At 32.3% G+C, this 72,089-nt stretch overlaps 5 protein-coding genes across 14 annotated transcripts in view; all 5 read left to right on the top strand.

Moving 5' to 3' along the window:
- The window catches only part of LOC148550278 (MLP-like protein 31), a 4,406-nt gene extending 698 nt beyond the window's left edge, over positions 1–3,708 (top strand). The window contains exon 2 of the mRNA XM_088494408.1: positions 3,437–3,708. Coding sequence (XP_088350534.1) covers positions 3,437–3,708 — 272 coding nt within the window. The remainder of the gene's footprint in view (positions 1–3,436) is intronic.
- Positions 3,709–12,206: 8,498 nt separating this feature from the next.
- Positions 12,207–17,311, top strand: LOC107606684 (uncharacterized). 10 transcript variants are annotated; one of them, XM_088493317.1, is made up of 11 exons: positions 12,221–12,499; positions 12,652–12,783; positions 13,088–13,239; positions 13,486–13,601; positions 14,641–14,724; positions 14,815–14,924; positions 15,020–15,110; positions 15,273–15,838; positions 16,149–16,404; positions 16,731–16,832; positions 16,998–17,311. In XM_088493317.1, the coding sequence occupies exons 3-8, from the start codon at positions 13,191–13,193 to the stop codon at positions 15,810–15,812; spliced, it is 990 nt and encodes a 329-aa protein (XP_088349443.1). In that variant the 5' UTR covers positions 12,221–12,499; positions 12,652–12,783; positions 13,088–13,190; the 3' UTR covers positions 15,813–15,838; positions 16,149–16,404; positions 16,731–16,832; positions 16,998–17,311. The 10 variants fall into 10 exon arrangements, with proteins under 10 accessions (XP_088349445.1, XP_088349450.1, XP_088349443.1 ...); XM_088493318.1 differs by having other exon boundaries at positions 12,269–12,499; positions 12,652–12,766; XM_088493321.1 differs by having other exon boundaries at positions 12,372–12,499; positions 12,662–12,766.
- A 24,853-nt stretch (positions 17,312–42,164) lies between these two features.
- LOC107608910 (MLP-like protein 43) lies at positions 42,165–43,205 on the top strand. The gene is made up of 2 exons (XM_016310689.3): positions 42,165–42,424; positions 42,794–43,205. The coding sequence occupies exons 1-2, from the start codon at positions 42,238–42,240 to the stop codon at positions 43,063–43,065; spliced, it is 459 nt and encodes a 152-aa protein (XP_016166175.1). The 5' UTR covers positions 42,165–42,237; the 3' UTR covers positions 43,066–43,205.
- Positions 43,206–49,582: 6,377 nt separating this feature from the next.
- On the top strand, positions 49,583–51,800 carry LOC107608665 (protein FAR1-RELATED SEQUENCE 5-like). The gene has a single exon (XM_016310384.3). The coding sequence runs from the start codon at positions 49,583–49,585 to the stop codon at positions 50,978–50,980; it is 1,398 nt and encodes a 465-aa protein (XP_016165870.3). The 3' UTR covers positions 50,981–51,800.
- A 16,281-nt stretch (positions 51,801–68,081) lies between these two features.
- LOC107609309 (WEB family protein (DUF827)) lies at positions 68,082–70,837 on the top strand. The gene is made up of 2 exons (XM_016311212.3): positions 68,082–68,509; positions 69,068–70,837. Exons 1-2 carry the CDS (start codon positions 68,363–68,365, stop codon positions 70,535–70,537), a joined length of 1,617 nt encoding a protein of 538 aa, XP_016166698.1. The 5' UTR covers positions 68,082–68,362; the 3' UTR covers positions 70,538–70,837.
- The last annotated feature ends 1,252 nt before the right edge of the window (positions 70,838–72,089 follow it).

Genomic DNA, 72,089 nt, shown 5'->3' with positions numbered 1-72,089 from the left:
TTAAGAATATTATTAGAGAATTAAATAATATGTTATTTTAGCTTTTTTTTTTTTTTGGATTTTCCATACATAGTATCTTTTAACTTAGCAGACCAAAAATTATTTGTCGCAAATTTAAACTCCAAAATAAATAAATTAAATAAAGAATTTTTATTTGAGCTCAAAAATAAAATAAATAAATTAAATAAAGAATTTCCTTTTAAAAAAAATTAACGGATTGTTAATTGAAAAATGAGTTAGTTTTTATTTTATTTTTTCTTTGATTAAGAGAGAACTTGTGCAATAAACAAATAACACGTTATCATTAAAAAAAAAAAAAAAAAAAAAAAACATAACACGTTATTGAAGTTTTATAACGCGAAAATTTCTCTCTAATTTTTTCGAAAGAAAGGTTCTATAAAAATGTTCTTTCTTCGGCAGCACAAATAGTGTTAAAAAACAAATGGAGGCACTCTAGCTAGACATAACAAAATCCCCAAAATTAAAGTAAACCAAACATGGCATAATAATCATCACGCATGATAAAAAAATTCTACAAATAATTACAGAGATTCAATTTTCTTATAGTGATTATTATTAATATAAATAAATGGTTTAATCAATGATCACTCAAAGTACGGATTTCATAATTTATTAACAATTGTTTTTTGTTGGACAATTGATTGATTTGTTTAATCATCACTGCCTGGACAATAACAATGATCACAATGTAGTAAATTACGTACTAATATTAAATATTAAATTTGCATTGACAACACAGATATGAAAATATTTCATCCGACAAGATTAAATGAGAATCAACTACTTTACCTAATACAAATACTATATATAATCATTGATCAATTATACATTGGACAAATTACACACACGTTTTTAGTGAAAATTATCAGAAATGTGTTTGAATATTTTAAAAGTACAAGTTAACATTTTATATTTGATAAACTAAATTTCTTTTCTTGTATCATTATTTTTTATATTGTCCATATCGTTTATCCCAATTAGTATCGTTATTTCGAGGAAGTCTAGAGAACCAACGTTTAAACGATCCAACTTTAAACAACTCTATTTAATATTTATTAATTTTAAATTATTTTTTAAAGTCAGAATCTGATTAATTGACATTAATTACATTTTTGAATAATAATAATTTGATAAATTAACCGCTCTCTAAACACAGTATTATCAACCTTTCCTCTCATAGCGTCGGCCTTCTCCCTCGTGCAGACCACCGCTTCGCTGTCGCTGCAGTGCGCCACCATTTCTATTGCACATCTCGCCGCATCGCTGCCTCTATAGTGCGCCGTCGTTCCCGCCGGATTTCACGCTAAGTTTATGTTTATAGTCATTTTGTGTTGCCCAATATTCTATTTCGTATGACATAGTTAAACTAATGACATTTTTTGTTGCATATAAATCTCGACACACTTTATCACTTTGACCAATGTCCACTTAAATCTTACGACTTACATTATCGTTAATTTTTCTACTGTCTTGAATAGTACATGTACTAGAAGTTTCTGGTACGGGTTGTGAGATGGATCGGAGACTTGCGAGTCGAAGTGATTGTCGGATCGTCTTCTTGAAGCGACGGGGATAGTACCTGCAAAGACACTCCAACGTCCAAATCAAAATGGATCTAAGAGGTCTAAGGTGTAGAGAATGAGTGACGTACTTGAGGGGACTTCTGACTTTCCTTTATATAACTAGTAGTATTTATCTCGTCTTATCTTATCTGACTAAGATAAGAGAGGTTCGAATTTGAATGTTGGTTGAAGATTATTAGGCCGGTATGTGCCGCTAAGGAGGGGCCTGTTTCCGGGTAATCGATTCCGAGGCTGTCTTCGTTCGGGACCCAGGAGCTGGGTCCGTAACAATACACTTATAGTACTTAAATCACTTTGTTTGTGATAATGCGTTTTCTCCGATTTTTACTTATGTATTAGTGTTTTTACTTCCCGTGCCAAACTTACATGTCTCGGGATTGAAAACGAAAATCTACCAAGTCTACACACATAAATCATGGCAACTTAACACGAATTAACAGGGTATGGTCGTATAGATAATCAACATAATTCATTGGAGACTACAATGAATTATAATAACTTTCTGCTTGAACGTAATTTGTGGCAGTCTAGCACGAATTAATAGGGTATAGATAATCCACATAATTTGTTGGAGGCTGTAGCGAATTATGAGGACTTTCTGCTTGAACGTGATTTTTTAGAGGCCGTAACAAATTAGCTAAAGATACATAATTGTTGATGCATACAGCGGGGAATTGGAGGATGTGAATCCCATGACATGTGAAATTACAGTATAACTTTGGAGGATGTGAATTTAATTGAACTCTTGATGATCTAGAATGTTGAAGGGAAGCAGCAGCTGCAAAATCAGAATTATCTTGCTCTTGCTTTGATGGCAAGGCATTAGTCTGAAAAACAAATAAAAATAGTAAGGAAATAAAATTCAAATAAATGCATGAATTAAAAAAGACATAAAATTCAAAAAAAGACATGATATGTTTGATTATTTTATTAGTTTCAAAAAAAATTTATTATACAATTTGATCGAATCAGTTATTTAGGAAACAATGCATACAAATTAGAGTTGCAATTTGTTAAACTGTAATCTCTAGATGTGGTTAATTATAAATATGGTTAATTATGTTGTAAGTGAATAACATATTAGAAGTACTCAATATATATTCTAGTGTATGTGACTTGCAACATTCAATAAAACAAATTAAAGGAGAAGAATTTTGTGACATAATAATAACTTGTCATGTTCACAATTTGTGGTGAAAATTTAGAAGATCACAATCTTAAAGAAAAATTACACTTTTGTAAATAAAATATACAATGTTCTTCCCTCTCCTCGCTCCTTACCATTTAAAAAATAATAAAATAACAAATAAAAATAGTAAGGAAAATTTTGTAAACCATTCGTAATTATTGCTTATTTAAGCATCACAATTAAAGTAAGGGTGATATTTAAAAAAAATTAAAAACATTATATTGACTAGTATGTTAGTAAGTATTAAACTGTCTATTAATTTATATTTTTATGTATTAAATAAGTATAAAAATGATAAATACGAAATTAGTACAGTACAGATAGTAAACACTTTCCACTCTAAAAAAAATACATTATATTGATTTCAAGTTTTAATAATATAACTGCAAATATATAAATGATGAAGTTTATTTCATAAACAAAAATTTGTGCACCAAAATTTTTTAAATCTCTATTTTATATAATAGAAGTAGATATAAAATAAATTGAAAAAAAATTAGCTAATTGTTATTTTTTTAATACATGTGTGTGTACGTGCGTGTGTTCATCCACAAAATTAAAGAAAATCAAACCATCAAGCACGATAAAAAAAAGATTATTGTTTATTTTAATTGATTAATGATTATTGTGACAAAAAAAATAGATGGCAAGCCAATTAAGTTGAAGGAGAAAATTGAAGCTATTGACAAAGAGAACAAGTCAACGACATACAACTTTTTCGATGGAGACATAAGTAAGAACTATAAAGTCTTTAAGGTCTTTGTTCAAGTGTTTGAAAAGAGTGATGGTGGTGCCTCAGTTAAATTCACTATTGAATACGAGAAAATCAATGAGAATGTTGAAGCTCCATATGGATTCTTGGAGTTCTTTGAGAAGAGTGCTAAAGATATTGATTCTCATCTTCTCAAGGCATAGATAGATAGCTGCATCCAACAGCTATTATGAAGAAGAATCTCAACAACATATAAAATAATGTGTTTGGCTAGCTATATATATATAGCTTGTGGTTAATATTATTAAGAGGTTTTCTAATATATATATATATATATATATATATATAATAATTGCAATAATCAATCTTGGACACGAACAATATAATAAGGATGGTTGCTGCTGCTTGCTTCGGCTTTTCATCCTTCTTGCTTTGTATATGTGTGCCAATGATTTCTCGTTTGAGTGTGCTGTGTGGTTGTGTAATATATAATAAGTGGGATGTTTTTCATATCCGTGTGTTAATTTTTTTTCGTTTATTTTTGCCAAATCGTCTCAACATTCAACTGTACATTTGATCATATATGTTTTAATTTTCCAAAATAAAATTTGGTATTTACATCTCGTGACAATAATAACATAAGATTGCTTATAAGTTGGTCTTGACGTATATAACAAGCTGGTTAGGGAGCCAACAAAAACCAGCTAATTTCTTTTTACTTCTTTCATCACCCACCATCGCCGTCGATTGCCACCCTGTTGTTGTTGACCACCACTCCCGCCTCCATCAACTGCCATCCATCGTTCTAAATTCTAAATTATATTCTAAATACTAAATCTCAAATTCGAAATCTTAAATTATATACCTTTATTATGAAACCACTCATCCTAAAAGTTTGTGTTGATGGATAAAGTCAACGTTAATAGTTATATTTCTAACATTTTTCTTCAAGCAAGAGCCTCTCTTTTGGGTTTGCTTGATTTGCTATTTTTTTTTTTTTACTTTTTGGGGTTCACCAAAGATCGAATTCGTGATTTTCTAATACCATATTATGAAACCACTCATCCCAAAAATTTAAGCTGATGGATGAAGGTAACATTAATGGTTATATCTCTAACAACTTTAAATTGATTTTACTTTATTTATTTTCAAATGTTCTTTTTATACTTGAGTTGTATGTATTTATTGATTTTAATTTTGGATATTTCTTTTTAATATTCAATTGTTGACTAATTTTTCGAAATAGTTGATTGAATTAATATTGACTACTCTTTATATTTTTTTTTCGTATATAAACTAGCACTTGACCTTAATTAGACATGTACTTTAATTTTATCGTCATTTAAATAGATACACAAACGTGTATGTGAATGGTAGTTGCTTTGTCATTATTATGTTTTCATATTTAACAACTTATTCACCATCATTCATTAGTCACTCTCATAACCATATTTTACCGGACAGTGTCAAATAAGAATCAGTCCCTTGCATATGCCCTAACCATATCGACCCCTCAGATCACAAGACTCCCTGTCCAATTCATTTCATTTCATTCACGTTTTCCAAGTGTTGCTTACCTTGTTCTTTATAACTTAACGTAGGTAAGGGTAATTGTACATTCGGTGCATGCTCTAGTGACTATTATTATTTATTATGATGGTTATACAACTTCGATAACACTTTTTAAGTATAGTTAAAATTAAAATAATAATAGTTAAATATTTAAAATAGTTTTTAATTTAAATAATAAAAGTAAAAAATACTCAAAAATGTATAAAAAGTGTGCCTTTAATTTTACTAAAATTGTTTAAATATTGACTATTGCAAAGGTTGACCGGTGTATAGCTCGTCCGTCGATGTATGTCTTCAAGCTTCTCGTCGGGATGAGTTATACGTCGGCAAGGAGAGAACAAGGGGTGGGTACCTGCAAAAGACACTCCGACGCTCAAGTCAGTAAGTGTTTAAGAGGTATAAGAATAATTCTATGAATATAGAATGTAAGATATGAAATAGAAGTTATCATGTGTTGCGTGTAATAATTCTATGAATATAGAATGTAAGACATGATATAGAACTTATAGAACTTATCATGTTGCCCCTGAGATTAGATATAAAATATTCCTTTTATAGACATAGAATTGATGAATGATATTCATGTTATTACCGTTTGGTCATTAAGATTGAAATGATGGTCATTAAGTCGGTGATGAAGGTGTCGGTTACAAGCAAAGAATGAATGATAATTAACGCCGAGTTGTAATTCATAATGCACAATAAAGACCGAGTTATAAGGTGACAGATCACAGCCCCCAAGCTTTGTCTGCCGATCATATGATTAAGGCTAAGCTTAGAAAATGAAATGAATTATAACTCGGTTAAAAGATAAGTGAATAATGATATAGTGAGCCCCCAAGTTTAGTCGGGTTATTATGTCGGCACTTATTCAAAAAATAATTGAGTGGTAAGAGTCATTCAATCAAGATAGTTGTGCGGGGGATACTTTTCCGCTTAAGAACAATTTTAGCATTTGATTGTATGTGAACTGAAAAGTTCAAAGATAGGTATCTATTGACGGAATCGATTGTATGATCCGAGGATATAATGATTAATTGTCTTGGGAATTTTTCCGACCCACAACAACTTATTGATAAAATTCTCACTCAAAGCAATTAGTTATTGAATATTTACAATTTATAGTAAAGGTCTGACATGAATAAGATAAATTGAGAAAATAAATAGGTATAAAGTTGCAACATATATTGAATAATATATATTATAAAAGTAAAATAGTTCAAAGTAAAAAATATACCTTGAAAGTTGATAATTGTAGAGAAGAAGATGACATATATGAATGTCATACATGTCAAATGTGAATATTTGAATTTTGTTTTGTAGGACATGCTTTAATTTGATAACAAAACAATAATATAACAGTTATTGAATTATACATTTAGCATAATGTTTCTAGCAATTATAGTATGACAAGGGATATTCTTCGTGCAATAATAGTAAATTACCTGTTTAATTTTCTACATTAAACAAATAGTAACATAAAATTTAATAGCATAAAGTAAATAGTGTAACAGTTATATATAATTGATATATAATTAATTTTTGATAGAATCCAATTTTAAGATTTAAACTCATCATTATTGTCATTTAATTGTATAAATGAAATCATTAAGCAATAAGAATATAATACATAATGAAATAAAAATGCAATTGACATGGTTGTTATGTGTCATTATTGTATAGAACATATATTGAGGTTTGAATATAACTAATAAATCAGTAAATATTAGTTACACAAAATATAAATGCAAAAGTATGTTGAATAAAATATATAATTTTACTTGTGTAAATAGGGAACTTTGAAAAAGTAAGCAAAATTGATAAGCGAGTTTGTGCTCGGATTGATTGAAAATTGAGTTTGTTCTCGGATTGATTGAAAGCCGAGTTTATTCTCGGATTGGTTCATTGATCGATTATGATATGTGAAAGATTATGATACGTAAAAGTAAAGCAATTCAAATGTATAAAGTACATACTTTATAAAAAGTTACGATAGATTAAAATTTGATAAGAGGTATTAAATAAAATCTTAAACAAGATTGTTGAGATTGGTTCAAAATTTTGAATGTAATTCAAGTTTTATGAACTGAGGGGAGTAGGAATTATTTTACTCGCTCCCCACAGACGGCGCCAATTGTTCTTGCAGAGGTTGACCGGTGTATAGCTCGTCCGTCGATGTATGTCTTCAAGCTTCTCGTCGGGATGAGTTATACGTCGGCAAGGAGAGAACAAGGGGTGGGTACTTGCAAAAGACACTCCGACGCTCAAGTCAGTAAGTGTTTAAGAGGTATAAGAATAATTCTATGAATATAGAATTTAAGATATGAAATAGAAGTTATCATGTGTTGCGTGTAATAATTCTATGAATATAGAATGTAAGACATGATATAGAACTTATAGAACTTATCATGTTGCCCCTGAGATTAGATATAGAATATTCCTTTTATAGACATAGAATTGATGAATGATATTCATGTTATTACCGTTTGGTCATTAAGATTGAAATAATTGTCATTAAGTCGGTGATGAAGGTGTCAGTTACAAGCAAAGAATGAATGATAATTAACGCCGAGTTGTAACTCATAATGCACAATAAAGACCGAGTTATAAGGTGACGGATCATTGACAAAATTATATAATCATATTATAACCATTATAATACTACAAAAATATATAATTTCCTAACATAATTAATACCGAAATTTTTATAACAGAAAATAGAGTTTGATTTGTATAATCTATTTTTTTTTAAAAATAACATAAAATAGAGTAGAACACGAAATAATTTCATAACTCTGTAAATAATAACTTGAAATGTTTTGCATGTTAGCTTTTGTATTGGAGCTAGAAAATTGCAAAGCGTAATATCTAGATTAAATCTCATAGTAGTCCTTGAATTTTCATAACTTTCACCATTTTAGTCATTTAGATTCAAAATTCACTACATTTATTCCTGAGCATCATATTAACAGCTCCAAGCATCATATTAATTGGTCCTTAGACCCTTTCTAACATTGAGTCAACGAATGAAATGTTGAGCTAGCTCTGACTTGCCATGCTAGACACAGGCTAAATGACGTTGTTTATTTTGGTGCTTGAACAAGACAAAAATGAGGTTGTTTTGGATAACGAGGGGAGATAAAACGGTTTGCATATATATATATATATATATATATATATATATATATATATATATATATATATATATATATATATATATATATATATCATATAAACTCTTCTTTATCTTTTTGTTTTTGCTTGTTTAAGCACCAGAACAAAACGATACAATGTAGCCCTATGTCCAGCATGACAAGTCAGAGTTAGCTCAGCATTTCGTTCACTGACTTGGTGCTAGAAAGGGTTCAAAGACCAATATGGTGCCCAGAACTACTGGATCTCGGAAATCAATATAGTAAATTTTGAATTTGAAAGACTAAAATGGTGAACGCAGTGAGTCTAAGAAACCACTTTAAGATTTAGTCTGCTATATATTATTTTGGTAGAATATTAAGTTAGCAAGTCTTATCAAGCCACTGAAAAGAGTTTGATATGTGATTCAAATGTTTGCGATATGAAGAGTTGAAGTATTATTTAGAAGTTATTAGTTTATATTTTTAGAATGTTCAATTTAATTTGATATATTTTAATTTTTTTTATTATGTTACTAAATTGGGTTTTATGTTTGTGGATTTAGAGTTATCTTTGTTTTAATCTAATAAGAGGTTATAAATACCTCATAAACTATTGTAGTTATCATATAGAGAGATTGGAGGAGTGCTAAAGCACTTTTTGGTTTCGTGATGAAACTATATATAATCTAGACAAATAAGGTTGAGTGAGTTCCTCTCTTGTTACATCGTTGAATTGGGTAGAAGGTTGAGAAATCCCGTTGAGGAATCCCTTCGATTCAATTCCTAAACTATGGTGTGGACAAGTTAGATTGAGGAGTCCTTTTTTTGTTGCATAAAAAAATTAGATAAAAAATTTATTAATTCTCTTTGTATTCAATTTTCACTTATTCCTTCCAATTTTAATGTATCTTTTTTACTGTTTGAATTCTTGTGTTATTATTATTTTTTTCCTTTATAGTGTTAAAATTTTTAGTTTTTCATGAGATAATAAATTTAGAGAAAAGGATAAATAGGTCCCTAACCTTTTTTTCCGCAGACATTTTCATTCTCAAAGAATGAAAAATACATTCATGTCCCTGACCCCTCCAAAACGTAGACAAATTTACCCCTCCGTTAAAGTGATTCCGTTGGACTCGATGGAAAAATTTGACGTGGCTCCCATGACACTGACCTAGCTGTTACAGGAGCACATGTAGCATGTAACTTTTTAAAACAGGACAGATTAGTCCTCCTATACCAAAACGACGCCGTTTCTAAGCTCTACTTCTCAGCTCTGTCAACTGTGAACAATTCCCATTAACTCCTCTTCATTTCTTCAATCAAAACTCAAACTTTTCTCTTTTTTGAGCTGAAGAATCTAAATCATGGAAGGATCAGAGATTTTCCATCACAACAGATTCTGGGTTGAAGACATTTATTAGAACCATTTTCAGTTCCTCCATTTCACAAAGTTTATGCCCAGCACTTATAATCAGCACCTTGTAAGTAACTTATTCCTCACTCTTGTAAATCAACAAAAATTACATACCCTTTTAAGTGTGTGTAAGGAAATGAGTGATTTTTAATTTTGGGGTGTGAAAAAAATTGAATTTGGAGATTTTAGTTCATACACGGCGTCTGCATATCCTTTTTGCTCCATTGATTAATTTTTTCCCTTCAATTTGTTTCAACTATGTTATTTGCAATGTAGGGTTTGTGATTGGGTTTTGCACAAAAAACTTTTGTTTAATTCAATGTTGTTTTAGGTTCTGCAAAAAGTGATTCTACAACTAAAAAATTGCTATATATAATTGAAAAAGTTTGAAAATATATTTTTTTTAATTTAACCAAATATAAGAAAGAAGCTTGATTATTTTCAGTATTTATTTATTTATTTTAGTTTTTTGGCTAAATAAACTAAAACAAACATACCCTTACTTCTCTGAAATTCCAAGTTGCTAAAACACCTTGTTTTGCTTTAAAAGAGTTCTGTGTTTTTGATCTTTTTAATTGAAGGAGGAACCAAAGCAAAAGAAAATAATAAAGTGGAGAAGTAAAAAATAATGTGGGTTGTTCATGCATACTTATTTTGGTGGTTGTTATTTAATCACTAGCTATACTTGAGATATGTAGTGGTAAATATAATATTTCATGACATGACATCATGGCATCGTGATCTATGTTCCGGGCTTACCTAGTAGGGTTCGAGTTACATTGTGTTTGGAGTTATGTTGCCTACACCAAGATCTCGCTCTCATGCATTGAATGGAGTGACAAGATTTGGCCCTCTAATACCTGTTAGACTGAATCAAGTTTTTGTTGCTTTTCCCATTCATTCATGTTAAGGGGATTTTTGCAAATTTGGCATATATTCAAGCACCATTGTTGGTGTTGTACCAATGTTAATAAGCAACATATTTTTTCCTTTTCTACTTTTTCTCATAGCTGGAATTTAAATTTTGACTATAGACACTGAGTAATGCTGGGTACCAGCAACTTTTGTGATTGGTAGCCATCAAATAATCATCAATGATGATTTAATGGTATGAGATTGGTGTGAAATTTCATCTAATGACTCACCTTTCTCTGTTGGTTACATGCTGGCTAAAATTCAATAAAATTGTTGGCCCCTAAACTTTTCTATAGACACTTCCCAAAGCATTTTATAGTAATTTGAAGAAGCTGCCAGAAAATGTGAGCCTTCAACTTCCTGGTGGTGCCCTGTGGAATATAGGGTTGACAACTAAGAGATGATACCTTGTACTTCACACACGGTTGAAAACAGTTTGTGAAAGATCACTCTTTGATAGAAAATGATTTCCTGGTCTTTAAGTTCAATGGTGAATCAACATTCGATGTTCTAATATTCGATGGGAAGAACTTTTGCGAGAAGGCTGCTGCTTATTTCGTTTGAAATGTTGGAAACGGGAATCCAAATAATAGGGTTGGACGCTTGACAATGAAAAAAGACACTGAGAACTCTAATGCTGGTGTAGAATGTGGCATCGCCTCAGAATGGCATACCACAGATGAAGGTGATGACTGGCATACCACAGATGAAGGTTAAACATTAGACTCTTCTCCTACGTAATTTAATTAAACTTCTAAATAAATATTTATTTATAAACAAAATGCGTTAACTAATTTTTCTATATATATAAATTAGTATACTAGTTCTTTATTTTTATGAATAGAATATTAGATGCATTTAGTTTGTGTTTTTTTTTTAGAATTTTGTAAAAAAAAAAAAAAAAAAAAAAAAACTAAAAAAAACTAAAAATAAAAATACAAATAAAGCATATTATTTCTAATCCTTGTCAAAAGAGAGAAGCAAAATAATAGCCTTACTAGCAGACAGAATTATTTAATGATGGGTTATTTTTATCAATTTTTTAAATTTTTGTAAAGTATTTTATTGTGTACATATATTTTAGAGTTATTTTTTATTAGTACTTAAATCTTTCATATATTTTTTTATGAGATAATGTCTAAAATAGTCTCTGAAATTTTTAGCTCGTTTTAGATTAGTCTTTTATTTTTTAAAATGACCAAATAAGTCATTCATTCTCAAAATCGTAAATTTTCGTTAATCCAAAAATTACCAGATATTTTAACATTGTTGATGTGTACACTTAAGTGCCAAGTTGGCACTTAACTGCATGCTGATATAGATACACAATGCGTTTAACTCAAATTGGTGTCCCAAATTTGGTTAAAACATCCAAATTGATTTATTCATATTTAATTTATAAAATTCTAACCCCAAATGTTCATCTTTATCATATAATCTTATTCGTCTCACTATAAGAAAAAAGATTTTTAGCGACAAACTTTTAGCGGCCATAATATTATTGCCATAATTTCTCTTTTTAAAACTAATTTTTAGTGGCAATTGTATATTTACCATTAATACTATAAATTTTAACGGCAATTTAAACTATAGCCACTAAAAAGAAGCTAAAATTTTAAAAATAATAAAAAACTTAAACTGTTAAACCAAAATTATCTCCACTTGCCCCACCACTCTACCTCACACTACTCTCAGTACTTCATTCCCTCTGAGAAACGGACACCGTTCTTCTTCTTCTCTTCTTCTTCGAACCGCACTCTGAGAACTTCTTCTTCTTCTTCTTCTTCTTCTCACATCTCCATCATTCCTCCTCCTTCTTCTTCTTCTTCTTCATTCCATCTTTTTCATCGCTCGAATCTCTTCCAAGTTTTCATCTCAATTTTAATCGCAATCTGAATCATTTCTCGGACAAGCTAGTGCTGATTTTGATTGAAATCTGAATCGCGCTCTAGTCATCAGGTACGAGTTCCTTAATCTCCCTCTCAATTCTGATTCCTGTGCTCCCAATTTGTGTTCTATCGCAACCTGGTGTATTTTTCCAATTCTTTTTGGTTTATTATACATTGCTAAAATTCAATTGTCACTGTTATTCTGAAATATTTATTTGATAGGATGAATTAGGATGATTAGGGTTTAGTGTTGGGAGTGGCGGTGTTTGCTTTCGTCTTCGTATTTGTCTCTGCAGACGATGTTGTTGTGCTCACCGAAGATAACTTTGAGAAGGAGGTTGGTCAGGACAACTGGTGATTTATTTACTCTTCCTGCTCCCTCTCGTTTTGTCTATCTATGTCTCTCTACTAATCGAGAAATGGTTTATCACTGAGTATCTGAATTCTATGATTAGAAGATCTAGATTTCGATTCTTGTTTTCCATCATTCTAAATACAAGTTGAATCTGGCAACATGCTAAAATGAGTGTGTGTCTTCTTCTAACTTCTAAGTCCGAAAGCAACTCTGTGTGAGGTGTGTATTTGTCTATTTGGAAAGATTTTCATGGCATGTTTTGTTTTTGAGTTTAATTTTGTTTTTATGGGGTTCTTTTTGCAGAGACCGAACAAGGGGTTGCATTAGCAATTTTGAGGGGAGTGATTGACTTCAAGAGGAGCCATGGCCGCAGATATCAGATAGTGCTAAGAGCCTCGTGAGGCAGATGCTGGAGCCTGATCCTAAGAAGCGGTTGACAGCGGAGCAAGTTCTTGGTGAGTCACTCAGTTGTCTTGCATTTGGTTCCAGATATTGGCCCATCCATTTTGTCCCCCAAAATGTTTTAGGGATTTATGTGATAATTGTATAACCCCCCTCTTAAAATTGATTTGCACAACTTCTGTCTTTGGGAGATATTTCTATTTCATTGTGTATTTGTGTTAAAAAAGGTTAATTTATTGAGATTCAGTTTAATGTGTATAGAAAGTGATTCAAGATATTTGCTGTCATTATGGTTGCAGAACATTCCTGGCTACAGAATGCAAAGAAAGCTTCAAATGTTCCGTTAGGAGATATTGTGAGGACAAGGCTTAAGCAGTTCTCCGTGATGAATAGATTCAAAAAGAGAGCTCTTCGGGTTAGTAGCATCTATTGTGGTTTATGCATAATGGATGACTTAATATCTATATACTATGTTTTTATTTTAGTGATTTACATAGATTATAACGATTTGCAAATGTTGTAAATGGATAATTTTAAGCTCTATTTTATTTAAATACATAAATTGTGCTAAAAATAATATCTCTACGACAAAAAAGGATATTTGTTTTATATTTTGTAGAATTTGAATGATAAATTGTCTTCTCTCATGTAGCACGTATTTAATATATAAAATAATTATAATTTTAATCAATTTAATTCATAATTAAAATTTAGATAGATTAAAGCCAAGTTTCTGAAGCATATACATTAAATATACTTTTGAATTATTCAGAATGATATTCAAATACGCTATTTCATGTTCAAATAAAATATATTGATTTAATGGGTTAAATATATAACTAATTAGTTTAAATGACTATACCCCCACAAGACCTCAACCATGTCTTGTCCCTAAGATTGAGAAAGACCTCTCTCCACAGCAATATCCCTTCCTTCAAAAAGTAAAAGGTAGCTTGATTAATCGTTCTCACTCTCACTCTTAGTGCTCCACATACATTTATGCAGGCCATTATTGGTATCCATTGAATTCTGAAAAATAGAGTAAAAAATGAAAATAGTGAAGTGAGGGGCTATGGAACTGTTTTGAGGCACCGAAAATGACTATAGCTTTTGGGGAATGGGATGAAAGCAATTGCTAAATGTGATTGTGACAACTTAGTGTTATCATTTACATATCTTACGTAGTACCATGTCCGTCTTTGTATTATCTGTGGAATATATATAGTTATTTATTTTTGTGAAGAACGATATTATGTAGTATATAGAGGTAGAAATAATCAAAGATATGTAACTGATTGTTTTCTATACTATTCCCTTGCAGACTCTGCAGAGTTGAATCCAAATGGTGTTACTATTCTTTTGGTTTTGGTTATGATTTTTCTTTTTAAAGGGGAATTATATGTTTAATATTGTAATCTGTATAATAATATATATATTTTTCATATCAAATAAAGTGTAGAGTATGGACTACTATGTGTGCAACTGATAAGAGTGTTCTGGGTCTTTCTTCCAATGTCTTATCCTCCTACTATTATTATGTAAGCAAAATTGGTTCAATTAAGACTTTTTTTCAATTCTGTCTTACTATTACTAATTAGTAATTAATCCTTTTTTCTGTCTCCTTTTAGGACTTGGTCCCACTACCAGGATCAAACAATGAATCTTGGTGCCAAGGGCTGGATGGATTGGCTTCAAGATCTGCTGAATACTACAAGCAAGGTGCTCGATTTGCCAAGTGGTAAGTCATTCTTCTTTTATTCTCTAAGAAATTTTCTTGGGGATAAGATCTATCGAAATTGAATGTAACTGATTGTTTGCTTTTGTATTGTACAGGCAGACAGTTGTTAGCATTCCATGTGGTCCTTCTGCATTAGCTGTTAAGGAAGCAGCATGGGGACTTGCACGATATGCTGCTATCTCTCAGGTATTGTTTCACTATTGACTCTCTTTCTGTTGAAATTAGCTCATTCTCATAATAATAGGTGCATTTTTTTAGTTTATACTTTTGGTCTCCATGCATATGTGAAGTTAGAATTGATTTACCAATTATATTACATTTATGGACATCATTTGTGTTTCTTTGCAGGATAATGGCCTTGTTCCAATTGTAGAGCCGAAAATTCTTCTAGATGGTGATCACCCGATTGAGAGGACATTATATATAAATGTCATTAGCAATCTCTGCTATATCTATAGGGCAGCAAGGAAACAAGAGAGCATGAGGCTTACTGCAGGATCATGCTTAGTGCGCTTAGTTCGGTTTAACCATCCTAGCATTCAGTTGGTTGCAGAGAAATTGTCATTCAAGGACCTTGCTTCATCCCTTGTCAAGGGTAGTCCAAGAGAGCAGCAAGTTAGCCTGAATCTCCTTAACATGGCAATGCTTGGAAGTCACATGTTGACAAATATTGGAAGATACCTCATACCTCTTGCAGAGGACAAAAATTTGATTCCAAGTCTTTTGTCTCTTGTTGAGCAGGGTAGTGAAATTCTAAAAGGAAAGGCACTTTTCTTTGTGGCTCTACTTTGTAAGCATGGTAGGAGGTGGCTTCCACACTTCTTAGCAGTTCATTGTTTAAACACAAAGTGGTTACAATTCACGTCCTACGGCAGCTGGCCAATCTAATTAAACTCATTGAGACACTGTTTCAGGTTAGTGACTCAACCATTGTCGCTGTTATCCTTTTAATGATATGTTTTATTGTTTAATTGTTTTCATGGACCTTGACTCGCTGCTTGTTGAAAAATAAAATGAAGGTGTTTGGCTGACTGACCACAGTCACTAATTTAGTCATAAATTGATTTGCTGATATATACTTGTTAATCTGAAAACATGAGATTTTGTTGTTAGGAACCTTCTATATATCTCTTGATCAAATCAAATTAACAAATTCTTAAATTTGATCAATTTTTGACATATTGTTTGATTAATTAATGTCTCAAAAAATGATTGCTTGATCAGCTTGACAATATTTATTGAGGACAACTGGTTCGGAGATCACAAAAGTTCAGAAGATTATGCTGTATGGTTCAACCAGACAAAAAGAAGTCGTCAAAAACTGTAGGCACATAGTGATAATTTCTTGCTTAAGCTTAAGCTTGACAATACGTACAGTGGAACAAAGCAAGCTGCACATAGGTTGAAGATTATATTTGGATTAGCTGGTCTGAAAGCTGCTGAGCTTCATGGAAATCTTACTCAAGCCCAGTTCCTTGAAGTATGTTTCTTAAATTAATAAATTGGCAGTAAGGTTTGCTTAATATTTATATTTGTGTTATGCTAGGATATTTTTGCTCATGCTTGGTAGGCTTTGGAATAATTTAGGAAGCAAGAAGTTGACTTTTTTATTGTTTTATTTGCTTGGAGTTCTGGGATGCCTTGGATTACAATTCTGTGTGTTCACTTCACATTATTGTTTAAGAAATAGTACTTCCTAATAGTAGTATTATATTATGTGGCTTTGAACCTTCCATTCACTCTCTGCATTTTCTCATTCCTAAGATTTTCCATTTAAATATAATCATGCTCTTATGAAATGGGCAGGCTGAAAACATGATTACTCATAAGGAAGAGATCTTTTCCCGCTCTAAAAGAACCTGGTTTGTAACAGAGACAGAAAAGAAGGTTGCTGCAAAAGCACCGAAGGTAAAATTTCTTGTTTTATTGTTGTGATATTCCTCAAATTTGATATGTATTATTGTCTCACATAATAAGAACGTGGTTTTTATTAATCTACCTATTAGGATATATATTCAAACTTGTTTCCATGCATTATTTAGTAATTGCATGATGGATTTTAAACTGATGCAGAAAAATTTGCCGAGAAAGCGTAGAAAATTGGAAGCGGCTAGAGAGATGTTGGAAGATGAAGGAGATGATGACAAACCTGATTGTTAATTAAAAATTGGGAACTTTGCTTCATTCTCTCTGCTGCATTATTGTATTGCATTTGTGCTAGGCTCTATTTGTTTACTTTTGATCATTAACTATGTGCTAATCATTGATGTAACATAGAATTGTAGTATTTGTGTTGTTTAAATTTGTATTATGTTTTGTTACTTTTCAAGAGAATTTTGTGTATAAATATTTAATTGAATTTAATAAAATATTTCATTTTGTAATAATTCATTTTAGTATATTTATATTATGTATAATAATAATAATTGTTGGTAAAAATAATTTGAAATTTTAGAAAAATAATAGGTTGTTATTTCTAAAAGAATATAATTAAAAAAATCTTAAGATTTTAGCGGCAATAGTAATGGCAACTAAAAGTAAATAATATTACAATTTTAGAATTATTTTTAGTGGCCATATAAATTGCCGGTAAAATGAGTTTTGGCGGCAATACTAATGGCCACTAAAAGTGAATAATATTGCAATTTTAGAATTACTTTTGGTGGCTATATAAATTGCCAAAAAAATTGCCACTAAAAATTATATACTTTTTGCGGCCATTAAAAAGGTCTTTACCGGCAAATATTATAATTGCCACTAAAACCTTTTAGCGACGAAGTATAAGACGGCTAATGTCTAATTGCCGGTAAATGTATTGGCGGCTATTTTTATTGCCGCTAAAAGCAAAATAAATTGCCGCTAAAAGTGATGTTTTTTGTAGTGTCTCCACTCTTTCTTGCTACTGTTATTCATAGAATCCTCTTGTGAAACTTTGAAAAGTCGTTCTTTTAGGTGAGGCATGACGATGATGGTGATAGAAGTCAAGAAAACTCAAGCAAAAATAACTCAAAGGGAAGAAATTACAATCAATAGCAGTGGAATTTGAAACATGGTAAGAACGTTTGTATTATGCAATTATGGATTGCACTCGGTGATTAAGTACTCAGCAATGCCAGAGAATTCAGGAAGATTTTTCTATAGGTGTCCTAACTATGAAGTAAAATTTTCTATTTGATGGAATTGTTAAGTTGATACAAGTTTAAAGAAATGATTTGGTGATTGTTAATTTAATGTTGCTTTTTGCATTATTATAGTTTGGAGTTCATTGAAATTTCTTTCGTTAGGCTGATGGATATGAAGAATAAGGTGTGGTTCAGATTGCACAAGAAATTTTTAATGAGCTTAATTGGAGAATGAAATTTTTAGAGAGTAGTATTAGCACATTAAAGATGCTGGTATTGTAATAATTATTGGGTGTGGTTTGGTATTTGGTTTTGATTTTTAGTTAAGAAATTGCTAAAGTGTGAGTGTTTTCATGATCATTATGTAATGATTTATGATTATAAATGAAGTTAAGTTTTTCTCAACTTTGTATCTCATTAACCAGCTGGATGAAAGATAATCCAATGATAAAATAAAGCTAACAAATATACATCTTTAAATAAAATATCCTGTAATATATTATTATAATTATAATAACCATGACAATGGTATTGTCTCAACAAAAATATAGAATAGTATCAATTATGCAACAACATATTACAAAATGTAAAATATAAACTATGTCAAAAATTTATAGCTTGTGCCAATATCACCATGAACGAATATTAACAAAATACAAGTCCAAACTTAATCCATCACAAAGCAAATAAAAAATAACAACTAAAGCAATAGCACCAAACACCAAATTATTCCTACTAGCATAAAGTAACAACTAATTAAAGTTTTTATGACCTGACATCATAGGCTTTTTTTTTTTGTGCTTTAAATTTAGATGTTAGGATAAACTTTAACAAAGTTTTCTTTTTTTCAGATGTTTGTGTATTTGCTTAGCTCCTTCCATTGTCTCCTTTAAAATCACATTAGCCGCACTAATATTTAGCTTTATTTAGAGAACTGACAGCATCAATAGATGACCTGACAATTGAAAATTTGTTTCACCTAGTTATCTTTTACTTGGGTAACAGTCAATTATAACAACTAGAATCAACCATAACGTTAAAATTTACAACATTAATAGTAATAACTGATCATAATACTCAATAAAATTGTTCAACCTGTAGTTTTTAAATAATTTTAGTAACATAAATTACCTTAACAGCATTTTGAGTAACAATACCTTGAGCAACAGCACTTTGGACTTAAGCAACATCTCCAGCTTGAGTAGCAACATGTTTACCTTGTTGGGCATCACCAACTTCATCACCAACTTGTTCATCAACTTGATTAGTTTGTGGGGCTTTTTCACCAGCTTTATCATCAACTTGTCCTGTAGCTGCTGCTATTTCTTCTGCCTTTATATCTTTTTTGCAACTTCGCACTCACTTGTAGTGTGACCAACATTTTTCTGTTATTGTAATTTCTCCTCCTTGAGTTATTTTTGTTTGAGCTTCTTTGACTTTTATCACTGTCATCCATCATGTCTCAACCAAAAGAACGACTTTTCATAGCTTTACAAGAGGATACTATAAACAACAGTAACAAAGAGGAGTGGAAACAAAGAAGATTATATGATAAAGATGAACATTTGAGGGTTAGATTTTTATAAGTGTAAATGGATCAATTTGGATATTTTAATCAAATTTGGGACATCAATTTAAGTTGAATTTATTGTGTGTATACATCAACGATGTTAAAACGTTTAATAATTTTTGGACTAATAGAGATTTACAATTTTAAGAGTGAGGGACTTATTTGATCATTTTAAAAAGTAAAAGACTAATTTAAAGCGAATTAAAAATTTCAGGCACCATTTTGAGCATTACCTCTTTTTTATGATTTACTCAGGTTAATTGATTGTGTGACAAAAATAGATGGTAAGACAATTACTTTGACAAAAATATTATTCGTACATCAAAATTAATCACTAAAATCAGTTACCAATATATTTATGTATAAATATAGGTGTGGTTTAATTTATTTTTAATATGTATTTATATTTCAACATATATTTTATACTAATAGTTGACTTTAGTGGCTGATTTTAATGTACACTTAATATAATAATCCTTACTTTACAGGAGAGTATTAAAGCTATTGGCGAGGAGAACAAGTGAATCACATACAACTTCTTTGATGGAGATATAAGTTCACAGTATAAAGTTTTTAACGTCTTCTTGCAAGTGATTAAAAAGAATGATGGTATGGCCTCTTCTACTAAATTTACTATTGAATACGAGAAAATCAATGAGAATGTTGAAACACCATATATATGGCTTCTTGGAATTCTTTGACAAGACAATTAAAGAGGTTGATGTTCATCTTCTCAAGGCATAGCTCCATCCAACAAAAAATAATGGGTTTGGCTTGTGGTTGTTATTTGTTGAGTATTTTTTCAAATAAAAATAATCAGTCTTGGACATGAACAATAATAAGGATGGTTGCTGCTTCATCGTTTCATCCTTAGTTTGGATGGAATTTTGCACTTGTATACGTGTGCCTAATAATAATAATAATAATAAAAGATCTTGTCCTTGAGTAGCTGCTAATGCTTGTTGTTGTCACGTTCGATGATTATTCTCCTCAAGTTTATCACTAATAAAGTTGAAAGGTCTTTGATTGAAAAAACTGATTGGTACTTGAACATTGGGAGTGTTTGCATCAGTATTATTGTTACTTATAGAATGAGAATGTTTTAGGGAGTCTGACATGAATTCTTAGAACCTTGTTCTTGATATATACCATGCTAAGAAACTAAAACTCTTTGAAGAACAAAAAACAGTAGAAAAGAATTTCCTTTAATTTAAACAGATCAAATACTGCAAAGAACTTTAACTTGAATATACTTCTATTGAAAAAAAAAAAAAAAAAAAGAAAACAAAAATGCGGGAAAATATATAAGTGTCATCGATCCAAACAAGCATTATTAATATAAAACAAATATATATCTTTTCTCCAATAGTCTCCACTCCAAGTGATCCACTAGTTTATTGCAAATAATTCCTGTTATATGCTAACACAAAAAGATAAGTCTCACACCTTGACTCTTGTTAATATCTTTTCTCTCTTGATTTTTACATCATCTAACAATTTAATCAACTTCCAAATAAATATTTATTTATTGTTAATAATTATTTTCCTTTTGAGTACTTAATTATTTATTTTAATTGATTGCGAAAAAATAGATGGCAAGCCAACTAAGTTGAAGGAGAAAGTTGAAGCTATTGACAAGGAGAACAAGTCAATGGCATACATCTTTTTCGATGGAGATATAAGTAAGAAATATATAGTCTTTAAGGTCTTTCTTCAAGTGTTTGAAAAGAATGATGGTGGTGCCTCAGCTAAATTCACTATTGAATACGAGAAAATCAATGAGAATGTTGAAGCTCCATATGGATTCTTGGAATTATTTGACAAGAATGCTAAAGAAATTGATTCTCATCTTCTCAAGATCTCATCAACTTATAGAATAACGGGTTTGGCTATATATAGCTTGTGATGATGATGATGATGATGATGATGATGATGATGATGATGATGATGATGATGATGATGATGATGATGATTATTATTATTAACAGTTTTTCTAATATATAAAGATTGCAATAATAATCAATCTTGGACATGAATAATAAGAATGTTTGATGCTACTTGGTCTCGTTTGAGTGTGTTGTGTACTTGTGTGTAATATCTAAGGGGATGGAATATTTTTGAGTTTGTCTATCAAATACATTATTAGATATTCTTGTTGTTATGATAGCAATTCTCAAAAGAAAAAATAAATAAATAAACGACTGATAAAATACATGAATGATTATATTTTTAATAATAACTTTTTCACAAAAATTAACAAGTAAATTAACTTTTCAACAAAATTTGCAAGTAAATTTTGGATCAAAACATACCAGTAGTACTATTGACATCAAAATTTTGTCGGAAAAAAATAAAATTAATAAAAATTTGTAAGTATATATTGAAAATTTTTATTTTGTAATTAATATTTGTAAGAAATTTTACAGTTAAATGTACAACAAAAAATTTAACATTATTTGTTGATCCAAACATACTATTTTTTCAATTTTTTTAAAAATTTTTTGGAAGGGGATTAATGATATTATTTTGTTAATTCTTTTTTTTTTCTTTTTAATCATAACACAACTCACACATCCCCTGCACTCACTCATACAATGAAATTATTAAACTTCATCCCAGTTTTAGCTGAAATTTAAACCTAATAAAGTTTTTCAAGAGACATATAAATTTATTGTCTCATCCAAGTCTTAAATATAATAAATATTATTTTGTTTTTTTCTTTATCATTACATTAGGTGAGGCTCCACTCCAGACCTCTAGATAGGAAAGAAAAAAATATTATTTTGTTAATTTGGAATTCCTAACTCATACCCAAACCTGCTAATATGTTATAATTTTAAACTTGGCCCAAGTCCGATATGAGCCTATTTGCAATATAAATTGACCACTCATAATTTTTAGGGCAAAATACTTGAATAAACTAAAGAGAGACAAATACTACTGATGAGTTTGAAAAACTCTATATTTAATTTGATGATGAACAAACATTATTAAAGTAATTAATTACAAAATTATTAATTTAATCTTAATTCATACTTGTTTAATTAATAATTTTGTTGATGCAGATTTGTATTGGACCGAATGTTGCAAGCCCAAATATAGTTCTTACATTTCAGCCTTGTACATTATTAATATAATTATTGGCTAAGATATGATCATGTTGATTGGGCCGAATAAGAAAGAAAAGATTCGAAGGCCAGTGTGAATTCAAAATTTCAGTTTTATGCAAAATTATAATATGAATGTTGGTTGAATTGTTTAGTTGTGCCAGAATTTAATCATTACTATGAGTCCAAATAATTTTGCTAGAAACTAGCTTGCTTGGGTCCGAAAACAAGAAAGAGAGAAAGTAAGGAATGCTTCCAACGGATTCCATTTCCATCATGTGGTGGATTTCAAAATTCTCTTTGTTTGAGTTAATTGCCTTGAAAACATGAAAGAGAAAATGTCAAAGTGATTTGATGGCATTAAGTGTAGCTTACACGCTACTACACAAGTATGGAGAGTTGATCCTAATTAATTTATTTGTGATAATACTCATAGCTTTGCTTTTTTCTTTGTTCTCTCTCTATTCTTTCTTCTCTTTCGGTCATTTCAACAGAGAAAGCATGGAAGCTAAAGCTAGCTACCGAAAAGAAGAAGAAGCAAGCAACAAGACTATCACAATGATGGCAAGAAAAAGAAAACAAAAAGTATGTTGTGGCTAAGATCTTCAACCACAATTGGTAAGATTTGTTGAAGAGATCTCAGCTTTTCCATACCAAAAATGGATGAAGAAGATTTCGGTCAGAGGAGGAAGATCCTTGGAGGGATGACTTGTCTTTGATTTTGCTCAACCACCACAGGAGGTAGCTACAGTGGCTACGTGATGGAGGAGGCAGCAGATGAAGCTGTCATCATCAATAACTCATCAAGGGCTAGGAATCCATCTTGGAGTGCAAGACAAGATGGAATGCTCGGATTGATGAAGATTGGTGACCAAGGAAGGACCAGAGGTAATTGCATGTTGGTTTTAGCATTTGGTTATCTCTCTTCTCTCTCTGGCCGAACCGGTTTGCATGAAGAAGAAGAAGAAGTTTGGCTTGGTTTATTTGGTTTCAACCGTGGAGGCTTCCCCCTATAAGTAAGGGAGAACAGCCAGGGCTTGAAACAAGGAAAAGAGTGAGCACAGAGTTCCTATAGCTCTCTAAGCTAACAGAAGTTCTTCTCCTTCAATGTTCTTCATTTTGTAATTTTCTGTTTAATTTTTTCTGTCTTGAGTCTCATGGAAAAAGGCAAACGGTGAGGTTTGTAAGAAAAAGCCATAGAGCGGAAAAAGGCAGAGAGTGCAAAATTAAAAGAAAAGCCATAGATGTCCTTAGAGGTCCTTTGTACATCTGTGTTGTGTTTCATGATTCTGTGAGAATCCCCTTGCAAGTTGGGTTAGCACTTAGCAGTTGGAAAGTTTGGCAGTGACCAAGTCAAGTTCAGGATTGAGGTTTAGATTCTGGACTTGTCCCGGATAGGAAGGGTAGTTCTTATGGAGAATTGGTGTTTGTAATCAAGAATGATTATAATAAAATTCCATCATTGTTGTGATGGAGACTGGATGTAGGCTGCATTGCACTTAGCAGCTGAACCAGGATATATCTTGGTGTATTTCTCTCTCTCTTCTACTTCATTTCTATTTCTGTTGCCCAGGAGATAAAACTGAAAAATATCTCGTGTCGGGTCATGAGATAAAAAGAAAAAGTCTTGTGGCTGGGTACAAGACAAAAATCAAAAAGTCTCCAGAAGTTGTTCCAAAGACCAGCAAGTGTTATTAAGTGAAAAGGGGACTAAGATTCAACCCCCCTTCTCTTAGCCACTGAAAACCATCAATTGGTATCAGAGCTTGGTCTCAAAGAGATCAAGCTTTGCAGCTTGGAGAAAAGATCCAGATGGCAGAAAATAGTGGCTCAACTCTAGTGTCCTACAATCTGACAGAAGGACAGTCAAGCAACAGACCTCCTCTTTTCAATGAGAAAAACTATACCTATTGGAAGGAGAGAATGAAGATCTTTGTGCAAGAAGTAGACTACAGGCTCTGGAAGATCATCTTGGAGGGTCCTCAATTTCCAATCACCACAAGTGCTGAAGGAGTAGTTTCTCTTAAACCCGAAGCAAGCTGGACCAAAGAAGACAGAAAGAAGGTGGAGCTCAACGCCAAGGCTATCAACTTGCTCAACTGTGCTATCATTTTCGAGGAGTACCGACAGGTATCATGATACACAACGGCAAAGAAAATCTGGGACAAACTTTAAATCACTCATGAAGGAACCACCATAGTAAAGAAGACCAGGATAGACATGCTGAATAGAGAATATGAAATGTTCTCAATGAAGGAAGGAGAATCAATAGATGAAATGTTCGAAAGATTCAACATTATCATTGTTGGCTTGGATGCTATGGGAATAACATATCCTGATTCTGTGCTTGTGAGGAGAGTTCTAAGATGTCTTACAAAAGAGTGGGAAACAAAAGCATTGATAATATCTGAGAGTAGTGGTCTTGATTCTATGACATATGATGACTTGAGAGAAAACTTACTTGCTTTCGAAAATACTTATTTGAAAAAAGATTCAAAAAAGAAAGGAATTGCTTTTACATCTGTTACTAACCCCCTGGATGATGAATCCAGTGATAACTCCTCTGAAAATAAATTTGTGTTGTTTGCCAAAAAATTCAGGAAAATGGTGAAATTCAAGGAGAGGAGCAAGGAAAGCAGCTCGAGGAAACAAAGAAAAAATCTCAACAAGGTGATATGTTACAACTGCAAGGAAACTGAGCATTTCAAATCAGATTGCCCTAAGTTGAAGAAAGAAGAGAAGCCAAAAAGGGGAAAGAAGAAAGGTCTGATGGCTTCTTGGGAGGACTTGGAAAATGACTCAGAAGATGATGAAGAATTTGAAACCAAGTCTCAACCATGTCTTATGGCCGACCACGTTGAACAAGTAGTCATTCATAACCCTGACACTGAAGCTCTTCATCTTATGATAGACCACCTTTCTGAAAAAATTAGATGCTTCTTGCTGGACAATCAATATCTTGAACAACAAATCACCATTCTTAAAGCAGAAAATGGTTTTCTCAAAGAAAAATTAAGGGAGACCGAAACTGTTGTTGATCTTGTTGAAGAAAACAAGCAATTAAAAGCCCAACTTAAGAGCTGTGAAAGTGATCATTCTATTGTTGCATATGTAAACTGTTTTAAAGAAAATGAAGAGTTTCTTAAAGAGGTCAAAAGGCTTAAAGAAGACTTAGCCAAGTTCACTCAAAGTTCTAAAAATCTAAATCAAATCTTAGCTAGTCAAAAACCTCTTTATGATAAAGCTGGCTTGGGCTTCTTTAAATCTGTTGAGAAACCTTATTTTGAAAATATTACCTCATCTTCTAATGATACAAGGTTTCAAAACCCAACAAGCTTTAACAAAACAGCAACTCCAAGGTTTTGTAGACTATGTAACCGAAATTGACACTTTCCCATTCAATACTTCTTTGGTGAAAGAATGATTGGTGACAAAGTTTGTAAAGTTATTTTTGACTATAATGGTTTGGGACAGAGGAGATGGTTTAACGTAAAAGGATCCAAGAAAATTTGGATACCTAAGGTCACTTGAGCTTATTTTGTAGGTTTGCCTAGCATCCAAGAGGAAGGACAACATGTGGTACATGGACAGCGGATGCTCTAGGCATATGACTGAAAAGACAACCTTCTTCATAAAGCTTGATGAGTATGATGGAGGATTTGTCACTTTCGGTGATGATGGTAAAGGAAAGATAGTGGCCATTCAAAAAGTTGGTAAAAGCTTTTCATCTTGTATAAATGATGTTCTTCTTGTAAATGGTTTGAAACATAATTTACTTAGTGTAAGCCAATTGTGTGATCTAGGATATGAAGTTATTTTCAGAAAGTTTATGTGCTTAGTTGTATGTGAAAAATCTGGGAATATTTTGTTTGAGGCTAAAAGGTGCAATAATGTGTATGGATTGACTCTTGAGGACTTGAAAGAAACAAAAGTAACATGTTTTACTTCTCTTGAATCTGAGAAATGGCTATGGCATAGAAAATTGGGTCATGCTAGCATGTACCAAATTTCTAAGCTAGTTAAGAAAAATCTGGTTAGATGAATTCCAAATATCAAATTTGATAAGGATCTTAATTGTGATGCTTGCCAATTAGGCAAACAAGTAAAATCCTCTTTTAAGCCAAAAGATATAATTTCAACCAAGAGGCCATTAGAGATGTTACACATTGATCTTTTTGGTCCAACAAGAACTCAAAGTTTAGGAGGTAAACACTATGGTCTAGTGGTGGTGGATGATTACTCTAGATTCGGTTGGGTATATTTTCTTGCTTATAAAAATGATGCTTTTCATGCTTTTTCAACCCTTTGCAAAAGAATTCAAAATGAAAAGGATTTAAAGGTTGCCCATTTGAGAAGTGATCATGAAAAAGAATTTGAAAACCAAGAATTTGAAAACCAAGACTTTGAAAAATTCTGTGATGACTTTGGAATTGCTCATAATTTTTCATGCCCTAGAACTCCCCAACAAAATAGGGGTAGTTAAAAGAAGGAATAGAAGCCTTCAAGAGATGACTAGGGCTATGCTATGTGAAAATGAGATTCCAAAATTTCTATGGGCAGAAGCTGTAAATATAGCTTGTTATATTTTGAATAGGACCATTATTAGAAAAGGGTTGAAGAAAACTCCTTATGAGTTATGGAAAGGAACCCCTCCAAATCTTAAGTATTTCCATGTTTTTGGATGCAAATGCTTTGTACTTAACAATAAAGAAAACCTTGGTAAATTTGATTCAAAATCCTAAGAAGGAATGTTTGTTGGATACTCCACCACTAGCAAGTCCTATAGAATTTACCTCAAAGAACATAGAACTATAGAGGAATCCATACATATTTCTTTTTGTGATTCTAATTCAATTCCCAGTACTGTGATAAAAAATGATTCAGATTGTGAAGATGCTGTCAATAAGGAAACCAGTAAAGAAAATCCCAAGTCTATTCAAAATGAAGAATCTGTCCGTCCAGTTTTGTCTCGTCAGGATGGAGGAGACATTTCTGTTTTGTCTCCTGAGCCGGCAAGAGAATGTGGAACAGAACAACCCACAGAAGCTCATCAAAGCCCAACAACACTCCGAAAGCCAATAGAATGGAAGTCCATGAGGGGTTATCCTCATGACTTTATCATTGGTGATCCCTCTCAAGGTGTAACAACAAGATCCTCAATTAAAAGGCAATCCGAACCTAGCAACCTTGCCCTCTTGTCACAAATGGAACCCAACAATGTAAAGCAAGCTCTTGAAGATCCATCATGGGTCAAAGCCATGCAAGAAGAGCTTGCTCAATTTGACAAGAATGAGGTTTGGACACTAGTACCTCATTCAGATGGTAAGAAGGTTACGGGTACTAAGTGGGTTTTCAAAAATAAATTAGGTGAGGATGGAAAAGTTGTTCGTAACAAGGCTAGATTAGTGGCCCAAGGTTACGATCAAGAAGAGGGTATAGATTTTGATGAGTCTTTTGCTCCGGTAGCTAGAATGGAAGCAATTAGGTTGCTTCTTGCCTATGCTGCCCATAAGGGTTTTAAAATGTTTCAAATGGATATAAAATGTGCTTTCCTTAATGGCTTTATTGATAGAGAAGTGTTTATGTCTCAACCCCCCGGTTTTGAAGATAAAGAATTTCCAAACCATGTTTTCAAACTTTCAAAGGCTCTTTATGGTCTTAGACAAGCTCCAAGAGCTTGGTATGAAAGGTTTAGTGCCTTCTTGTTGAAAAATCAATTTCAAAGGGGTACCACCGACACTACTTTATTTATTAAAGCATCTAATGATGACATTCTCCTAGTTCAAGTTTATGTGGATGACATTGTGTTTGGATTGGCTAATGTGTCCTAGTGTGAAGAGTTTGGAAAACTCATGACTAGCGAGTTTGAAATGAGCTTAATGGGGGAACTAACATTCTTTCTTGGACTCCAAATTAAACAAACTCCTAGTGGTACATTTATTCACCAAGGAAAGTATGCCAAAGAATTAATCAAGAAATTTGGCCTAGAAAATTCCAAACCAATGGGAACACCAATGCATCCAAACACTAAACCTGAAAAGGATGATGATGGCAAAGATGTGGATGAAACAAGGTATAGAGGAATGACATGTTCACTCATGTATCTTACCTCCTCTAGATCGGATATTGTTCAAAGTGTGGGTGTATGTTCAAGAGTTCAATCTCACCCAAAAGAGTCCCATCTTTCAGCCGTTAAGCGCATCATTAGATACATTAAGGGAACTAGTGATTATGGCTTGTGGTATCCAAAATTTGATAATTTTTGTGCAGTAAGGTTTTGTGATGCAGATTATGCGGGAGATAAGGTGGATAGAAGGAGCACATCCGGCATGTGTTACTTCCTTGGAAGCTCACTCAACATGTGGTCAAGCAAAAAATAAGCCACAGTGCCTCTATCCACAGCTGAAGCTAAATATATTTTTGCATCTGCATGTTGTTCACAACTAATTTGGTTAAAAACGCAGTTGGAAGATTACAAATTAAAGATCAATAGTATACCCTTATTTTGTGATAATATGAGTTCTATAAACACTTCTAAAAATCCTGTTCTGCACTCAAGAACAAAGCACATTGAAATTAAATATCATTTTATTAGAGAACATGTGCAAAAGGGAACTATTGATATTAAATTTGTAAAATCTGAAGATCAACTTGCGGATATTTTTACTAAACCCTTGTGTGAAGACAGATTCTGCTCCTTAAGAAAAAGTTTGGGAATAATAGAATTAAGTTCTGTTGATAATTTGTGAAATTTTTTATTCTGCTTGTTTTTGTCTCATAGGAAGGCAGGAGACATTTTTGAGACGTAAGGAACGAGACATGATACAGGGGGAGACTGCGCAGACATTAATTCTCTTGGTCCCCACCAAATTTCCTTGAACCACACTGACCATTTTTGAGTTCCTCTTTGTGTTAATCACAATTCTTTTTTGTTGTCTTATCAAATCTTGTTGGAAGATTATTGTCAAATCAAATCTTTTCCCTCTTCACATCCCTTGATTCTAGGAATCACTTTCAGTTTTAATTTCAAATAAAAGGAAACTTCCCTTGGTTAATAACCGCTCATTAATGGGTATTAACTCCCTCCAATTCTCTCTCCACTCAACATTTAATACGTCCCTAACCTCCCTCATCTCTCCACTCAATTCGGTTCTCTCTTCATCTTCCCCCTCTCCACTTCTCCATTTTTATTATCATAAAAAAGAAAACTGCTCCAAGGAAAAGTGAACGAATCATTCTCTCCCAAAAACCTACCACTCATCAAACCCACACCCATATACATATCCATTCCACTTCTTCATCCTCTCCCTCACCATCATCCAAGAAAACGGACACCATGAGGAGAAAGGTGATAGCAACAAAGACTTCCTCAAGGAAAAAGAAGAGACCTATGGTCGAAGAAGAAGAAGAATCCCACACATCACAGCCTCCATCACCGCCGCCATCACCTCCGAAGAAGACCACCCCTGGACGCAGTTCACAGAAGACCAACATATTTGTGTTACACAACACAAGAGAGCCAGCCAATCTGGAATCATTGGAATTCAAAAATAAGTTCAACAAACCTCACTCACACTATGACCCAACCATATTCAATTCGTGTGCCTCCTATGAGTTCCACAAGGAAGTATTGGAGAAACGCCACCTTTGTGCCACCTACCTAGTGAATCTGGACTCACTCACAGCAAAAAGAATCAACATTTCTCTTCTGTTTGAGAATCTGAAATGGACTTCTCTGCTCCATATTCAGAAACATGTTTACCCTGGATTGGTACGAGAATTTTATGCTAATATGAGACTGATCGATGGTACCATTCATTCTTACGTAAAGAGGGTATACATGACTTTGAACTCTGAGACCATCAGCGCTGCCCTAGGCTACACAGATGAGGGACCAAGAGCGTACATGACTGAAAAATGGGACTCTCGAGTTGGGGTCACATACAAGCAAGCTCTTCAACAAATTTGTGAGAACTTGTCTGGCTTGGACGGCACCATTCCTACTCACAAAGCTCTCGGACCAACAAACTCTCTATTGCACTGAATTATCACTCATATTCTAACTCCTCAAAGTGGTTCACATAACAGAGTAACTGTTTCTGACTCTCTTGTACTCTTTGCTCTTGTTACTTCCTCTCCTATCTCTTTTGGATACCTTATGATAAGGCACATGTGGAAATCTGTTAAAAGTACCAAAAAGGCAAATTTACCTTATGGCATGTTTCTCACCAGTATTTTTGAATATTTTAAAGTTGATTTAACAAATGAAGCTGTAGAGAATAAGGTCTCAATGATTAAAGGAGGAGGAGCTATGAAGGGAACAAAAGGAAAAAAGTCAGTACCCTCGGACAGTGAGTTTGAGAGTCGGCCACCTGAGTCTTCTAAGACAACAGAATCGATCAAGGAAATTCTTACTGAATTCTCCAACATGTCCGAGCTAATGGTGCAATCATATAAGGCTGCCCGAAAGCAAGCTTTTGAAAATGAAAGAGCTTGGATGAAGTGCAAAGACAGGGTGGGTCTAATGCTGCAGAGTTTTGAGGAGGAGATGGGTGCTGCCAGTAATGATGACGCAGATAGCTCTGAGTACAATTTATCTGATGATTGATCACTATTTTTCTTATATTGATATTGGCTTCTTTTGGCTCAATTTGATACTGTTGTAGTCTGCTTGGATACTTTAGACCTATGACACTGTGTTAAACTCTTGGTATTTTGGTTATACTTTGGATATTTTGCTTCTAATGTCATTTTTTGCAGGTGCCCCTTTGATGACAAAAGGGGGAAAATGGCTGAAAAATTGAAATTAAGAAAAGAGGGGATGAAATTCTTTGTAGATTTATGATCACCCTTGTTTCAATTACTTGTTGTGGTGATCTACCTGATGCTTGTGATGCATCTGTTTTATCTTTGTAGAAATGCCTGCTGTGTTTTGGATTAGAAATAGGCATTTGATTTAACTTGTGGATGCATTTGATTTACCTTGGTGACTATGTTTGCGGTATTTTGGATTAGATATATTTTATTTTTGGCAGTTCCTTTAAGTTGTGATATGAAAATAAATTCTGATAGTTGCTATGGTTTGAGATGATCATGATTGTTTAAAATATTTTTCTTGCTCTGATTAATTTGCTCTGATATGTTGATTGGAAAATATTTTTGAATAGGTTGAATAGCAACTTCTTGAAACATCAAAAATATTTTTGGTTGATATGTACTCAATTGCTTTGTGTATGTTTGAGTAGAAAGTTAATTTTATGATAACAAATGATTTTTGTTTATCACTTCAATTCTGCTCATAAATCAAGCCATTCAACATTACAAAATTCTTATATGTTAAATAACATTGTTGCCTTAGGCTTGATAAAAATTTTTATAGGTATAAAGCTTCTCTTGGTGAAATAGCATACATTAAGGGGGAGCTATGTAACAATTGAAAAGGAAGGAATCCAAGTATTCACAAAGGGAGTACTCTAACTTTTGATTTCTTTCCATTTCAATTTTTAATAATGTTTGTCATCAAGGGGGAGATTGATGAGTTTGGAAAACTCTATATTTAATTTGATGATGAACAAACATTATTAAAGCAATTAATTACAAAATTATTAACTTGATCTTAATTCATACTTGCTTAATTAATAATTTTGTTGGTGCAGATTTGTATTGGGCCGAATGTTGCAAGCCCAAATATGGTTCTTACATTTCAGCCTTGTACATTATTAATATAATTATTGGCTGAGATATGATCATGTTGATTGGGCCGAATAAGAAAGAAAAGATCCGAAGGCCAGTGTGAATTCAAAATTTCAGTTTTATGCAAAATTATAATATGAATGTTGGCTGAATTGTTTAGTTGGGCCAGAATTTAATCATTACTATGAGCCCAAATAATTTTGCTAGAAACTAACTTGCTTGGTCCGAAAACAAGAAAGAGAGAAAGCAAGGAATGCTTCCAACGGATCCCATTTCCATCATGTGGTGGATTTCAAAATTCTCTTTGTTTGAGTTAATTGCCTTGGAAACATGAAAGAGAAAATGTCAAAGTGATTTGATGACATTAAGTGTAGCTTACACGCTACTACACAAGCATGGAGAGTTGATCCTAATTAATTTATTTGTGATAACACTCATAGCTTTGCTTTTTTCTCTCTTCTCTCTCTACTCTTTCTTCTCTTTTGGTCATTTCAACAGAGAAAGCATGAAGGCTAAAGCTAGCTACCGAAAAGAAGAAGAAGAAAGCAACAAGACCATCACAATTATGGCAAGAAAAAGAAAACAAAAAGTATATTGTGGCTAAGATCTTCAACCACAATTGGTAAGATTTGTTGAAGAGATCTCAGCTTCTCCATACCAAAAATGGATGAAGAAGATTTCGGTCAGAGGAGGAAGATCCTTGGAGGGATGGCTTGTCTCTGATTTTGCTCAACCACCATAGGAGGTAGCTACAGTGGCTACGTGATGGAGGAGGCAGAAGTTGGAGCAGATGAAGCTGTCATCATCAATAACTCATCAAGGGCTAGGAATCCATCTTGGAGTGCAAGACAAGATGGAAGGCTCGAATTGATGAAGATTGGTGACCAAGGAAGGACCAAAGGTAATTGCATGTTGGTTTTAGCATTTGGTTATCTCTCTTCTCTCTCTGACCGAACCGGTTTGCATGAAGAAGAAGAAGTTTGGCTTGGTTTATTTGGTTTCAACCGTGGAGACTTCCCCCTATAAGTAAGGGAGAACAGCCAGGGCTTGAAGTAAGGAAAAGAGTGAGCACAGAGTTCCTATAGCTCCCTAAGCTAACAGAAGTTCTTCTCCTTCAATGTTCTTCATTTTGTAATTTTCTGTTTAATTTTGTCTGTCTTAAGTCTCATGGAAAAAGGCAAACAGTGAGGTTTGTAAGAAAAGGCCATAGAACGGAAAAAGGCATAGAGTGCAAAATTAAAAGAAAAGTCATAGATGTCCTTAGAGGTCCTTTGTACATCTGTGTTGTGTTTCATGATTCTGTGGGAATCCCCTTGCAAGTTGGGTTAGCACTTAGCAGTTGGAAAGTTTGGCAGTGACCAAGTCAAGTTCAGGATTGGGGTTTAGATTCTGGACTTGTCCCGGATAGGAAAGGTAGTTCCTAGGGAGAATTGGTGTTTGTAATCAAGAATGATTATAGTGAAATTCCATCATTGTTGTGATGGAGACTGGATGTAGGCTGCATTGCACTTAGCAGCTGAACCAGGATATATCTTGGTGTATTTCTCTCTCTCTCTTCTACTCCATTTCTGTTTCTGCTGCCCACGAGATAAAACTGAAAAATATCTTGTGTCGGGTCACGAGATAAAAAGAAAAAGTCTCGTGGCTGGGCTCAAGACAAAAATCAAAAAGTCTCTAGAAGTTGTTCCAAAGACCAGCAAGTGTTATTAAGTAAAAAATGGGCTAAGATTCAACCCCCCTTCTCTTAGCCACTGAAAACCATCAATTACTAATATCACCTAAAACAAGAAATGGTACGTGAATCACTCAAAGGCTTTATTTAATAAATCGAATTAGAGTAATTCGATTTGAAATTTATACTAGTAAATTGAATTAAGCTAAGTATATCAAGACCGTCGCAGACCTCTAACATGCAGTGTGCTGTGGCTCTAGTATCTCCGGATGTACTACCTGCAAGACGTCCGGAGAGCTGTACGACATCCAAACGAACTGAAAAGGCAACAACATCCAACATAACGCTTAATGTACAGTAAACTCACAATACACGTCAACAAAAAAATAATAAACTATTTAGTACTCACATGATGAGGACGAAGTAAATCTATTTGCATTCTGTAGTGTGCAACACAAGGTATTACCTTCTCACTCGACGTCGGCTGATAACCTGACCACCTGCCACCCAATAAACGTTGTTAACAACTAACAAAAATATAAATATAACGTGCCGACACAGAAAATAATTAATAATCAATTTTGTACCTCAAGGCCAATGGCCAGTGGAAGGAATCAAATCCGTTGGGCCTAAAACCTGGAAACCTCCAGAAGATCTATGACTGGAGGAGCTGTAGAGGTCCTGTCAACTCAACCACGTTCTTGTTGGCTACACGGCATAGTCACCTGTATAACCAAGACAGAGCAGCAGATCCCCAGCTATAACTGCGTCCATGTCCTCTAACCTCGCCACGTATGGAATCCACCTGATATGCATACGAGTACTAGACTTGTCGTCGATGAGCTGAGTCGATAGTAGCATCATAATGTACGCTCTGGCGTACCTCCGGACTATCTCCTCGTCTGCCCCCTCTGGAAGGTGACTGAAGGTCTGTTGCATCCAACAACTCCTGAAACCACGCCCACGCTGACCATCCTCCTTCAATGTACGTCTCGAAGTCCGTCAAACATCCACTGACATAGTGACCGTCGATCGAGAGCTCTAGCTAGTAGGCCACATCCTGTAACGTAACCGTGCACTCACCGAATGGCAGATGAAAGGTATGAGTCTCCGGACGCCATCTCTCCACAAATGCACTGACTAACGGCTCATCCAACTTGAACAAGTGATCATTGAGTCTCGCAAGATGGGCCAGCCCAACCATCTGGATGTACGGCATGATCCTATCGTCTAACGGCATACCGCGCTGCCTCCTCATACTTGAGATGCAGCAGTGGGGATGCGTAACATAAAAAAATACTCTTACAATCCCAAAATTTTAGAAAAAAAATGATCTAAAACGGATTTTTTTAATTGTCTTTTTACTTTAACCATACTTCTATTAAATCCTCAAAATTCCTTATCCAACATCTATTTTTTATTCGTATACTCTAACACTCTACCATCCTTCTAGCTAATTCTATTACCCCTCATCGAGATTTACAAATTCTATCAATTATAATATTCACCTTCTAAACAGTTTAATATCAGTAAATGACTATTAATACATTATGTCCACTAAATCAAACCTCTAACTACTACTACAAGTTTACACCTTCTAATCATGTTAATAAACAAGATCTAACTGATTTAACCAAAACTAACACATGGCGTTTTTCTTACATAAAATAAAACGAAATTTTAAGTTTCATTGTACTAACCTCAGCGTGCACACTACCAGCGATATGTGCGACTACATCTAAGCGGTAGATTCGATTCGAGTCGTCTTTCATTATGCTAGGCAGCGTTGCTTTTTCTGGATTTGGTGGGGTATGGGTTGGTAAAATGTAATTCGAATGAAATAGATTTGAATTATATAGAGTCACGCTCCATGTAAATCGAAATAGGTGAATTAGTGTTGAGTTTGGAAAACTTGAAATACGATGATCAAACATTATTAAAAATATTAATTACAAAGTTATTAATTTGATTTATGATTCCAATTGGTTGATTAATAATTTTGTTAATGTGCAGATTTTGTTATTGGGCCAAAAGTTACACAAGCCCAATGTGATAAAGGTATACTCAGCCTTTGTACAAAAAAGAATTCTAAGAATTGGGGCTGGATTATTTTTGTAAATGTTACTTGGGCCAAGTATCATGTGAATAGTCCAAATTAATTTTTGTTATGAGACCAACAAGCCTTGGTCCGAAATTGAAAGAAGAAAGAAAGTAGTGGAGCATGCTTTTCACAGTTACCTTTTTCTATGGGTTATAGAATTCAAAGTCTAATTAAATCAAATGAATGCATTGGTAACATACAGGAAAGAGAAAATTCAAATTGATTTGATGGCACTTAATGTTCCACACGTTACTATGCATAAGAAAATGGAAGTGGGATTTAATTTGTTTTAATTTCATTCATTGCATCCAAAGCTTTTTCTCTCTTCTCTCTCCTCTCTCTCTTTGCATTCGGTCATGTCATACTAGAAGGAAGAAAGAAGAAGTTATCAGAAAAGCAGTGAAGCTATGAAGAAGGAAAGAGGCTAGGATGATGATGGCCTTGAGAAAAGAAGATCTAAAGCATGGCTGTGGCAAGATTGTTGCCACTAAAGGCAAGGTGTGAAGAAGCTTCAAGATCTTCATACCAAAAATAGAAGCAATCGGCTCGGTCAGAGAAGAAGATCTCTGTGGTGAAGCTCGTTTTCACTTTTGTTCATCCAAGACAGAAGGTAGCTACTGTAGCTACGTGGAGGAAGAAGCAAAAATGGAACAGATGGAGCTGTCAAGGATCAAGAGTTCATCAAGGGTCAGAATTCTTTCTTGGGGACAAATTCAAGATGGAAGGCTCAAATTGATGAAGCTTGATGAGAAGGGATGAGAAAGAGGTACATGCATGTTGATTTGCTTTCAGTTTTCTCTCTCTCTTCTCTCTGTCTAAACCGGCCTTTGTATTGAAAAAGAAGAAGGTGGCTTGGTTGAACCAGTTTTAACCTTGGAAGCTTCTCCTTCTATAATATGAAAAAAAAAATATTCAAGAATGAGATATTATATTTTATTTTCTAAAATAAAAATTTAAAATTTAAAAAATTCAAATTCAACTTATTTTTGCATTGACTTGGTAGTAGTCCTTCGTAGTCGGCCACTCATTAATTGCATGAATACAAAGATTGCACTGCTTGATTCATATATCTTAACCATCAGACTTGATGGCTAACTACTATAGTACTAGAGTGGAAAAGTAACATTATATGTAGACAAAATAAAAGAATCAAAATAAAAGAATAGAACTTGCATTATATGTATTCCTAGAAAAGCTTCAAATCATTCCTCCATTGCTAATGACGATACCGGTGGTGATGTATATCTTAATTATTGTAGACAACTCATTTCTCATCAGGACACATCACATCTTCTAAAACATAATTCTATTTACGATTATGATCTGTGTATGTAAACATCTCAAAATTTATTATATAACTGCAAATACGTTATTAGGAAACAATGTAAATTAGATTTGCAATTTGTTAAACTGCAATCTCTAAATGGTTATGAATATCGTTAATTATGTTTTAAGTGAATAACATATCAGAAGTACTCAATATATATTCTAGTGTGAAATAACATTCAATAAAATAAATAAAATTAAAATCTTCTTCAATTTTCTGTGCCTACATGCATGGTATCTCGATAGTTCTTGATTCATCGTTAAATCTTAAATCGTAAATCCTAATCCTAACAAATATAAAGAGAAGAATTTTGTGACATAATAACAACTTGTTATATTCACAATTTGATATGAGAATTAGAAGATCACATTCTTAAAGGGAAAAAGTTCGCCTCAATCCTCAGTTTACATTCTTTCCTATCTATACAGAATGAATAATTCAAACATGGTCAGTCTTGAATTATACAATATGTGCATGAAAATTACACTTTTGTAATTTTGCTATTAAAAATAAAATATACAATTGTCTTGCCACTCTCCTCTCCTTGGCTTTTAAAAAATAACAAAATAACAAATAAAATTAGTAAGAAAATTTTCACATTGATGATTAAAAAAAATTGTAAATTATTCGTAATTATTGCTTATTTAATCATCATAAATTAAAGTAAGGGTGATATTAAAAAAATTTAAATACATTATATTGACTAGTATATTAATAAGTATTAAAGTGTCTATTAATTTATATTTTTATTTATTAAATAAGTATAAAAATGACAAATACGGGATTAGTACAGATATTAAGCACGTCCCACCACTCTAAAAAAAATCTTGATTTCAAGTCTTAATAATTGCAAATATATGAATGATGAAATTTATTTTATAAACAAAATTTTGTGCACCATCTCTATTTTATATCGCAGTAGATAAAAAAAATTGAAAAAAATATTAGCCGATTGTTATTAAAGTTTATAGAGTGAAATTTTTTTAATGAATTAGGCTATGTGTACATTAAAATTAACCACTAAAATAAAATATATGTTAGAATATAAATACATATTGAAAATAAATTAAATTATATATATATTTATACATAAATATATTGGTGACTAATTTTAATAGTTATTTTAGTGTATAAATAGTATTTTTGTTTTTTAATATATATGTGTGCATGTGTGTGAGTCCATAAAATTAAAGAAAGTAAAATCACCAAACACGATAAAAAAACATTTCTATAAATGATTGTCTACGTATCCCCAATAAGATTCAATTTTCTTATAGTGAATAATAGTATTAACGGATTTCATAATTTATTACAATTGGTGTCTGTTGAACAATTTAATGATTAAGATACGGATTTCATAATTTATTACAATTGCTTTCTGTTGAACAATTTGTTGATTTGTTTAATCATCGCTACCTGGATAATAACAAAGGTCACAATGTAAATTATTAATATTAAATAAGTTTAATTTTTTTATAATTTTATTAAATTTTTAATTAATTTTTTATTTTTTTAATTGAATCTCTATATCATATTAAATTTTGTAATTAAATCTCTACTATCACAAAAATATTAGAATTAACTAAATATTCTATTAAATAAAATAAAATATTCAATCAATTATTAAGTATATTTATTTTATTTACAAAATATTTCGTTAATTCTAAAACATGAACTTAATTACAAAATTTGATATCGTATAAGGATCCAATTAAAAAGAAAAAAAAAAGTATAAAAATTTAATTAAAAATTTGATAAAATTATAAAAATTAGACAGAATAATTAAATTTATTAAATATTAAATTTGCATTGACAAGCCTAGAATGGAAATATTATCATCAGACAGGATTATTAAATAATAATCAACCACTTTACCTAGAATGATAAAAGAAATTCAAGAGGAGATTAATAGGCTAAAGACAGTAAGGGTATAAGGTGGGGAACACATCAATGAACTTGAGAAAAAATTTGAAGTGGCCTTTAATAATGAAGAGAGATTTTGGAAGAACAAATCTAGAACCAAATGGCTTCAAGTAGGAGATAAAAACATCTAATTTTTTTAGATGCTACACCAAGCTACAATGTAAACATAATAAAATCTGAAGATTGAGAGGTCCAGATAGAATAAAGGCTATGAGTAACGAAGATATAACAAATGTGACTAAAACATATTTTAAAAATATATTTGCAGTAGGTGACATAGAGGACCCTAACGAAATATTTAATGAATTTGAAATAAAAGTGACTCCAAATCTGAATCAAAATTTGATAAGGTCAGTTTTATTTGAAGTTAAAAGAGCCACATTTAGCATTTACTTCCAGAGTGTTGTCCCAAGAAAGGACGATTTTACTGCAAAATTCTTCACTTTTATTGGGATATTGTTGGAAATGACGTTTTTCAGGCAGTTTATAATTTTTTTTCAGGTGGACGAATTTTGAAAGGATTCAATCACACACAAATTTATCTTATACCAAAGATCCAAGACGCACGAGACATGACTCAGGTAAGACCTATTAATTAACCTTTCCTCCGTATGCTACAAAATCATTTTCAAGGTCTTGATTCATTGGTTACAAGGTATAATGAATACGCTTGTGGGTCATAATCAGAGTGCATTTCTAAAGGGGAAGCTTATATATGATAATATCCTTTTTGCCCATGAGTGCATGCATTATCTAAAGAATAAAAAAGAGGGATAGAAATACAAAGATGACACTGAAATTAGATACGAGCAAGGCGTACGATAGAGTGGAATGAAAATTTCTCTGGTTTATTATGGAAAAGCTCGATTTTGATGCTAAATGGATTGGGTGGATATAGGAGGTGGTGACAACCATTTTTTATTCTGTTGTTGTGAAAGGGTAACCCTATGGTTTTTTTAAACCAATTAGAGGTGTCCGTCAATAAGACCCTCTATCCCATACCTTTTTCTTTTTTGTGTAGAAGACCTCTCCTTCTTACTACACAAGGCAGAGCAAAATGACCGCATTCAAGGTATTCAGCTAAACCAACGGTGTCCTAGAGTCAACCATCTCCTCTTTGCGGATGATTTCATTCTTTTTTGTAAAACCTTGAATCAAAGTTGTGATAATATTTTAGCTCTTTTAGGTGTTTATGAACGGTATAGTGGGCAAAAAGTGAATTTGACCAAGTCCGCAGTGTTTTTCAGCAACAATACTTTTTAAAACATGAGACATTACACATGTAGGAGTACAAAACAAATACCTAGGCTTATCCTCTCTCATCGAGAGATCAAAGAAAGCAACCTTTGGCGTAACTAAAGATAAAGTTAAGAAAAGAGTGGAAGGATGGAAGAGAAAACTTCTCTCAACAGGAGGTTGGCATGTTCTTATAAAAGCGGTGGTAGAAGCTATTCCAATATATACTTTATCATGCTTTAAACTACCTGACACGTTGATTCAAAAAATTCACAGTATCCTAACGCAATTCTGATAGGGTCAGAGAGGCACCGAAAGAAAGAAATCATAGTTAGCTGGGAGAAACTATCAAGACTTAAGTTAGATGGAGTTGGAGTTCAAAGACCTAAGAACCTAAAACTTAGCCTTACTTGAAAAACAATGTTGGAGAATTATAACGAAGCTTAATTGGCGAAGCACTTTTCCTCTTCTATATCTGGTCGTGTAATTCCCATTCAACTTTATTTTCCTTTTTAGGGATTGTTACTTTCTCCTTTCTTGAGAATGCTATGTAGCACGGTGATGTGCATTGGATTAACCCTCACTTTTTTATTCCAATGGAACACTATACTCATTCTTTAAGTTAATGAAATAAATAAATTTGTCTTTAAAAAAAATTATTTTTTTTATCAAGATAAGAAGACAAAAACTTGCAACCTTTTAGATGAATATGGAAAGACTATGTCATTTGAGTTATAGCTCGTTGGTAAAAAATCAACTACTTTACCTAATAATACATGAAGACAAATTATAAATACGCTTTTAATAAAAAATCATTGGAAATGTGTTTGAACTTTTTTAAAAATATAAGTTAACATTTTATATTTGATAAAAATAATTTTTTTTCATATAATTTTTTTTTATTTTGTTCATATATATGTATATGGCCATGGTTATGGGAATTGGAACAAATTGGCCAATTTGACCCAGTTAATTAGAAATTGATCGTCGTCAAATCGATCCAGTTTAAAGTAAAATTTTGCTTCGCAGCTAGTTGGTTAAAAATTGAAAAATATATAAATTAAAAAATTGATTAATTAATCGAATCGGTGTAATTTTTAAAGATTATTAATCGGTTTAAAATAATAAATCACAAAAAAATATTTTAAAAATGATATATACATGCAAAAATATATTATTTTATTATATTTAATTTAATTTCAATTAAATTCCAATTAAACTTTTGAACTTTTGAACTTCTAACTCCATCAGTTCTATGTCTAATTTGATTTTTAGAACTTTATGTATGAATATTGATCATCCATCTATCTTAGTATTTTGAGTCGTACTAAATTTTAAATTTTATAAAACATGAATATTAAAGAGATGACCTATACTAAATTTTAGAAAACAATTTATAACCTAACTGCGTCACTTCATGCCTCGTTATTAATTAGACTAGATCAGAATCTATATTCTTTAATTTCTATATAAGGCTCTATAAGGCAGAATATGTTTATCCATCTCTCATTTACATACTTTTCTTGCTTCACAAATACTTTTGGCTTCTTTCTCGAGTAGACATGGCGCTAAGTGGTAAACTTAGTATTGAAGTTACGGTCCAAACACCAGCTGCAAAGTACTTCAACATCTTTATAACTCAATCCCACAAGTTTCAAAACATTTGTGAAAGAATCCATGAAGCCAAGTTGCATGAAGGTGATAACTGGCATGTCCCTCATTCGGTTAAGAATTGGACTCTTATCGTAGGTAATAATTTCATGGTTAAATTAGTGTGTTAGTTCTTATAAATTTTTTAAACTTATAATTAGATTTTTATATTTTAAACATTTTTAATTAGATCTTTGTACGTACCTATTTTAAATTTATAATTAGTTTTATTTTGATAGTAAACATTATAAAAACATTTTCATTCATCTTACAAAATTTTTTGAACGACAAGGGATACGAATACAAATTTAAAGTGTATAGAGTCAATTATAAATTTGATGAATTATAATGACTAATAGAATAATTTAACCTAATTTAATCAACGTCCAAATGAATATTTTTATATAAATTAATATATACATTTTTTATTTATTGTTTATTTTAATTGATTATTGTGACAAAAAATAGATGGCAAGCCAATTAAGTTTAAGGGGAAAATTGAAGCTATTGACAAGGAGAACAAGTCAATTACATACAATCTTTTCGATGGAGATATAAGTAAGAACTATAAAGTCTTTAAGTTGTTTCTTCAAGTGTTTGAGAAGAGTGATGGTGGTGCCTCAGCTAAATTCACTATTGAATACGAGAAAATCAATGAGAATGTTGAAGCTCCATATGGATTCATGGAGTTATTTGACAAGAATGCTAAAGAATTTGATTCTCATCTTCTCAAGGCATAGATAGATAGCTGCATCCAACAGCTATTTATGAAGAAGAATCTCAACAACTTATAAAATAATATGTTTGGCTATGTGGTTAATATTATTAAGAGGTTTTGTAATATATATATATAATAAGTGCAAATATGCAATAATCAATCATGGACACGAACAATATAATAAGGATGGTTGCTGCTGCTTGCTTCGGCTTTTCATCCTTGCTTTGTATATGTGTGCCAATGATTTCTCGTTTGTGTGCGTTGTGTAATTTTGTAATATATAGAAAAACTTTTAAGTATACCGGTACACCGGTATTCAGTAATTTTTAATCATTAATTTTAATTATATATATTTTTTATAATTAAGATCAATAATTAAAAATTATTGAAATACTGTTGTACTGGTATATTTAAAATTTTTTTCTAATATATATTAGGTAGGATGTTTTACAGATCCGTGTGTTTTATTTATTTATTTTTTGTTTATTTTTGCCAAATCTCCACATTCAACTGTACACTTGATCATATATGTTTTAATTTTCCAAAATAAAATTTGGTATTTACATCTCATGACAATAATAACATGAGATTACTTATAAGTTGGACTTGACGCACGTATATAACAAGCTGGTTAGGGGCAATAAAAATTGGAAAAATTTAGGAGGCCAGCAACTTTTATGTTTTCTGACCAGTACTTAACCATCAAAAGAAAAGTGAGTGATTTGACTGATTTCTCACCATTGGATGTAATCTCACACCATTAAAAACACTATTGATGACCAATTGATGGTTACAAAATACCAAAGTTGCTGGCCCTAACATTGCTCGTAAAAATTAGCTAAACAAATAAATCTAATCGCTCGTTATTTTTTAATTACTTTTTTATTTCTTCCTCCCAACATTATAATTTCACTCACCATTTTTGTTGATTATCCGTTACTGTCCTATTGCTGTCGACCACCCCCCCTCTCCGCCAACCACCATCCGTCCTCCCAAATTTTAAATTCCAAATTTTAAATTTAAAATCTTAAATTATATACTTTAAATTGATTTTCTTTATTCATTTCAAATATTCTTTTTATACTTGAGTTGTGTGTATTTATTGATTTTATTATTGGATATTTTTTTTAATATTCAATTGTTGGCTGATTTTTGAAACAGTTGGTTGAATTAAATTGACTCTCTAAATTGTTCTATACTATATATAAACTAGCACTTGACCTTAATTAGACATGTACGTCATCGACATTTAAATAGATACATATATTTATTTATTTCACATTTATATTTTCATGAGTTTTGCAAACCATTTAGATTACTAGAGGAAAAAATAATAATATTTTAAAATTAAAAAATATATCCTAAAAGAATTGAAAAAAATACCAAAAATGTTAAAAACAAAAAAAACAAAAAATAGTAACACTTAAATACATGTACTGCAAAATACAATATTTTTGTGGCAGTTTAAACGAAGATCTAATGCTAATTACAAACTGTCACAAAAAAAATCAGGAATTTTATGCCAGTAATTACTAAAAACAACTGCAAATTTATTTCCACATCTTATTAAAAGATGAGGGTTATTAAATATTGATAATCTATTTTATGACGGTTTCAAACAGCTGCAAATCCCTAAAAAATTTGTCAAAGAAGTGATATGTTCGTTGTAGTAGTGTTTAATTTCGAACCTTGAAGAATACTTTTATAAATATATATTTACAATTATTAACTACCATTTCGAACCAACTCATACATTGATTAGCCAATATATTTCAAATATGTCCACGAAAACTTTATACAGGTTAGATATATATTTTAAAATACTCATCGATTACTTTTTGAATTTTTTAGGTTAAACAGCACATATATATCGGAAGTAGCCTATTATGTCTATTATAAAACTCCGTTTTACTCAACAACATAAATCAAACATGCTCGCACTACAAGAAAAAGTTACATTTGTAACTAAAAAAAATGGTTACAAAAATTACAAATTTTGTTACAAAACAATTTTATAACAAAATTAAAATTATTATAGAATTATTACGGCATATTTTAGTATAAAAAAAATTTGTAACAAAAAATATATTTTGTAATAATATTTTACCTATAGAATATTTTTTTGTGATAATATAATTTTTTGTGTCATAAATTTTATTACAAAAACAAAACATTTATTTTGTTATGATTTTTAGGATTTATCTATGTTGTGTCTTAATAACACATGTTAAAATTATAAATTAAAAAATTCTTATTAAAAATATAAAAAAAATTTAAGTTTTCAATGTATTTATTTTGTATTTATTAAATAAAAATATTTTAAACTTTCCTCTAATAATAAGTTTATCATGTGCCTTTAGAACATATGTCTTTAGAGTATATATTAGTTAAACCCTAATTTTTATATTATAAAGTACACACAATTTGTCAAATTTTATTTTTTTATTTAATTAATATATCAATTAATTTACTGAACATATTAATATTTATATAATATATAATAACATAGAGTAGAATTCAAACATTTTACATTTTATCTAAAGATTGTATTAGAACACAATTTTAACTAAATACAATAGTTTAACTAAACACAATTTTTTCCTAATATAGATTAGTTTAATCAATATATCAAAAGTTTTTGAGTCTTTTAACTAGCTTGTATGTTGTCATCAGTTTTGCACCTTTATAAATGTAAAAAATCAAAACAAATATTCCTAATATAGATTAGTTTAATCAATATGTTTTCTCTCGATTAGGCATAGATGGCTTGGGTATTCCTAAAATGGACTATATAATTCGTTCTTTTTTATTACAATCACACACTGAGGAGAAAAATATGAATCACCGGCCATCTCCCAACACAAACATGTATGTGAATGGTAGTTGCTTTGTCATTATTATGTTTTCATATTTAACAACTTATTCACCATCATTCATTAGTCACTCTCATAACTATATTTTACCGGGCAGTGTCAAATAAGAATCAGTCCCTTGCATGTGCCCTAACCATAATACTACAAAAATGTATAAAAAGTGTCTTTATATTAATTTTACTAAAACTTTTTAAATATTGACAAAGTTATACAATCATAGTGTAACCATTATAATAATGACCACCATATATCGATTTCATATTTTATATACTAATTTTTTAGTTTAGAGAATATAATTTCATAACTTGATTAATACTGAAATTTTTATAATAGAAAATATAGAATTTGAGTTGTATAATCTATTTTTTTTTTAATAAAATGAAATTTTCGCATAAAGTAGAGTAGACAACTTAAAATATTAAGAGAAATAATTTTATAACTTTGTAAATAATAAACTAAAATATTTCGCGCATTAACTTTTGTATTGGAGGTAGCAAATTGCAAAAGCGTGCTATATATGTAGATTAAATCTCATAGTGAGTCCTAAATTTCATGAGTTTTATTATTTTAGTTTTTCAGAATCAAAATTCATTATATTTGTTCTCGAAATCTAGTTCCAAACACTATATTAGTCCTTGGACCCTTTCTGACGTTGAGTCAACCAATAAAATATTGAGTTAATTCTGACTTGCTATGCTAGACACAGAACTAAATATAATGACATAGTTTGTTTTGATGTTTGAACAAGACAAAAATAAAACTGTTTTAGAGAATGAAAAGAGAGAAAATAGTTTACACATTATATAAATTCTTCATCTTTTTATTTTTGCCTTGTTTAAATACCAAAATAAAATAACACCATTTAACCTTATGTCCAACGTGATAAGTTAGAACCAGTTCAACACTTCGCTCGCAGACTCAATGCTGGAAAAAGTCCAAAAACTAATATGATGCCCAAATCTAAATCTCAGAGATCAATATAGTAAATTTTAAAATTGAGAGACTAAAATAATGAACATAGTGAATATGAGAAACCATTTTAAAATTTAGTCTCCGATACCATCTATTATTTGGGTAGAATATTAAGTTAGCGATCTCATCAAGGCATCGGAAAGTGTTGAAATCTTTAGTTTTTCATGAGATAAAACTTGTTATGAGTTTCTCATATGGATTCACATCAATAATTGATATAATAATATATAGTACATAACTTCAGTTCTATATAAGGTTCTATAACGCTGAATTTTGTACATTTTTTTTTTGTCGTTCATGTTATCCTCCATCTCGATCAGTCAAGAATTAATTCGTTGCGGATTCGATCTTTATTTAAGAGTCTGTCGTTGGCTAATAAATTGCTACGTGCATAAGACAGAATTCAAATTCTTAACACTTACTTAACTTTACGAGTGAATTGACTACTCGACTAACCCAAGTTGTTTATGCATTCGCTTTTCTCAAATCGAATGGGTTATTCAAAAGATCAAAAATATTACGAAGGTCGTAACTTGCCCTTGCAGGCCCATTGGCATACCTTATTTGTCTTTTTTTTGTTTCCAGAAAGGTGAATGCTATGGTGATGAAAGATTTTTGCTTCTTTAGGTGATGAAAATAACGGAGATAGTATTGTTTCGTGACGCGTGTCTTTGAAATCGTTTTTCAGGAGACAATATCTGACTTGAGTCAGTAGTGTCTCTGAAGCTGTTCCCTTCATGACATTATTAACTCAATGTAAATTAACTCTAATGAAAGTGATCTGTTTGTTGGGCTTTTTTGTGGGCTTAGGTTTATTTTTATCCTTCTATAAATATAGAGTTCAATTTTTGTTATCACATTAGTATAATTCCCAAAATTTTCACGCTCTCATGGAGAGAAAATAATTACATAACCAAAAAAAACAAAGATAATAATAATAATAATAATAATAATAATAATAATAATAATAATAATAATAATAATGTTAAAAAAAATAATAGTAACCATAAAAATACTCAAATTTCTGAATCTAACCCTAAATTATGCCCACCCATAATCAGCAATTCAGAATTCACTCGAATACCCCTACTTTCCATAGCAACCACTTTCCTCCCACTTCCCTCCATCGACCAGAGGTTGCCGTCGTTGGCCGCTCACGTAACTGTTGAACACGCCGCTTACCTCGCCTGGTCGCCCCTCCAGTCTCTAGCCTCTGCTCATCTCACCATCACTCACCTCTACGGTAAGCACTTCTTGACTCCTCTCTCAGTGGCCACTGCTTGCTACTTGCTTTGTTTTAGTGTTTTGTGACTTTTATTTTTTATTTCTTCTTTCGCGCTTCAATGGTTAGTGAGTTTTAATTGGTTTAGTTTAGTGCTTCTTGCTTAGTTGTTGATTTTAGTCTTCCTTTTTTTTTTGTGTTGTGAAAAATTAAAGAAGCAAGAAAGCAAATACCTAAAGAAAAAGACAAGGGGTTTCTCTAATGAAGATTCACAAATGGTCTTGGAGGTTAAATTCAATTCACCATTTCCGCTTTACTAAAAACTCCAATCATAGCAAGAAAATCAGCCTCATTGTTTGCATCTTTATGAATAAAATGAAACTCCACTTTTTATCCGTGATTTTAGTCATTCTAAACTAAATTAAATTGGTAATCTGATTTAGTGCTGTTATAATGGCTGGGTTTAGTCAGTTAGTAGTTGTTAAATGAGTAAATTCTAAACTAAATCAATTTTTTTTTTATTTTCATTCTTGGAAGGCTTCATTTTTTTTGAACGTTTATGTTGTTTTGTTGTTGATTTTGAATGAATTTGTATACACTGTAGCATGATCCATTTCAAGCATATGATTTCGTAATGTATCTCTTTCAATTTACATGGAAAATGAAAAACTAACGGCAACCTTTTGATTTATTTCTTCAGAGTGATTAGCTGCTTTACTATAACTCTTCTCGAAATTTTGCCATTGGTTTCTTATTTATTTTATTTTTTTTAAGAGTTGTTTTTGCAATTCCAAACTATGAGGTGGTTCAGTGAAGCCTCTTACTCAAAGTACTAATTCCAATGTTCGAACTGTGTTTGGAACAAATATTTTTGGATTGGTTTTGATTTAAAAAGAAGTAAATTGAAAATGAATTAGTGTGTTTGGAATTAATGGTAGTAATTGATTTGATTTAAAAATTGATATAATTAATTAGAAATTTCTTTTATTTTGAAGATGGATAGAAAGTATGATCAACAACCGCATTATATTGCTAGATTTGAATGTGGATTTAGCATTTGTGTGTATTTTAGTTTTCTTTGGTTATAAATTTTGATTTTTGAATTTGAATGTGAAATTTTATTGATAAAATATAGAAAATTATGTTAAATTCTAGAAGTTTGAAATTTATTATTATATAAATTAGTGAATTTAAATATTTAAAAGTTCCTGTTATATTTTTAATATTTTTTAGTTTGTGTTCTGTTTTGAAGAATAAGCTGATTAGGTTGTGTTAGTGGATATAAGTTAGTTGATTTTTGTGAGTGTAGTATTATGGCAGCAACAATGAGGTTTTAATAGGTTCTTTAAGTGGATTTATCTTATATTATGGCCAATATGCTGGTTGCTTGATTTATTTGTTCATGAACTGTGGTGTTAGTAACTTTATCTTATTTACCTTGTTATGCTGAATTCATAGGGTGCATTATTTACATGGAGGCTCTATCAGCAGATTGCACAACTGATGTGAATAATGAGTTTGAGTGGTCTTTAGAGGATGAAATAGACGATGTTGAAGGGTTAGAGTACGGAGACATTTTGGGGTTGACTGCTGGAGACATAATGAGGATGGTTTTCCGCAGCGATGATGGAGCTTATGAGTTTTACAGGGTGTTTGGTAAATTTCACGGATTTGGCATTCGAAAGGGTGATTGTGGTAAGGATGATGACGGAAGGTTGATTAAGAGGAGGTTTTTCTGTAATAGGGCAGGATTGAGGGAGCATAAACACTATAACCGAGTTGATAGGCGGCGGGAGCACAAGCCTGAGACCCGCACAAATTGTGATGCAAAGTTATCAATTTACCTTGATATCAACATCAATGTTTGGAGGGTTAGGAAGGTAATATTGGAGCATAATCATGATCTGACACCAGCAGGAATGGTGCATATGATACCAAATTTTAGGGAAATGACTGAATCAGCAAAGGCACAAATTCATGGGATGCAGGCTCATGGAGTCCCGACATCTAAAATATTAGGGTATATGGCTGGCCAGGCGGGTGGTTATTCCTTCATGGGGTTCAGTAAGAAGGATGCATATAACTATGTTGACCAGAGTAAGCGTGCCAAGATAGTGGATGGGGATTCTAATGCCGCAATCGTATACCTAGAGGGAAAGGCAGTTGCAGACCTAATGAGCATGTCAAGATACAATTTAACTAAGGATAACATGTTGGCAAACATGTTTTGGGCCGACGGAGGTAGCAGGACTGATTATCAATTTTTTGGGGACGTTCTTGCATTTGACTCAACGTATAAGAAGAATAAGTACAAAAGACCATTGGTGATATTTTCAGGTTCTAACAATCATAAACATACCACAATTTTTGGATTCGGGCTAGTGCTAGATGAGAGCATTGGGTCGTACAAGTGGCTTTTAGAAAATTTGCTAGAAGTGATGTGTAACAAGATGCCTTCGGTTGTTGTCACCGATGGTTGTGACTCAATGAAAGCTGCCATAAAGTCAGTTTTTTCGAAGGCAACCCATAGGTTATGCGCGTGGCACATGGAAAAAAAAGTCACTGTGAATGTTAAAGATGCTGGGTTGCGTCAACTTTTCAAAAAGTGGTTGTATGCTGATATGGAGATCGAGGATTTTGAAGAAGAGTGGGCAACAGCTATGGAGGAGCATGGTTTGCATGACACCTTTTGGTTTAGGGAAACTTATGAGAAGAGAAGCATGTGGGCCAATGCATACCTTCGCGACAAGTTCTGTGCTGGGTTTCGGACAACTTCTCGGTGTGAAGGGATCAACTCGAATGTTAAAAAATTTTTAAAGTCAAGACATAGCATCCTTGAGATGGTACAAAACCTTGAACTGCTTGTGTGAGAGTATCGGAATAACAAACTACTTGCACAATTTAGATCAATAAATGGCGTTCCAGTGATGACTACTTGCCTAGACCCCATTGAGAAGTTTGTTGCGAGTGTTTATACGCGAGAGTTGTTTGCTGATGTGAAGAAAGAGATAGAAGGTGTTGGTGCCGTGAACTTCGTGGCAAAAGTGAGACGATCTACCACGATGGTGTACACGTTGGAGGAGTATAGGGAGCCCGGAAGACACCTAATTGTGTTGTATGATAGGGTTTTAAGCAATCTTGTGTGTCCCTGCTATTTTTGGAACAAAAAAGGGTATCCATGTCGACACATGTTCTTCGTGATGAAATACGAGCACCTAACAGAAATACCTGACCGGTTGGTGTTGAAAAAATGGAGGCAAGATGCGAAGTCGTTGGAGCACTATGTTGAGGTTACAGACGATGGTAGTGAGAGGAGTATTTTACTTCGACATGGGGCACTCCATACTGCGTCACAATGGATGTTGTTTGTCGGGTCAAGAAAGTCGTCATTCTTCATAAAGGCGATGAATGGGATACGTGCAATATGTGAGGATCTTGAAGCAAACTGCAAAGATTTTAGCGGTGCAAAGAAACAAACGAACGTGTCTCATATCAACGACCCAGTTGTCGTGAAAACGAAGGGAGCTCCTCGGGTGAAAAGGCAAAATGGTAAGAAACGACGGTGCGGCAAGTATAGGAAATTCGGTCACAACAAAAGACAGTGCCGGGGTCGGGGTGAGGACATGGCATCGAATCGTGAAGAGCAGTTACAAGAGGAGGGAGTTGCTGGTTTTGGATCGGAAGGGTCATCCCCAACAGAATTTGTGAGTCTTATTTGCCTTCAACTTAATTTTATTATAGTAGTTGATTATAAACTTGGTTAGTTTTGTATGAAGTACATCTATTAGGTGCGATGAATTATATTTGAATTGTGATTGTTCATGGTGGACCATGCTTATGTAAGGGTTTTAGGGTTTATTCATATATTGTAATTGAAATTATCAAGCTTGCAGGTTCGATGTTCAGTATCGACTGCCTATAAGAATGAGAGGGGTTGGGAATATTCTCGTGGTCTGAATGCTGATGGGCACAGTGAGTTTGTCGACCAAGCTGCTAAGGAGAACAATGGAGATCAATTGATGCAGGTACGCACAATGTAGTCATAAATTGATTGTATTAACGTAGGTCGACTTAGTTTCTCACCTAACTCCGTCCACAGATGATGAGCAAGATTAGTGCAATGAGTGCAAGGCTGGTAGACATGCTTGGACATCGTAGTTGAAAAAGATGGTAACGAAAGCATCGTTCTGATGAATCTAAGTGGAGGGCTGTTTGTTGTTGTGTTTCCAGCAACAATAGAATAGGGCATTGGACTAGTGAAACTTATTGCCTTGTATGAGCCAAATTTCTTATTAGACAACTAGATTCCACAAGTTATGAATTATGAATGTTTCCTGCCATATTTACTCTTTTTTTGTTGGTATTGACACTTGGCCTTTATTTCATGGTTATACATAGAAATGAGAAAAAAAAAAGGTTGGCCTTTATTCGATTTACTCCAATATTTCATTGCATAAAATAATGTAATATTTTCCAATAATACAGACAGTGATTTATAAAATAGAGATTTGACATTCACCATTGTGCCCGAAATGGTATAAAGTTTCCATTTGGTTAACCAATAACTACACCAAAAAAATTGTGCCCGAAATGGTATAAAGTTTCCATTTGCATAACCAATAACTACACCAAAAAAATAGCAAGATGTCTTGGTAAAGTGAATAGCCTTACAGCTCATGTATAACCAGATTTTAGGTCCACCACTACCTTCTTTACATGCTTATGTTGTGGGGCTGGAAGAACAGCTTGGCCTTTTAGTTCCTTCGGATGGCCTTTCTACGTCTCTTGTTGGACATTAGCATTTTGCTATCCCAGTATTTGATTGCTTTGTTGGCAACAGAATCCCTAAGTGGATTGTGTTCTCCCATCACAAGGTCAATTGCTAGTCATTCTAGTTATGTCGTTGACTACTACGTTATAAAAATTCCATAGATCAGACATTATCATCCATTGTAAGACCCAGACACCACAATCCAATCTATGAAAGAAGAAGATAATCAATAATGATTTAACAAAAACAAACCAAACAAGTTAGCCAAATTTTGAATAGGAGTACCCAGATTGTTGTGAAATGCATGGTTCATACACCCTGAATGTCAAGATTGATTTTTGTGACTTGCTCTTGTCATCATAAAACTTGTGCTGACTCAACGTGATGTCCAAAAATTCGGCCTGTTGAGAGAAATAGTAAATATGAGTTGTGGTTTCATGAGTCTAAATTGGCTATGTGAACTTATAACCTGTGTGGGATAAAATATGGCTGACTCCATTTACGATCTAATTAAAATACAGAAAAAGGGAAAAAATCTAGAGTGTTACGTCCACACATACAACGGTAACCATTTGCTTCACCCTGCGTTGGCGTTCGTCTTTGTCCTTCAAGGAATCCAAATAAACAAGCTTACCCTCCAACATGTCAACTATCATAAGGTACCAATGACGCTCAATGTAAATTGGGACATAAATCTGAAAGACAATTCCAAATGAAATTAGAGATGCCATTAGAGAATAATTTGACAAAATTCTTAGAAGTTGGGATACACATACCTTGACAAGGTTTTCTACCATACCCATGTACTTGGCTGCAATGTAGTCAAGGGTGGCTTTGCAGTGCAAATTTGGATCCAAAGCAATTTGCTTACAAGATAAATAATGTTACTAATTAATATCCTGTACATAGTATGTGTTTGGATTACCATTTATAAAATGGTGTTTGGATTAAATTGATTTCACAAATTTATTGGTTTTGATAAAGAGTGAGTTGGTGTAAATATGATTTGTTTGATAATTTTATATCAAAATAGATTATAATAAAATAAATGTTATTTAGATTACATCATCCAAAATCACTTATGTATAAAAAATAAAATAAAAAATGAATTTTTATTATTTATGACCATATTTAAACACTTTTTTACTGTAATTTTTTGGATTGAAAAGAACTCAAATTTATGTAGAGGAATTTAGTACTTTTTTATTGTCATAATTTTTACGGTACTCTTTATTTAGTATTCTTTTTGTATTTGCTTTGGCATTTATAATCGCCTTGATAATTTATATTATAGAAAAAAAAACGATAAATAAAGTGCAAACTAATTCAACATCACATACTGAAAACCATATAAAGACCGTAAAAAAATAAAAGTATTAAAAATATTTATTTATAAAGTATGACAATAAAAGAATAAATAAATACAAGGTAAGGGGTGAATTTACCGCAAAAGTTGTTGGTAGCCACCACATGCTGTCATTTCTACCAAATGAGACCATTCCAACCACCAAGTTCAGAACCTACAATGACAATTTAATTTCATGCAAGGATGGTTCTACTAAGGCATAAAACAATACATATGGTTCGTGGTCGAAAATCCTTGGTGATGGTTATCAGTGGCTAAGAGAAGGGGGTTTGAATTTTAGCCCCCTTTTTGCTTGATAATACTTGCTGATCTTTGAAACCAACTTAGGGAACTTTTTTGTCTTTTTATTTCGTCACTAGCCACGAGACTTTTTCTTTTGTCTCGTCCTTAGCCACGAGACTTTTCTTTTTGTCTCGTCAACTGACACGATATATTTTTGGTTTTTGCTCCTGTGCAGTGGAAACAGAAATAGAGTAGAGAGTAGAGAAAATTACACCCAGATATATCCTGGTTCAGCTGCTAAGTGCAGTGCAGCCTACATCCAGTCTCCATCACAACCATGATGGAATTTCACTATAATCTTCCTGATTACAATCTGTAAAGTGCTAACCCAACTTACAAGGGGATTCCCACAAAATCATGAAACACAACATAGATGAACAAAGGAACTCTAAGACATCTATGGCTTTTTCTTTTAATTTTGCACTCTCTGCCTTTTTCTGCTCTATGGTTTTTTCATACAAACCTCAATGTTTGCCTTTTTCCATGAGACTCAAGACATGACAAAATTAAACAGAAAAATTACAAAACAGAATACATTGAAGGAGAAGAGAAAACTGTTAGCTCAGGTAGCTCTGAGAACACTGTGCCTTGTACTCTCAAACTTTCTCCTTGCTCCAAACAGTGGCTGTTCTCTCTTTTTATATAAGAGGGAAGCCTCCACTTTTGAAGTAAAAAACCAAGCCAACTTCTTCTTCTCCAAGAAACAGAACCGGTTCGGCCACATAGAGAGATAAGAGATAACCATGCAAAACCCAACATGCAATTACCTCTAGTCCTTCCTTGGTCATCACTCTTCATCAATCCGGGCGCTCCATCCTTGGCTTGCTCTCCAAGATGGATTTCTGGCCCTTGATGCTTCATGATGATGATGGCTTCATCTGCTCCAATCTCTGCCTCTTCCATCACTTCGCCACTCTAGCTACTTCCTGTGGTGGTTGAGCAGAATCAAAGACAAGCCATAACTCCAAGAATCTCTTCCTTGCTGGCCGAGATCTTCTTCTTCTTTTTGGGTATGAGGAGCCCGAGATTACCTCACCAAATCTTACCATTTTTGGTGAATATCTCAGCCACAGCATACTTTTATTTTGTTATGTTTTCTTGCCATCATTGAGATGGTCTTGTAGCTTGTTCTTCCTTCACTTTGGTAGCTCATTTTTGCTTGCATGATTTCCTGGTTATTGACCGAAAGAAAGAAAGAGATGAGAGAGAGGATAAACTTGGAAGGAAAGTAATTAAATGAGTTAATCAATTCAAGTGAAAAAGTGCTTTTACTTCCCTTAGAGTGGCGTGTAGCTTTGAGCACATCAATCATGTCACTCCTTTTCTCTCTCATAGTTCCCATGCTATTAATGATAATTGAGTGAATTTGAAATCCATTGCATGGTAAAGTTCTTGGATCCGTTGGAAGCAAATGAAGCTTTGTTTTCTTTGCTTCATGGTTTCGGACCAAACATGCTTGCCTTCAAGCAATTATATTTTGGGCTTATAACATTGATAATCACAACTGGCCCAAAAATATTTTATCCATGAGATCCGATGAAGGGCATAAGGCAAATGATAACATTTGCTTTCCTGATGAATTTTTTTCGGATCAAGCATGAGAAACAATCATGGGCTTGTAGCATTAAGACTCATTCTGGCCCAATAAATCAAAAACATTGTTTCAGCCATTTTTTATCACAATGGTTTAGCATCAAGGCTGAATGAAAACTATTCCAATGGGCTTGCTTTAAAATTTTGTTCTGTTCGGCCCAAATTTAAAACCTGCAATACAAAGTTATTAATTAACATATATTAGATGAAAATCAAATTAATAATTTTGTAATTAATTATTTTAATAATATTTAGTCATCACAAATATTAATTTAGAGTTTTCTAAACTCATCACTTGGTAATACAATAGCAGTGGACAAAAATACATACATCGTCCACAAGCTCCAACCATGGACGCAATGTTCACAAGACCTCTCTACTCCCAGAACAGTGGTCATTATCCACCAATATTTCACTGCCATATGTAGGCCATAGCACTTTCTTTAGTTTGCAATGCAACTTTCTAAGGTCCAACTATAAACTTATACACAAGTTACGAATTTCGGAACAAACCTCATATCCAAATCATTCTCGAAAATATAGCAAGCAACTGCTAGCTCAACACCAACAAATTGCATGCCCTCGGGGGGCCAGAATGAAAGATTCAAGCACTACCAACAATCATGGGAGAAAAAATAAAATAATCGAGCAATCCACACTTAAAGAGAAGTTTAAAAAAGAAATCTTATCATCTAACATTTACAACATACCTCGGGAATGGAGTCCATACATATGGGTGCTTCTGGCCGAAAGCGGGATGCGTCCTTTTCAAATTTCTTCAGGATGGTCTCAACGACTGGTTTGGTCGTAACCCTTCCTCGTGTGGTTGGATACTTGGTCACGTCCTTTTGTTGTGGTCCACATCCTTTTTTTGTCGATGGTTTTCCTTGGAATGAATTTGCATCTTGAACCTCTTCAGTCAGGTTTTTGTCTTTCTTTCCAGACCTATCTCCAGCGAGATGGCTTGCAGTCAACACTTCAAGAACTTTACTATGTTGCACCATCAACTCAGTTAATGCTTGAATCTGTTTAGCTTGGGTACTCAGTATAGACATCACCATTTCCTCCTTGCTCATCTTCTTGATATCATTCAGTACTTCGTTTATCTGGTCGTCCACTCCACTAACGTCGTCCTTGACCATTGTATGTATGTCCCTAAAACCTCGAGTAAATGACTTCGATCATTAGACTCAACAAGGTGAGATTCTAAATACGAATTAGTGTAAACGATGAATCAACCTACCTTAAAGTTTCAGCTTCTTTTGCTTTCTTCATTAGTCGTTGGCTTTCATTTCCATTGTCGTCAATTTTTGGGACTTCCATTTACCTTTTTCCAAGCTCTGAGAAGGTATGAAAGCGTGTTGTGTAAGATTAGATACCAGGCACACCAAATTTTCATAAGCCATCACCTTCTCTGTGATGGACCTCTTTTGTTTCACTTGGCATAAGGCCCACATGATAAGGCCCAAAAATTTGAGATCCATATTGTTACAAATATAAAAAAGAGACGTTTTATTTTCTTCAAAAATAATTAAATAACATTAACAATTTTACCTACGCAGACTTATCCGACTTTTGACAAGACGTGTCACTGGCTCACTATCTGTCTCCATTTTGTCTTTTTATCGGTCAAATTCATTCCTAATCCTTCCACCTTTAGGGTCTGTTTGGAAAACTCCAAAAGCTACTTTTTTTTTAGCTTTTAATTTATAAAAAGTTATATTAATAGTGTTTGGTACAATTTTTTAAATAAACTTTTCACTTTTCAAAAAGTTATTTAAGAGTTTTTGAAAAAGTTAAAAAATATGACTTCTCTTATTTTCAAAAGCTATTTTATCACTCTTATTTAATGCACAACTTTAAAATAAGAACTTCTATAATAACTTTTCAAACACAAAATAATTTATTTAAAATTTGTTATTAATAAAAGTTCTTATATTTTAAACTCCTTTTTTAAAATAACTTATTTAAAAAGTTTAGCCAAACTGGCCCTAAATGATGTTATTAAATGGATTGTAGAGGAAGAAATAAAGTACTCTTCCCTCGTGGTGAAAATAAAGTACTCTACCTTAAATAAGAGATATATATTTGAATTAAGATTAGAGAAAAAAATAAAATAAAACTAAAAACGTGACTGGTGATTGAGATTGATAGGAGTTTTGGCTATAAAAGGTTAGTTTTAGGGTGTGTTAGAGGTGGTTAGAAAAAAAAAAAGTGAATGTCAAACATTTATTTGTTCAAATAAGTTGGAGAATAGACTTAACCAGTCCAAATTCGTTTCCCGCTCTCTAAACAAAAAAGTGACGATTTTAGCAGGTGAAATAATTTTCTCCGCCCTCCAATTTCAATTTTTGAACATCATTTTGTAATTTTGCACACGAAAATAATAATAATAATAATAATAATAATATTATTATTATTATTATTATTATTATTATTATTATTATTAGAAATAAAAATTTAATATTTAAATTTATTATTAACATAACAAATTTAATTTATTTTTAAAATTTTAATTTATTACAAAATATTTAATTTAATATTTTTATATATTTCATGATTAATGATGACATATTAAAAATAAATACAACTTACTACTTTAACGATAAACATATTATTATTAATACTAAAAAATAAAAAATACATAAAATACAGTATAATAAACTTAAAATTCTTTCTTGATATATACGTTACTATTAATGAAATATATTTTAATTATTTTAAATATTTTTTGTTATCTATTAAATATATATAAAAAATATTTGTTATGATGGTTACCTGAAACGGTGATTTGGGTCTGGATGTGAGATTCAGACTCTTTGTGAGACAACATCTGCTTGTTCTTGAGCCGAGGTACTACCGTCTGAGTTCTTTGGAAGAAGATGAAGGATGGTACATGCAAGAGATTCCAATACTTAAGTTAACAACGACTTTAAGCATATTTTTAGTAGATTGTAACCTAAAATATTGAAAATAAATAAAGACTATTACATTCATAATAAGTATATATTTTATATTATTATTTTTTTGTAATAATAAAATAATTATCACTAATATGTATAAAAATCATTATTAACGAATATTTTAATCAATTGAATTACAACATATGCTATTTTAATCAAACGAATTATAACATATGTTCTACACTCGTCAATAAATTCTAAATTCTAAATTTAAAACCATAAATCATAAGCCCTTAACCATAACTAATAAGTACAATTTTTTTTCTTTACATATATTTAGACTATTATGTATAAGAATTAAATAAAAAAAATTCAATCAAATTTTAATTAGGAAGTTTTTTTCTTTTAATTAGGAAGTTTATTTTTATGTAAAGTTACAATTTGAGAATCGTTAGAAGATTTGACAAGTTTGACTAAATCATCATTTAACAGTTTTTAACTGTTAATTTCACATGAAGACAACTACTTATAAGTCTTTACTTTTAATAAATATTTAATCACTACTTATTCATTTTTATTTAAATTTTGATATTAAATCAAATTTAACAAGACAAACATATGTTAAATTTAATAAAATAAATATTTTAACATAAACCTCAAAAAAGTTATTTATAATTTATTATGGAGACAAATAAAATAAATCAAATAGGGCATATATATAATCTTTTACAATTTCAGTGGAGATAAGTACGTCGCTTTCAGTAAATGTTGATCTGCCCCCATTCTGAACTCTAAATTCTAAACCCTCTAAATTATTAAACTTTAAACCCTTCAAACCCTACCTTCCAAACTATAACCTTGTAAATCTTAAACATTAAGTTTCACCTGATAAACCCTAAACGATATTCTTAACTTCTAATCACTAAACTCTACACACTCATCAATAAATAAATTCTAAATTCTAAATCTAAGACCGTAAATCATAAACCCTTAACCATGTATAAGCTAAGTAGAATTTTTTTACATATATTTAGAATATTATGTATAAGAGTTAAAATAAAAAAAATCAATAAAATATTAATTAGGAAATTTATTTCTTTTAATCAATGTCAATTAACTTTTCTAAAATAGTTTTCTTCATTTTATATTTAAATCTTAAACCTTCCAAAAGTAGAATTTATACAATTAAAAAACAACATTGGTTAATGTGGATAGTTAAAAGTTGGTTAATTATTTCCAAAAAACTAGTTGGCTAGTTTTTAAAAAGATCAAAATTCATGTGTAGATATTTTTGTGTAAATTTGCAATTTGAGAATCGTTAGAAGATTTGACAAGTTTAATTAAATCATCATTTAACAAATTTTAACGATTAATTTCACATGAAGACAGCTACTTATAAGATTTCACTTTTAATAAATATATTATCACTACTTATTCATTTTTATTTAAATTTTGATATTAAATCAAATTTAACAAGACAAATATATGGTTAAATTTAATAAAATAAATATTTTAACATAAACCTCAAAAAAGTCATTTATATTTTATTATTGAGACAAACAAAATAAAACAAAGAGGCATATATATATAATCTTCTTTTACAATTTCAGTGGAGGCAAGTGTCCCTCTTCCGGTAAACGTCGCTCTACCATTATTTCCAACCCTAAATTTTAAATCCTATAAACTATTAAATTTTAAACCCTTCAAACTCTACATTTCAACCTATAACCCTCTAAATCTTAAACCCTAAATTTCACACAATAAATCCTAAACCTTATCTCTAATTTTTAATCACTTAACTCAACACATTCATCAATAAATTTTAAATTCTAAATCTTAGACCCTAAATCATAGATCTTAAATCATTATCTAGGACAATAAGTATAATAGTGCAAATACTTATTTATTTATTAGCAGTAAAAAAATATATAAATAATATAAATTGATATTATTTTAGTATAAAAGCAATAATAAAGGTTATGAATTAAGTTAATTACATAATTAAAAAATTGTGAAGAATTTCTTAAATAATAATAAAAAATAAGATTACTACTTTCACATATCACAAAGTTTATGAAAAAATTTTAGCTAATAAATCAATCAATAGATTATACATTAATTCTGTCAAAAAAATAAATAATTAATACATTGAATATTATTATTTACGTACTAATATATATATATATTATCGATTATTAAGTTTATAATTAATTTTTAATCTAATTTTTGGTAATTAAAATTTAAATGATTGAAATTATTAAATGCTCAATATTTTGTATCGAACCAATTTATTTTTTTATTGGAATTAAAAAAATGAGTTGTTAATTAATTCTAAATTTAAATTTAAATTTGAGTAAGAAAATAAAAAAATATTTTAAATTTTATCTCACTAACCAGAATTAATTTTAACATAAGAAATTACTTTGTACATCACAGATATTGTAAAATAGTCTGGTCATTTGTTATTTTTAATGGTAAATATTGTCAAATAAAATAATATAAAAAATTAGAAAAAAATATATTTACAAGTTTAGAAAATATTAATTTATTTTTCAATAGACTAAATTATATATTGAATAACAAAAGTTGTTATTGGTTTCTCTTCACACTAAATAATACTCAACAATAGTGTTTCGATATAATATGTTACCAAGAAATATTAATCGATCGATCTAATAACTTTTGTAGTGACATAAGTTTATGAATTTGAAAATTTAGAAATCATTTCATAAAATGTGAAGTTTTAACAAGTAACAATGCTGATCATGTTGTTTTGACTTTAAGAATGAATATGATAACAACAAATAAAATTGTCCCAAGTAAATTTCAACAAAACAAAAGTCCATAAGTATTACTATTAATGGAAAATTAATCTATTTTAGAGACAAATATAATTTTTTTCTACGGATTTTCTAACTCGGCAAGTCGATGACTAATCTACCACATATTGATGCTTTATTTATTAAGGGTCTGTCGCTAACTAATGAATTGTTATACACACAAGACGATATTCGAACTCTAAATACTTGCTTAAATAGACAAATGAAATGATCATTCACCCAATCTAAATTGATTAAAATAAATATTAATTATTTTTAATATTATTAAGTTATAAAATATTTATAATAATAATAATAATAATTACTATAGATATTTTTTATTTAAATTTTAATAAAAAAAATTTGTATAATTTTACGTATTATTCTATGCAGACACGGAAACATATATTAGTATTAATTAAAAACAATTAGAATTTTTTTTATTTAATATTTATTAATATTATAATAATTAATAAATATTGAATAAAATAAATTTTGACTAATTTTTTTTAATCTAATATTACCGATTATTATTATTATCATCATTGCCATTATTGTTGTTGTTGCTATTATAATGCTATTATTGTTCTTCCTGTTATGGCCACTTTTTCTAATTTTCCACTCATTTTTTTTTTTTTTCACTCATTTAATTAGTGTTAGTCGTTCCATCAAATTTTTGTTTGCTAGCAACTAATTTTTTCCAGTTTTACTCATTGCTACTAATATTTCTTTTTCTTGGTTGATTACCAAAAAATAAATTGACCCTAAACCCGTAACATCTTTTTTCTTAGATTATAAAAAACAATGAAACCCATATCCACATTTTGCATAAAAAAGCAATAGGCCCATGCAAAAATGGCCCACGAATTAATATCTTTAATATTAAGATTAACTTAAGCTAATCACAATAAAATAAATGGCAACATGACGTATGGCTCTGACTTTGATTTAGCAATTGTTGAGGTTTCTCTCAACATCGATGCCACGCGTATAGAAGCAGCTTTAGCCACATACTTTCATCACCTAAATAATCAATATGCCTTCATCACCATAGTATTGGCCTTGAAGAAATACCTTATGATTTGATCTAGAAAAAGTACAAGACCAAGAAACATATATCAAGTGAGTAAATTTAAGAGGCTTTTAACTATAAAACCAAAAACAAAGAAAAATGCGTTTATCCAGAGAATCTCGATAATTTGAGATCGATAAATTGTTGTAATTACATTTATAAAATTATTGCAAAACTTATGGTCATGAGACTAAGAAAATCACTTAACAGGTTAGTTTCACTTATTTAAAGTGTTTTTGTGGGTGGAGACTAATTCAGGATAACATAGTTATAGTTCAAGAAGCATATCACAGCTTAGAAAAAAAAGAAAAAGAAGCTTTAGAAAATTTAGTGATCAAATTAGACATGAATAAGACCTACAACCATCTGAAATGGGATTTTTTGAAAAATATCCTTCTAATTTTTGGATTCCAAAAAGAATGGGTGCAACTTGTGATGACTTGTGTTAGGAGTGCAAATTATAGATTCAAAATGAATGGGAACTTAACACAAAAAATGTATCCGCAAAGAGGGCTTAGGCAATGTTATCCTTTATCACCATACTTATTTATCTTAGCGGCTGAATTTTTCTCCATCCTCTTGGAAGAAGCTCATAGAAATGGCCGAATCCCAGAATTTAAAATCAGACTAGAGACTCCAACTCCCATTCATCCCTTCTTTACAGAAGATTGCATTATTTTGGCCGTAGCAAAAGAAGAGAAAATCTACCAGATTATGCTTATCATGAATGAATATACTGAAACTTCAGGTCAAAAGATTAATATAAAAAAAACAGGGATCACCTACGGAAGACAGGTTCCAATACAAGTAAGGGTGAACAAAGAGAAAAATTTAGGAATGTCAGTTTGGGATAATCCAGAGAAGTATTTGGGTTTTTCAGCCCAATGAAAAAGATAAAAAAAATAAAATTCTAGGATAGATTGAAGAGAGTTATGAATAAGATGCAATGGATGGATGGAAGGAAAAGCTTTTGAATCAAGTAGGTAAGGAGGTTTTAATAAAGTCAGTGATACAAGCTATCCCGGCATACACTATAAATGTGATTATGTTTTCTAACAATTTCTGTCAAAGACTAAGTACAAGAATTGTCCGATTTTGGTGGCATCACCAGGTGGAGACTGAGGCATACATTGGAAGGATTGAAAAACCATTAGCAAGTGTAAGCTGGAGGGTGGATTAGGATTTAAAGATTTTAAATATCAGAATATGGCCCACCTAGCAAAGCAGTCTTGGAGGATGATTAAAGAACTAGAGGCACTTTGGGTAAAAAATTTTAAAATCCATATATTTTTCCAATTCGAACTTTTGGCATGCACAGGTTCAAAAGAAATTACCATGAGTGTGGAGAAGCCTTTTAATAAGGAGGGATTTTTTAAAAAGAAATGACAAATGGTGTATGAAAAATGGAGAAAAACTAGTAATAGGAAAAGATATTTGGATTGTAGGCATGACGAGGGGCAATGATAGGATGGGCAGTACAGATAGGAGGGTGTGTGAGCTAATAATTAGAGGAGAAAGGTGGAATAGAGCTAAGATTGAAGTAGAATTTTTCCAAAATATGATTCAAAAAAATTTTTAAACGCTTGTCAGCTTAAGGTCAAGAGAAGATTTTTTATACTGGCCATATAAACAGGATGGGATATACATTATAAATTAGGGTATTACATAGCAAGAAAGGAAACGACAGCGGGGAAACAGCAATAAAAGCCTTCAAGCTCAATAACTAGAGCAGATTGGAGGAAATTATGGAAAGGTATATGAGGGTTACAAGTACCATAAAAAGTTGAGATATTTTTGTGGAAAGCTTCTCAAAATTGTACTAGTAAACTCTAATTTATACAAAAGGAAGATAATTAGGACACCAATATGCTATATTTTTCATGAGGAAGAGGAAACAACAAAACACGCCATTCTACTATGCTCGTGAACCAGGACCACTTGGTTTGGAGCTCAATGTCAATGCATGCCAACAGAGGAAACCGTTCCATCTTTTGGAAATTGGTTCTTAGAAAATATTTTGAAGATAAAACAAATCGAAGGGGAGGAACAAGACATCATGATTAGCAGAATTGCAAGCTTATGCTGGGAGATTTGGAAGACAAGAATAAGAGCAATATATCAGAAAGAAGAGGTGAATCTTAATTTGACTATCATGAAAGCAAAAATAGGAGAACATGAATACATACAAGCTATGCAATCAGACATAATTAACAAGCACAAAATCAACAGAGATAGAGTCAGGCCTATTACCTATAGAGTATCGCCAGAGGGTTGGCTAAAGGCTAATATTGACGCAGCATTCAAAGCAAGCACAGGGGAGGCAGTAACAACGGTTGTGATCAGAGACACAAATAAAAAGCTTCTATTGGTAGCAGCAGAGAAAATTGCTTCTTGCTCAGCCCTGACAGCAAAGGCAAGTGCTATTAGAAATGCAATTATCATAATAAGAAATTTAGGACTAAGCAATGTTTTGATAGAATCAAATTGCTCACTCTTTCCAATTATTGAAATCGAAAGGCAGCTTAGGGGAAGTGAATCTGTTTCTGATGGATGTTGAGGAGATGAAGCAGGAAGTCTCTGGTGGGGATTCACATGGACACCACGCGAAGCGAATCAACTGCCTCACTATGTGGCCATTCTCATGCTCAGCGGAAGACTTAGCAGTGATTGGAACCGACGTCCATAGGGAGAAATAGCAAGAATCCTAAAGAAGGAGGAAACGACAACTTGGTGGAGCAGAAGAAGACAGAAAGATTCGCTTTAGCACCTCAATTAGGGAGAAAGAGTTACGGAGATACGATATCTCAGCAGATCAAGAGCAGCATCGGTCTCAGGTGTAGCAAATCGACGGTGAAAGCGCCAATAACCTGCGATGGCAACAGGATGCATGACGGCAACAATTGGGTTTCGAAGCACCGGATGACCAAGCAAGGGATAGGGAGTAGGATTCAATTGAAGGCAGAGGACAATGGTCTCCGAAATCTAGATTCGAAGGCAAGGAGCCAATGCAACCGGCGGCGAGGTGGTGCACCAAGGGGCAACCAGAGAGCAACGACGACGATTCTTGGGAATAGAGGAACAACACTGTGGGCTTGAAGGCGCAGTATCAATGCAACCTTCAGTGGAAGCCGGTGGTGACAACTGATACCAGGCCGACGGAGGAGACGACGTCGCTAACGAGGAAGACGGTGGTACCTTGAGGGCGTCCTGGGAAATGGTGCTAATCCGAAGACCTTTGAGAAAGACAATTGGAGTTGAAACCCATTTTGCCCCCTGAAATTTTCGACCAGCCTCAATTTTGACCCCAAAATTTATAGTTACCCAATTAACACCCCCAAATATTGGATTGTGCCCCACGTTTGCCCCCGTAGCTATCTCCGTTAACGGAGATCTGATGTGACACGTTAAGTTGACAGAGTGTGTATTCACGTAGCACCCAGTTTGCTAGAATGGATGTGTAATGAGTAAATGATGTGGCAAAAGTTGAATGAACTCAATTTGCAACCCTCTTTTCCCAATATGTTCGAGACTTTGCTAGAGAAATTGAGTTCATTCAACTTTTGCCACGTCATTCACTCATCACACATCCATTCTGATAAACTGGGTGTCACGTGGATACACACTTTGTCAACTTAACGTGCCACATCAAATCTCCGTTAACGGAAATAGCTACAGAAACAAATGTGGGACACAATATAATATTTGAAGGTGTTAATTGGGTAACTATAAATTTGAAGGTCAAAATTGAGACCAGTCGAAAATTTCAGGGGCAAAATAGATTTCAACTCAAGACAATTGAGTTAGGTTGGAAATTCGATTCTTTTCGGATGTTACTTGGACGGGTTATACTCGACCAGGCATATTTAGCCATGTGCCATGACAAAAAAAAAAGGCCTAAATTAGGTTGGCAATACCAAAAACAAAACAAAAGAAAAAATATTGACAACAAAAAATAAATTAGATTAGTCATGCAATCAGTTTATTTGTTAGTTTGAGTAAATTTAGATAATTTGAATATCGTCTCATGTATGTAACAATTCAGTAATTAATGTCAAATTCTTAAATAAAATTTAAATCTTTGATAAAATGTTCTTTATCCAATTAGATTGAAAAATACTATGAAAATATGAAAAATTAAGAGGCTTTTATTATTTCAACAGAAAAAAAGTTATTTTAAATTTTTTAATCTAATAAAACTTTTGATGATGAAATAAATTTTCCTTCAATTTCATAATAATTTTAAGTTTTATTCCTCAATTTATTCTATTTTCAACTTTATTAGCTACAACAATATACATGGTGCATATCAATAATAAATTAATAATTTCTGTACATGATTTAGTTAATCCAAAAACTAAACCTATTTTTTAGTTAACTAAAATTTAATTTTAATTAATTAATTAAATTAATTTTATATAATAAAACTAATTATTATCCGATTAAAAAATTTAAAAACTAATTTTTAATCGATTATAAAAATAAAAAATCAATTTAAAAAAACTAATTTTTGGATAAAACATTGGTTTTTGAAAAAAACAATTTTTAAATAAAAAATTGGTTTTTTACAAAAAAAAAAAACACTTTTTTAAATTAATTTTTTAATTTAAAGATTGAAATTAGATTTTTTTTTTTAAATTTAGTTTTGATTTTGGTTAATTAATTAAAAATTAATATTTTAACTTTAGTCTTATTTTGGTTAATCAATTAAAAATTAATTTTTTAAATTTAGTTTCAATTAACTAATTTTAAAAAATATAAATATAATTTTTAAAATAATTTTACTAAATTAGTTAACTAATATATAGTTATAATTTTTAATCGATTAACACAATTTAGTTTTTTTAATGTACATGATCCCTCACATCTCTTCCTTACAAAATCTCCATCTTTTATCTCCTGGCAAGTGGCAACCAGTACGACGTCGTTTCGTTCCTTTCATTAACTTTAACAAAAGCGCTTTTTACGAAGCCGCAAATCACGCTCCCAATCAAGGAGATAAAAAAATCCCATAATAAGCCCCCTCCCAACTAAAATCCAACGTGTCATAAACTCATTGGTTACTCATCTCAACACTTAACTAACAAAACTTTGACTTTTCCTTCCACCAACGAACCAAATCAAAGCGCGCACCATAACTCCCCTGTTACCAGACCCACACTAAAACAAACCTCCAAAAAAGAAAAAAAGAAGTTTGCACCCGAAGTGCTTTTCTTCTTTCCCTCTCTTTTTCTCCTTTTTCCGTTTTCACCCGAAGCAGCAGCGTGGACCCGAGTCACTGACCCGCCACCCTTTTTGCACTACCGAGTTCGGGACTCGGTTCCCCACCACCATCATCACACTCACTCATTTTTGCCATAAATTTCAGAATGAACGCGTCGTCACTACAGAAGTCAAAGTCGAAGGGAGTTTCCAAGCTTGTTGCAAAACTCGGTGGTGTGTGGCAACAATGGCTGAGGAGACTCCAAATCTCGGTGGTGAAACCGGTTCGGGAATCAGGAAGGTTGGTTTGAGAGCTGAAATTGATACTTCGCCGCCGTTTGGATCGGTTAAAGAGGCGGTTACTCGTTTTGGAGGAAGCGGACCTTGGCTGCATGTAAGGTTTTTTTTCTTTCTTTTTTTAGGGTCAGAAATGAAAATGCAGTGATTCTGTGAACTGAACTTTTGAACAATGCGTTGATTTTTTTATTTCCTAAAACAAATTTAGGATTACATGATACAGGTTTTTGTTTCCGAGTTTTTTAGGGTTCAAGTTTCTGTGCTTGAAGTTGCAATGGTGGAACTGTTCTTTACTTTACATCTCATTATTTGATATTCATGAGCTTATGGAGTTAAATTTCTCAATTCACATTGAAAATTTAATTCTTTTATTCAGTAGTATTTAGCACAAACACAATGTTGGAATTGTAGATGATCAATTGTTGATAGAGAAAGATTTAGTTATTTTTCTTATTATTCATTCTATTGATATGTGCTGTAGTTATTTGAGACTTCAAAGGTTTTACATTTGAATTTGTCCTTGGAAATATGCTTATGATTTTCGCTTACTCTTTCTGCCAGCCTTTCTGTTTGAGGCTTTGAGCATAGTGTTTTCTTTAATATGAATTTGTGTGTTTGTTTTTCTCTCTAATGTGTTGAAGATTATTGTTTGCAGAATAGTGATGAGGAGTTTGACATAAAGAAAGTGGAGGAACAAGCAGCCAAGTTGGAGAAGGATTTGATAGTGAAAGAACTCGAAACACTCGATGTGCTCGAAGAACTGGCAGCTACCAAAAGGATTGTGGAGGGGTTAAAGCAGCAGCTACAAACTGAAGCATTGAAGTGTTCTGCAACTGACAATGAACATGTTGGTACCCCTGTTGTTGTTAAGGAGATGAATCAAGAAAATTATGGAACTGTTGCTGGCAATCAAGAACAAAGATTGCAGAATCCAAGCCCTGGCTCTGTCTCTGCTACATCATCTGATCAATTCTTTATCGAGTTGGAACAAGCTAAGATGAACCTTGGCAAAACCATAAATGATCTTGGGGTGATTCAATCTTCTGTTGAGTCTCTGAATAAGAAGATGAAGAAGGAGAGGCTTTTTCTTGAGAGGACGCGTGAGAAGCTAGCATCAAAGGTTGCAGCTGTCTCTGCACAAACGAGGGCACAAGAAGAAGCAAGATTGAATCCATCACCGGCTCCTATGAAAACAAGTTCCACTTCAGATAATCCTGGGAACATTTTGGTGAGTTTCAAACCTGATGCTGATCAAAGCAATAGAATGGTCGAAACACTAAGATCTGAAGTTTCAAAGCCATTATCATACGAAGAGAACATACTTAGCATTAAGACTGCTGAGATGAGGTGGTTTGCAGCTAAAAAGATGGAAGAAGCTGCGAGGGCAGCCGAAGCTATTGCTCTTGCCGAAATCAAGGCTCTATCTGGTGCTGAGATACCGTCTGGACTTGTTCTACCAGAACGTCGGAGAGTGACTTTTGCATTAGGAGAGCACACTCCTCTAAATCCTGAAGTTCAAATACCAGAAGAGTCTACGTTGAAGAAGGTAGTAGATTCGAGATTTCAAATCGATGAAATAAATGCTTCTAAATTGAATATTTTGAAGAAGTTGGAGGAAGCAACAGAAGAAGTTCTGCTTAGCAAACAACGCCTAACTGAGGCTTTAAACAGTGTTGAAACTGCAAACAGAAAGCAGCATGCTGCGAATGAGGCTCTTCGGAAATGGATTCCTCAGGATGATATGAAGGGACAATCAATGTATAGATCTATCAATCACAACTTTGCTTACACAGGATGCTGTCAGGATTCTTCTCTGCCAGATGTGACGAGGTCAACAACAGCGAACAATGACCGAAAACGTGTCCTGAAGTCCACAGTTTCAATGCGAGATGTGCTCAGCAGAAAGCAAGTTCCTGAAGATTACACTGCAACAAAGGAGATGGAAGAGCATGCTGCAAGACAGAAGGTAGCATTGAGTCAAATGCTCCAAGCGTTGAGGGAAGATCTTACTCTTCCTTCAAATCCTGAAACAGATAGGGATCATCAAAAGCATTTTATGGCTCAGAGGAAAAAGTTTGGATTCATCCAAATATCATTGGGAAGGCCTAGTAAGAAAAGGACATAAATCTAATCCTAGTTCCTTTGCATGGGGACATAATATGCAAAACTCTTGCATTAATTTATTGCGTCTTGTCATTCTTCATTGATTTTTGTTATGATGATTGCTTTCTTGTTAGCCAAGTGAAAGTTTGTGTTAAAGTGTCTGATTTTGTAAAATATGTTTTGTAAAATGGTAGGTTATGTTGTTCTTGTTGATTGGCAAAGTTGATTCCTCCATTTGTATATTTTTGTTTGGGGCATGGGCTTGTACGTGTTTCTTGATGTTATTTCTTGACAATAATTAAATTATGGATTTTTTTCAAAATATAATTTGACTTTTTTTCTGATGCAATTCAAATAAAAATTGTGTTTCTATGCTTCACTCAAACCAACACAATGTCATAAATAGTTGTCAAATTGTGAATCGTTTGATCAATTTTAGAATCAAGAATCGAGTATCGTTTCGAATCTAGGATGGAAAACCGTATTCATGAAAACCAGAAACAACCAAGGTAGATACTTTCGAAAGTGTAGTCCAAATATAAACCAAAAACAACAATATAAAAAAAAATGTAAACCAGTAAAATACTTTCGAATTTCGGCTAATTTTTTTTGCATATGAGGGAAGGTTTGGTTTAACGCCCGTTTATGGAGCTTGTAGGTGTTTAATACGGGTGTGACGACAGTTAGCTGACGGCGGGAAATCGGACGATCCGATTTCTTGCAGGGCTGGGGACACAAATCGGACCGTCCGACTTGTGGACGGTAATTTTGCGTGCAAAGAAGTCGGACCATGCGATTTGTTGCATGGGGGGATTTTTTTCGTTGGCCCAACCAAATCGGACCGATCGATTTTAGGGCTTCATTCAAAAATATTCGAAGAGCACCCAAATCGGACCCAGCGATTTATGGGTTTCAAATTTTTTGGGCGGACTGTTTAGTAATCGGACTGTTCGATTTTTTAGTTTAAAAAATTTCGAATGGCCATGCAAGCAGTTGGATGGTCCAATTTGAGTGTGATATATATATATATATGTTCCTACCCAAGCTGACCAGCCCATTTCATTTTCTTCTTCTCCGGTACTACAAGTCTCTAAACCTCTTCTCTGCAGATCTCTTCTTCTTCTTTGTAGATCTGTTCTTCTCTATTATCATGGATGATAGAGTAAGATTAAAAGTGTATTATCATGGCCAAATCTTATTACAAACATCAGAAGGAGTAAAATTTGTGTGTGAAAATCCGTTGGATATTATTATTCCATTCACACTGTCATTTGAAGAATTAAAAGGTGTCATTTGTGAGAAGATGGATTCTCAAATATCTAGGAGAGTGTCGTGTATTCTGTACAGATATCCTATATCTGTCTTTGGTGGGTTCGTGCAATTTCAAACGAAATACGTGACCGACGAAGCGAGCATGCAAGAAATGTTTTCAGTGTATCTTGAAAGTCAGTCGCGAATATCGTTCATCGAACTGTATATCGAGTTCGAGCAATCTGCAGCGGACCGAGATATTGAATTGGAAGATTACAACAGTGATAGTGAAGAAGAGTTCGAAAGTAACTACGAGGTTGTTG

Source organism: Arachis ipaensis, chromosome B7 (genome assembly GCF_059453495.1).
Source record: "Arachis ipaensis isolate K30076 ecotype BB chromosome B7, ASM5945349v1, whole genome shotgun sequence".
Taxonomy (NCBI): Eukaryota; Viridiplantae; Streptophyta; class Magnoliopsida; order Fabales; family Fabaceae; genus Arachis; species Arachis ipaensis.
This window is presented reverse-complemented; position numbering and strand designations above follow the sequence as displayed.

What these genes read in the sequence shown, in the direction of transcription:
- LOC107606684 (XM_088493319.1), top strand. Translation starts at nt 13,191, where the DNA reads ATGCTGGAGCCTGATCCTAAGAAGCGGTTGACAGCGGAGCAAGTTCTT. An exon ending in TCAAAAAGAGAGCTCTTCGG is followed by an intron (nt 13,602 to 14,640) that starts GTTAGTAGCATC and finishes TATCAAATAAAG; the next exon opens with TGTAGAGTATGGACTACTAT. An exon ending in GGTGCTCGATTTGCCAAGTG is followed by an intron (nt 14,925 to 15,019) that starts GTAAGTCATTCT and finishes TGTATTGTACAG; the next exon opens with GCAGACAGTTGTTAGCATTC.
- LOC107608910 (XM_016310689.3), top strand. Translation starts at nt 42,238, where the DNA reads ATGGCGCTAAGTGGTAAACTTAGTATTGAAGTTACGGTCCAAACACCA. An exon ending in GAATTGGACTCTTATCGTAG is followed by an intron (nt 42,425 to 42,793) that starts GTAATAATTTCA and finishes GACAAAAAATAG; the next exon opens with ATGGCAAGCCAATTAAGTTT.
- LOC107608665 (XM_016310384.3), top strand. Translation starts at nt 49,583, where the DNA reads ATGGAGGCTCTATCAGCAGATTGCACAACTGATGTGAATAATGAGTTT.
- LOC107609309 (XM_016311212.3), top strand. Translation starts at nt 68,363, where the DNA reads ATGGCTGAGGAGACTCCAAATCTCGGTGGTGAAACCGGTTCGGGAATC. An exon ending in GAAGCGGACCTTGGCTGCAT is followed by an intron (nt 68,510 to 69,067) that starts GTAAGGTTTTTT and finishes TATTGTTTGCAG; the next exon opens with AATAGTGATGAGGAGTTTGA.